The sequence below is a fragment of the Lethenteron reissneri genome, chromosome 10 (assembly GCF_015708825.2).
Source record: "Lethenteron reissneri isolate LAM-NWPU_2019-01 chromosome 10, ASM1570882v1, whole genome shotgun sequence".
NCBI lineage: Eukaryota > Metazoa > Chordata > Hyperoartia > Petromyzontiformes > Petromyzontidae > Lethenteron > Lethenteron reissneri.
The window spans coordinates 745,937-799,660 of record NC_083788.1 but is presented as its reverse complement, the minus strand read 5'-3'; the positions used below and the strand labels follow the sequence as shown (position 1 = coordinate 799,660).

Below are 53,724 nucleotides of genomic sequence, written 5' to 3'. Positions count from 1 at the left end.
TGGGCAGCCTAGCTTTTCCAAGATTTTCCAAAGTCCCTGCCTGCTCACGGTGTCAAACGCTTTTGTCAGGTCCACAAAGGTGACGTACAGCGCTTTGTTTTGCTCCCAGCACTTCTCCTGAATCTGCTTCAGGACAAACACCATGTCTGTGGTTCCCCGATTGGCTCTGAAGCCACACTGGGTCTCTGGGAGGTGATCTTCAGCTATTGCGGGTACCAGTCTATTCAGCAGTACTCTTGCGAGGATTTTGCCGGCGATGGACAGAAGTGTTATGCCACGATAATTGGAACAGTCTGATTTCTCCCCTTTGTTCTTGTACAGGGTGATGATGACTGCATCTTTGAGGTCTTGAGGGAGTTTACCCTGCTCCCAGCAGCAGACGAATAATTCATGGAGTTTGGTGTGCAGTGCTGGGCCTCCGTTCTTTCATACTTCAGGAGGGATGCCATCAACTCCTGCAGCTTTACCACTCTTCAGCTGTTTAATGGCTTCCTCAGTCTCTTGTAATGTTGGTGCCACATCCAGTTCGGTTTTCACTGGTTGTTGTGGGATGCGGTCAATCGCTGGTTCTTGGACTGAGCGGCTAGCATTGAAGAGCGTGTAGAAGTACTCAGACCAGCGGTTCAGGATAGAGTCCTTTTCGGTGAGCAGTTCTTTCCCGTCTGCACTCCGCAGGGGGTTCAGGATTTGGTACGAGGGGCCATATACCGCTTTTAGAGCTTCGTAGGATCCCCTGTAGTCACCGGTATCAGCGCAAACCTGAGTTTTTACTGCGAGGTTGGTCCACCACTCGTTTTGAATTTCTAGAAGCTTGCGCTGGAGGGTGCTGCATTCCAGGCGGAAGGCTGCTTTTTTGTGTGGGCAGGATGGTCGGGCCAGGTGAGCCTGGTGTGCAGATCTCTTCTTTGACAGCAGCTCCTGGACTTCTAAGTTGTTCTCATCGAACCAATCTCTGTTTTTCTTCGTGGAGAATCCGAGGGTATCTTCAGATGTTTGCAGAACAGTTTTGATGCGGTCCCACATCACTTCAGGAACCGGAGGCGAGTCTGCTAGGCAGCTCGGTTCCTCTAGCCTAGATCGTAGGCTTTTCTGGAAAGCTGCTTTGACCGCGGCAGACTGAAGGCTGCAGACTTTGAGTTTCTTCCTCGGGGCGCCTCCTTTCCTTGGTCTGGGCTTAAAGTGGAAGCTGAGTTTGCAGCGGACAAGACGGTGGTCTGTGTGACACTCGGCGCTGGGCAATACCCTGGTGTGAAAGACATATTTTAGGTCACGCTGGCGCACTAGGATGTAGTCTATGAGATGCCAATGTTTTGACCGAGGGTGCATCCAGGTTATCTTCAGACTGTCTTTCTGCTGGAAGATGGTGTTGGTAATGGAAAGCTCCTGTTCTGCAAAGAGTTCAAGTAACAAGCGTCCATTGTCGTTGCAGCTGCCCACACCGTGCCTTCCAAGTACGCCTTTCCAGGTTTCCGAGTCTCTGCCCACTCTGGCGTTAAAGTCGCCAAGGATGACAATCTTGTTATCAGCTGGGATATCCTGCAGAAGGCTGCGTAGGTCGGAGTAAAACTTGTCTTTGTCAGCGGGATCTGCCTGGAGAGTTGGAGCGTACACACTGAGCAGCGTTGCGTGTTGTTGGTCACGAAGTGGTAGACGCATTGAGATGATGCGGTCAGAGTGACCAGTCGGCAGGCTTGCAAGCTTGGTAGCGATAGAGTCCCTGATCATGAAGCCGACACCTGAACGGCGTCTCTCTGTCGCTGGTTTGCCTGACCAGTAGAGAGTGTAACCTGCGCCATGCTCCCTCAGACTGCCTTCCTCTGAAAAGCGGATTTCGCTGAGGGCGGCGATGTCAACATCCAGCCGAGCGAGTTCGTGTGCAATTAAAGCAGATCGTCGCTCAGGTAGAGTGCTGTCAGCTGAGTCTAGCATGGTTCTGATGTTCCAGCATGCGAGTTTGAGTCCTTTCCCACCTTTTAAGGCGAGTGGTATGCGCCGTCGATTCTTTGATATAGTTCGACCGCATATGAAGATGCCCGTTGACCGCGGTAAGCCAACTAAGGGAGGAGGAGACGAGCTTTGTTTAGGCCACCTTTTCTAGGGCCCTCTCCGTGTGGAGCAAGCAGTGCTGTCCCTAGAAAAGGCTGCTTGGTCGCTCAGGGTGCTGCCGGGTGATGATGTCGTTTCCAGGTCATCATCAGACGACCACTAGCGCCTGAGCCGCCTGCATGCAGGATTGAGACTGTGGCTGCCAGTGTCATCTTACACCTGCCGAGTTCGCCCCTTTCCCATCGCTACAGGACTTAGTGAGATCGGTGGGGGGGGGGGGTGAAGATTTCCTTCTTGCTTGCGCAAAGGAGCTTTCAAGTGGAGTGCAGTGTGCGCAGAACTGACCCCACCCTTTAAACCCGGGGTTCGTCTGCCATGGCCTAGCAAGCTGTGACGGTGACAGCGAGGTCCTCGGGCCGTATTATCATCAGAGTTTCCTTCTCCTAGGTAGACGGCCTTCCAAGGCTGAAGAGATCCACCTTCCCTGCTATTTCAAACCATAGCTGGTAGGCCACAGCCGCAGTCCACAGTAACGAAGTGGCGCGCCTTAGTCCCGAACACTTGGCCGTTGGGTCCTAACGAGACCCTTCCGCTCTGGCCGGTGACTCCGTCGTGAGAGTTCATTCGCCCAGTGATGCAGTGTTGACGTCACCCCCTCACGTCGTTTAGCCCGCCAGCTGAAGCGGTTTACCGGGGTGTGGCACTAGGAGCCAGACGTGAGAGATTTAGGAGATGGATGAGGACCAGTGTTTCCGTCCACTCAAAAATTGAGTGCAGCTACCAGAAAATAAAGGTGCTACCTCTACCCAGAGCTCCCTGCACCCCTATATACACTACACTATACACTATACAACAACCGCCATTCATCACGAAGTGGCGGTGACATCGCCACGGCATGTGTACCAGGCTATGTGCACTATACACTACTATTGTGGGGGCCGTTGGCCCCCGGGGTCCCTCCCGCCTGCATCCCCTATTCCGTTTACGTTACCCCACCTCCCTATTACTCGCTACGGTTTCGCCGGCATTCGAATGCGACGCCCCTACTGTTACAGCCTCGCGCCGCGCTCCCACGCTGCGAGCATACGTGCGCACATCATCGTCAATCAAACGCCGTGCTCGCAGTATAGCCCTGTGCGGCACGTTACCAATGCGCATCCGTATCCGACATGTAACGAACGTATGCACACACACACACACGCCGCTCCGTGCACTCCAACTCCACACCAACTGCGCAAGTTATGATCGCGCACCTGTATCACACACGGAGTGAACACACGCGACACCCACTCTTGCGCCGCTCTGCGCAGCGCTCGCCGTCTGCTGGCCGCTTGCGTTATGATCGCGCACCTGGGGTACGCCTATTACGCACGCCGCGAGCTTACGCACACACAGTACCACACGCGTTCCCACACGCAACCCGCGCGCTCAGCTCCGCGCAGCGCTCACTCACGTGGCGAACCACTGTGCACACAGCGCACCCACACGCTCACACTGCACGACAAGATCACGCGAGACCACGCTTCGCTATTAATGATTTATTATATGCCACCTGCGAATTGATGTTGAATCAGTGAGTCGACGAGGCTGGCCTATTCCACTAAACCTGTACCTATTCCCTATTTATCGGCTATGATTCTAATTCACCTTCTTACTCACTGTTAAGTGTCCACGGCGGTCCGCTGATCCTTGTGTTAACCGCGTGCCTCGGTGCGTCGCACGGACGTCCGGGTCGCTGGCTCGAGCTGCGTCTGGTCGCCTGGCGCTGGAGTAAGAGAGCGATTTCCCCTCTGCGCTCCTCTATTTATCCTCCCTACCTCCAAAGGGGATGCTGCGCTGAACAATGGGCTCGTGCACCCCAAGCCCGCGCACGGCAGTCCCCAGGCGCTGTTGATATGCTAATCAGTGTGCTGCGTGCAAGGCGTAAATCCTAATTAATCCCTTACCCTCCCTAACAATGGGGCCTGCGCGCTCAAGCGCAATTATCCCAACCCTCCATGACTATGCGCAACAGCCCCTGTGACCCCGCTATTCATGCTGTCTCGTGCCTCCCGTGCTTGCCCCGTCGACTCGTGGGGGTGTGTGTGGGGGGAAATGCGCCTCAACCGCGGTGGCCGAATGCCCCACGCCGCGACCACACCATATTAAGGCCGGCAGCAGCGCCGCGGTACCACGTAGCACGGGGGAGGTCATCCAATTCCCTGATCGCCGGAAACCGTGAGAATTAATCCCGATAAGGGTCTCTCGGATAAAAACCGGTCGATCAGGTAACCTTCCCTTCCAGCTCTATGGGGGGGGGGGGGGGATGCGTGCGGGTGTGTGCTTATGTGGGGCGGGTGATGGGGGGCAGTGCGGTGGGGGAAGCCGGGCGGCTCCCTGGCTCGGCAGAGCGGCCCCGTCGCTGTGGCACCACATAGCCCCCCGGGGTGCCAGTCCCCGTCCCGGGTTGACTTGAGCACCTCGCCTGGGTTGCCCCCACGAGGTATCGCCGCGGGGTCCGCGGGATTCGCCCGGCCCTTGTGGCTGGCCTCGGGGGTGGCGGCTCCGTCTCCTGGGGCTCCGGCGGTGGTCTCCTCCTCCATTCCAACGGCTCCCCTCGGCCCCTGGCACCTGCGGGCTGGGGAACAAACTCAGAGGCGGTGGGGTTTAAGGGTCGCCGTCCTCGTCGCCCCCGGCCCCGCCCGGGGCCCCTCGGAGCCCTGGGCTCCGTGGGGCCCATATACTGCGCGAGGCCCCCGGGCACGGGGGATGCGGGTACTCCGGGATTTCGGGGCCTTCGGGTGACGGGGTTCTCTCTCGCCGGGGCCGCTTTCCACGGTTTTAAGCGGCGGACATTGACCACCGTCTCTCGACCCCTCTCCCCGCCATCAATTAGTACCGTCCAGGGGGAGATCTGTCGCACCACGGTCCAGGGTCCCCGCCAGTAGGTCGTCAGTTTCCCCACCTGCCCGGCCCCGACGCGAGGGGTGTGTAGCCACACCTTAGCACCTGTCAGGAATAAGGGGGGTTCCATGCGGGGTCGGGTGCCCTGTTCCTGCCGCCGATGCGCGGCTTCCCCTTGCGGGTATGCTCGGCCTCGGGCTTCTCGTAGGGTCTCCAACAGGTGTTCCACGGGGCGGCTTCCCTCCTCCGGCTGGGGGGAAGGGACGCCGAATAGCAGATCTGCGGGTAAACGAGACTCACGGCCGAACATCATTAAAAACGGGGTTTGTCCCGTCGACGTGTGTACGGTGGTGGCGTAGGCGAAAAGGGCGTAGGGGAGGTGTTCATCCCAATCCCGTTGATTTGCGGCCGCCATACGTTTGAGTTTCCCCGATAAGGTCTGATTCATGCGCTCCACCATCCCGTTCGCCTGGGGGTGGTACGCTGTGGTTCGGTCCTTCTGGATTCCGAACTCTCGGCACAGTGCCTGGAACAACTCGGCCTCGAACTCGCTACCCTGGTCGGTGAGGACTCGTTCTGGGATCCCGTGCTTAAGTACGTAGTGTTCCACAAATGCCCGGGCCACCACCAAGGCCGTTTTATCAGGGATGGCCACTGCCACGGGGTAGCGGGTGAAATACTCTACTGCGACTAGGATATATCGGTTGCCTCGATGGGATCGCGGGAATGGCCCCTGTAGGTCGATCCCGACCAGCTGATTCGTGCGGCTGACGCGGAACGGCCTTAGGGGTACCTGGTATCGTGCCGGTTTCGGCCCGCACTGCTGACAGGCGCGGCAGCCCTGTACCCAGGCCGCCACGTCTTGTGCCAATTTGGGCCAGAGATACTGGCGACGCAGGGTCTCTCGAGTACGTCGTTCCCCATCGTGGCCCCCGAGTGGGTGGTCATGCACCAGCCGTAGCAGCTGGGGTCGCACCTGGGCAGGAACACAGATGCACCCCGGCTGGCCGGCCTCGGTTAACTCCCGTACCACTCCGTTCTGCACACACAACCGGGCATACAAACCGCTCCAGGGTCCTGGTAGGGCGCTCTTTTCCTCCCGCAGTGCCGCCTCCACTGCCGCCAGATCCGGATCTCGCTGCTGGGTCTGTCTCAGCTGCTCGTCGTTTAGGCCCGGGAAGGCGCAGCCGACGTCCTCCTGGATCCGTCCAATCGGGTCCCGAGCCGCGGGTCCCGCGCTTGCCGGGCGGTCGACGGGATCCTCAGTGCCACCTGTGAGCGTTTCCGTGGCGCACACTGCACTCTCTCTCGCTGGGGGGGGGTCAGTGGCCGCGGCCTCTCGGGGGTCCGTTGCCTGCCGGCAGCGTCCCCCCGTGAAACACGGGCAGGCCTCCTCCGCCCTCGTCTCGGCGTACACCGTGGGTCGCCTCGACAAGGCGTCCGCGTTTGCATGCGTCCGGCCAGCCCGATACTCGATTTGCAGGTTGTACTCCTGCAACTGCGCCAACCACCGGGCCATCTGCCCCCGCGGCTCCTTGAATGTAAGAAGAAACTGCAGAGCATAATGGTCAGTGCGGACGCGACATCTCCTGCCGTACAAATACGGCCGGAACTGTTTGCATGCGAAAATCACGGCGTACAACTCTTGGCGGGTCACGCAATAGTTCAGCTCGGCCCCACTCAAGGTCCGGCTGGCGTACGCGATGACTCGTTCCGTTCCATCCTGTACCTGTGACAACACCGCGCCCAGCCCGCTGCTGCAGGCGTCGGTGTCCAAAATAAAATCGGTGGTAAAATCGGGGAAAGCGAGGGTGGGGGCGTGGGTGAGGTGATCTTGAGAGTGGTGAAGGCCGTCTGGCAGGCCCCCGTCCACTGGTAGGGGTGCTTAGGGGAGGTGAGTTGGGTGAGAGGGCGTGCAATCTCGCTGAATCCCTTTACAAATCGACGATAATAGGTGGCGAGCCCCAAAAATGATCTGATCTCCGTCAGATTCCTTGGCCGTGGCCACTCCACTACGGCGCGTACCTTCTCCGGATCGGTGCGCACGCCTGCCTCGCTGACGCGATGCCCGAGGTACCCCACCTCGCGTTGTGCGATGTAACACTTACGTGGCTTGAGCTTGAGATGAGCCGCTCGCAGTCGCTGGAACACCTCGCGAAGCCTGGACCAATGCTCAGACAAAGATCTACTGAACACTATCACATCGTCCAAGTAAATCAGGCACTGTTCCCACTGCAAGCCCCGCATCACCAACTCCATCAACCGCTGGAACGTCGCGGGCGCGTTAGTGAGTCCGAACGGCAACACTCGAAACTCAAACAGGCCCATCGGGGTGGTGAATGCGGTTTTCGGCCGATCCTCCTCCGCCATCTCCACCTGCCAGTACCCGGACGCGAGATCGAGGGTGGAAAAATATCGCGCTCCGGCGAGGCTGTCGAAGGTGTCGTCGATGCGGGGTATGGGGAAGGCATCGCCGAGCGTGACTGCATTTAGTTTACGGTAATCGACGCAGAACCGGGTTGACCCATCCTTTTCGTTACTAGTACCACTGGGGCTGACCAGGGGCTCGCCGAGGGCTGAATTATGTTATCGCGAAGCATGTCCCCAACTGCCTCTTTGATTTGGGCGCGTTCGGGTGCGCCCACTCGGTACGCAGGGAGTTTGATGGGTCGGGCTGCACCGGTGTCAATTTGGTGCTTAACAAGATCGGTCCGACCCACGTCCGAGTCGTGTTCACTGAATACGTCGGCATACTCCCGCAGTAACTCGCGCAGCCGATCGCCCTCTCCCTTAGGTAAATCCGCCCATGGTACATGTAACGCGTCGAGCAGGGGAACGACCTCGGCTCGGGGGGTCGGGCCGACTCGCCAGGCCAGGTCCTGCTCACCCTCAGGACGACCGGGGTCCTCAGCCCAGAGTGCGAACACCGAGTCGTTAGAGTGGCGTGCGTGCAGGGGGTGTACTGTGGCTATCGGGGTGCGCCGTCGCAGTATCGCTGGGGTATTGTGGGGGTTAAACATCCGCATAAACAATCGGTCCCCATCTGCGTTTACCAACGTGGCGGATCCCACAACCCCATACCGTTTTGCCAACTCCGGGTGAGGAGTTAGCATTACCTCCCCTGATGGTCGGAGCGCGGGGTCGGTGGGGGATGTTGCCACCGGCACCAGCATCTCGGTGAGCGGGCCGATGGTGACTGTCGTCGCCAGGATAGCGGCCACAGGTGCAAAGCGGCGGCGCGTTGGTTCTCGTCCCAGGAATGGTATCCGCTCGCCGTTGCTCTCCATGGTGGCGCATCGCTGGCGGGGTTGCACGTTGAGTCCCAACCGTTCTAGGAGGTCGGTGCCTGCGATACACTCGTGACACAACGCACTCGACACGTAGAACTCCTGCGTGCACACCTGGCTGCCTATGCGGACCTCTAGGGTGGCTCTCCCCAGCAGCCCCATTCCGGCTCCGCTCGCCGTGTGCAGCGCGCGGTCCGGTGCCTGCAGGTGACGCACGTCGACCCCGATCGCGCTGCAGTGCGCTGCGCTCACGAGCGAGGCCACCGCCCCCGTGTCCAGCAGGATTCGGGTACGCACTCCGTTTACCTCCCCTTCCACCAGCGACGTGGCCCCCGTGATCCCCGCCACCAGCTCCCGTAGCCAGTCGCCGGGAGTCACCGTTTCCGTGGGCGTTGTTGCTGGAACCTGTGTGGAGATCACTCGCTCGCCATTATTCTCACAGCTTGTTTGTGTCGGGGCTACGTCGATTTCACCCCCCGGTGGTCCCCTCTCTAGGGGGGCCTTAGTGTTTGACCTTAGCTCTTGTCTAGCTCGGGCGACCTGAGGACAGTCCCTCACTAGATGCCCTCGGCGATCGCACATATAACATGCCCGGGGAGGGGTGGCGGCTCCGTAGTGGGCTCTCTGCCCACTCCCTCCTCCCCCAGTGCGCTGCTGCTCATACTCTGCTTCTAGTCGCGCTATCCTTCCAGTTAGCCCTCCTACCGTGGAGTCTAGTTCCCCCATCTCGGATCGGATGGTCTCAACGGAGGATTGCAGTTGGGTCATATTTGTATTCGTTTCCTCGCGTACCTGGGTTACCTGGCCGGAGACATCCTTTATACCCGTTTGTATACCGGCAACCCATCCCGGGGTTGTCTCGCGGGACACTGGAGGCTCTCTTTCCCGGCCCCTTACCGTCCTCGCGAGCTCCTGTTCCTCCTCCTCGTCTTCCGAGAGCAGGCTCGCAATGACGCGCTCTCGTCCCAGCCCCCGGAGCTGCGCGCGTTCGCTGTGAATTCTTTCACACTTACGTGCGCGCTCGACAAGGGCGTTAAAGGGAAGACGTGGGCAGCTCATGTCTGGCTGCCACCACGCCGTGCGAGACAGGTACCGCTGGATTTTCTCGGCGGCCAGTTCCTCAATAACATCAGTTGCGTACCCCGGGCGTGCGATCTTTGTTAACTCGCGCACATCCTCGGCGTAATCACGTAGATCTTCGCCAGGTTGGCGACGGCGCGCCTCTAAGGCCGATTTTGCTTCCTCCTCGTCACGCGTGCCAAAACGCTGATCGAGTCGGCGCATCAGCTCCTCTAGCTGTGTCTTTGCGCTCGCGGGTAACGCTTCTACAAAATCGGCTGCCCGCCCATCAAGATTCATATTAAGTTGACGTACTGCCTGCGCGTCCGTCCATCCATTAATTTCCTTGGCCCCTAAGAGATTGCGGGCGAATGCCTTCCACGAAGGGGCCCCCCGGCCGGTAAATATTAGTCTTATTTTAGCGTGAGGTAACGCGGGGGTCCGTACCGCTTCCGACACCAATTTGTGGGGGCCGTTGGCCCCCGGGGTCCCTCCCGCCTGCATCCCCTATTCCGTTTACGTTACCCCACCTCCCTATTACTCGCTACGGTTTCGCCGGCATTCGAATGCGACGCCCCTACTGTTACAGCCTCGCGCCGCGCTCCCACGCTGCGAGCATACGTGCGCACATCATCGTCAATCAAACGCCGTGCTCGCAGTATAGCCCTGTGCGGCACGTTACCAATGCGCATCCGTATCCGACATGTAACGAACGTATGCACACACACACACACGCCGCTCCGTGCACTCCAACTCCACACCAACTGCGCAAGTTATGATCGCGCACCTGTATCACACACGGAGTGAACACACGCGACACCCACTCTTGCGCCGCTCTGCGCAGCGCTCGCCGTCTGCTGGCCGCTTGCGTTATGATCGCGCACCTGGGGTACGCCTATTACGCACGCCGCGAGCTTACGCACACACAGTACCACACGCGTTCCCACACGCAACCCGCGCGCTCAGCTCCGCGCAGCGCTCACTCACGTGGCGAACCACTGTGCACACAGCGCACCCACACGCTCACACTGCACGACAAGATCACGCGAGACCACGCTTCGCTATTAATGATTTATTATATGCCACCTGCGAATTGATGTTGAATCAGTGAGTCGACGAGGCTGGCCTATTCCACTAAACCTGTACCTATTCCCTATTTATCGGCTATGATTCTAATTCACCTTCTTACTCACTGTTAAGTGTCCACGGCGGTCCGCTGATCCTTGTGTTAACCGCGTGCCTCGGTGCGTCGCACGGACGTCCGGGTCGCTGGCTCGAGCTGCGTCTGGTCGCCTGGCGCTGGAGTAAGAGAGCGATTTCCCCTCTGCGCTCCTCTATTTATCCTCCCTACCTCCAAAGGGGATGCTGCGCTGAACAATGGGCTCGTGCACCCCAAGCCCGCGCACGGCAGTCCCCAGGCGCTGTTGATATGCTAATCAGTGTGCTGCGTGCAAGGCGTAAATCCTAATTAATCCCTTACCCTCCCTAACAATGGGGCCTGCGCGCTCAAGCGCAATTATCCCAACCCTCCATGACTATGCGCAACAGCCCCTGTGACCCCGCTATTCATGCTGTCTCGTGCCTCCCGTGCTTGCCCCGTCGACTCGTGGGGGTGTGTGTGGGGGGAAATGCGCCTCAACCGCGGTGGCCGAATGCCCCACGCCGCGACCACACCATATTAAGGCCGGCAGCAGCGCCGCGGTACCACGTAGCACGGGGGAGGTCATCCAATTCCCTGATCGCCGGAAACCGTGAGAATTAATCCCGATAAGGGTCTCTCGGATAAAAACCGGTCGATCAGGTAACCTTCCCTTCCAGCTCTATGGGGGGGGGGGGGGGGATGCGTGCGGGTGTGTGCTTATGTGGGGCGGGTGATGGGGGGCAGTGCGGTGGGGGAAGCCGGGCGGCTCCCTGGCTCGGCAGAGCGGCCCCGTCGCTGTGGCACCACACTATACATTACATTGTACACTCCACTACTATACACTACTATACAATACTATACACTACAATATACACTCCACTACTATACAATACTATACACTATACCAGACACGACAACAACAACAACCGCCATTCGCCACTAAGTGGCGGTGACGTCACCACGATGCCTGTGCCAGGCTATGTGCACCTTGAGGCCACGTGAAGTGTCGAGCGCCTGCTGGCAGGAGGTCACGGGGCAGACCCAGATGCCACAGGTCGACTGACTGTGACAACTAGCTGATGCACCACCTATGCCCCCTACTGTGCCAACTTGCTGTGCTTTAGCCACCCGGCGCTTCGCTCGTTGTTGTGAGCGTCGCTCCTCCGCCCTCCGTTATTGTTGGAGGGCGACTGCCTCCAACTGCCCAGTAGCGTCCTTCACGAGCCTCCTCCACAGAGGCCGATCTTGACACCGCTGGTACCAGTCATCGGCAAGTCCACTCGGCTCCACATCCTCCTGTACCACAAAACTCCATCTCTTCTCTAGCACATGCCGCGCCCGTTTAGTCCCTTTGATCCGGCCGAACAAAAGCTGTTTAGGCATGCAATGGCTGGGCATGCGGGCTACATGGCCCAGCCAACACAGCCTTGCTTGCCGGAGGAGCTCACTGATGGGACTCACACAATCCAGCCTGGTTAAACCCAGGATGGATCGTAGGCACAAATACTCAGGCAGGTGCTTAGTTTTGGTGGGGCTGATGGTAAGGCCCCACCTCTTAGTGGCAAGTTCCAGGTTCAGCAGCAGCGCCTCCAACTCCTCCTCTGAGTGAACAGCAATAACCAGATCATCGGCATACATAACATGTTTGAAAAATAGGGATGCATCTCTTGACTGCACCCGGGCATCGATCAGCCTCTCATTGTATATGTACCGGATGGAATTCCTCCAGTACAGCTATTGAAGGCTTCACGAAGTAAGTGGTCAAAATAGATGTTAAATAATGTGGGAGTAAGAGGACATCGCTGTCGCACCCCAAGGTGTACATGGAATGGCTCTGACTCCCGGCCACGTAGTTTTACCCGGGCCCACTCACCATCACTAATGTCCTTAATTATCATGAGCAGAGGGCCAGGGACTTCGAAAGCACAAAGAACAACCCAGAGACCAGGCCTGCGGATGGTATCATAGGCCTTGACCAGGTCAATAAAGCAGAGATGTAGCTCTTGTTGGAATTCCCTATACCTCTGCTGTAGCAGACGGACAGAAAATATGGCATCTGTGCAGGACCGCCCTTTCCTGAAACCGCATTGGGGCTCCGCAAGCCTCTCCTCAGCGTGCCTAGCAAGGCGATGTTACATAATCCTTGCCAGGACCTTTCCCGGCACACTGAGGAGTGAGATACCCCTGTAGTTGTTACAGTCTGTGCGGTCCCCCTTCTTAAAGAGGGGGACCACCAGGGCATCCTTCTAATCCTGCGAAACCCATCCAGTGGTCCAGACTGTTGTTATGATGTCATGTAGGGCAGTCTGTGCACAAACGCCACCCTCCCTCAGAATTTTGCTTGGGAGATCATCTCTGCCCGGTGCCTTTCCTGGTCTCAGACTCTGGATCGCCTTCAGTACTTCCTCAACAGATGGCTCCTTAGCCAGCCACTCACAGGGGGTGACTTCTTCTTCCAATATTTGAGGCACCGCAGCCTCGGCAGGGTCATTGCCACTTTGTCCCACGTTGTTTTCCTGGCTGAGGGATTTCCCCTTCCCCAGGACCTCACATAAATGCTCAGGAAATCTGCAAACCTGTCCCTGGGGGTCGGAGATTGGATCACCGTTCTTTCCCCTAATGATGTTAATAGGTGTGGTGCTGCAGGTTACTTTTTTGATGGAATTAAAGGGCGATTTGTGATCGCGTTCCATTGAGGCAGACTCCATCTCCTCAGCAACCCGCAACCACCACCCATCCTTGCAGCGCCTCACAGCTCTCCGAACTTCTGACCGAAGGCTGCAGTAAGCCTCCTCATTCTCTGACGTGGGATGCTGTAGACGATTAGAGTGGGCCTGTCGCTTTTTCTCAGCCAGCCTGAACACCTCCTCTGTCAGCCAGGGTCTTTGGGGAGGTCTGGACAGTGTACCCAAAGCAGCCAATGCAGCTGCATGAGCCACAGTCCTAAACCTCGCCCATTTCCCCTTGACATCAGGAGGAGTGGGGGACGATGCCAACCCCAGCCGCAAGCGATGATGAAATTCTCACTTGCAACTTTCATCTGCTAGCTGAGACCATGCCACTAAGGGTTTGAATGGGGTCCTGGGTGTACACCCACCACACCGGAGTGGAAGAATGGCAGGTGCATCTTACAGATGACAAGTCGATGGTTAGTGAGCAGATCAGCTCCACGGTAGGTCCTGGTGTCAAGGACATGGGCCCGCATCCGCTGTTGTATCATTATGTAGTCCAGCAGATGTTCTTGCTTAGACCCGGCATGCATCCATGATGTGGTGTGGATGTGCCGTTGTTATTGAGCTGATCTGGCCCATGCCTTCCAATTACTCCAGACCAGGTGCCAGCATCATGACCAACTCGGGCATTGAAGTCACCCAACAAGATGACTCTATCCCGAGGGGCCACTTTAGCTAGCACCTGTGACAGGAGGTCATAGAAGGCATCCGACTCATCGGCCTTGCCTGCATTCCTCCACTGATGTTCATCTTCGGTAGGGGCATAAGTAACCAGGACCACCACTCCGCGCCTCTGGTTGATGGGAAGGCGAGCCCAAAGTAGCCTGGGGCTCACAACTTCCCACACCTCACCGCCACGCTCCCGTGCCCCCTTCATTCTTTTATTCAGAAGAAGAGCCACACCCTGTTGTTTGGCAGTCTCCTGCCCCGAGTAGAGGACTGTCCACCCCTCATGGTGGCAGGAGCCAAAGCCGGTCCACCGGACCTCCTGAATACCACAGAGATCCAGGCGGTACCGGTCCAGCTCCTGACAGAGGAGTGGCAGCCTCTCATCCGCAGTGAGCGTTCAACATTCCACGTGACCACACGTAGTGGTTTTTTTTGTTTCTGGAGGAGCCCCAAGGGTAAGGTTTCAGTCTCCTAGCTCCGCCAAATGGGGTTTGGCTAATAGACGTCATAGATGCCTGTCACCCCGGGGTCTCCGGCACAAGCTTATTCATTAAATTTTGTCGTCGTGGTTTAGTGGCAATTCATTGAAGGTGGAGCGGTTACCAGCCCCTCGCACCCGTCCAGAGCCCCCATTTGGCCGCTGTGGTGGTTAGAAATGCCATGAGGGAAAAGGCCAATCGGAATTGTCCCTTCCCCCACAGCACTGTCTATGACAGCGTTGCCCATCCGGCACCACGAGGTATGGGGTTGTTTTGCCAGAACGCATCTGCTACAACACACTACAATACTATACACTACACTATACCATACCTGTCAACCCCTTATCAGGGCTAAACCGCGTGGGTTGTGACATCGATGCCGATCTGTCGCGGAGCTCGAACTATGGAACGTGAGACTGACGAGGCGGGGGTCCTAAAATAAAACCGCCGAAGACTCCTGACGGGAACAAATCAATGATTTATTTTGTCATCGATCATGACGGAAACCTGCAAGCACTGCATCGAGTGCGGTATGCGATGACTGCGCTTAACAAAGTGCGATCATCACGATTGTTGAACTTATTGCGCAAAAGTAACTGTCACATTTTTGGTTAACGCCACCACGGCGCCTGTGCCAGGCCAGGTGCACTTTGAGGCTATCACGTGACGCGTCGAAGGCTCGCTCGCTGGCACGACGTCACGGGATAGACCCAGGTGCTATGGGTTGATTTCTGTGCCAGGCTAGGTGCAGGAGGTCACCGGACAGACCCTACAGGTGCTATGGGTTGACTGCTGTGCCAGGCTAGGTGTAGAAAGAGGTCATGGGACAGACCCAGGTGTTATAGGTTGATTTCTGTGCCAGGCTAGGTGCAGGAGGTCACCGGACAGACCCTACAGGTGCTATGGGTTGACTGCTGTGCCAGGCTAGGTGTAGAAAGAGGCGGTCACGGGACAGACCCAGGTGGTGCCATTGGTTGACTGCTGTGCCAGGCTAGGTTCAGGAGGTCACCGGACAGGCCCTGCAGGTGCTATGGGTTGACTGCTGTGCCAGGCTCGGTGCAGGAGGTCACCGGACAGACCCAGGTGCTATGGGTTGACTGCTGTGCCAGGCTAGATGCAGGTCACGGGACAGACCCTACAGGTGCTATGGGTTGACTGCTGTGCCAGGCTAGGTGTAGAAAGAGGTCACGGGACAGACCCAGGTGTTATGGGTTGATTTCTGTGCCAGGCTAGGTGCAGGAGGTCACCGGACAGACCCTACAGGTGCTATGGGTTGACTGCTGTGCCAGGCTAGGTGTAGAAAGAGGCGGTCACGGGACAGACCCAGGTGGTGCCAATGGTTGACTGCTGTGCCAGGCTAGGTTCAGGAGGTCACCGGACAGACCCTGCAGGTGCTATGGGTTAAATGCTGTGCCAGGCTCGGTGCAGGTCACCGGACAGACCCAGGTGCTATGGGTTGACTGCTGTGCCAGGCTAGGTGCAGGAGGTTACGGGACAGACCCAGGTGTTATGGGTTGACTGCTGTGCTACGCTAGGTGCAGGAGGTCACGGGACAGACCCTATAGGTGCTATGGGTTGGCTGCTGTGCCAGGCTAGGTGCAGGAGATCACGGGACAGACCCAGGTGTTATGGGTTGACTGCTGTGCCAGGCTAAGTGCAGGAGGTCACGGGACAGACCCAAGTGCTATGGGTTGACTGCTGTGCCAGGCTAGGTGCAGGAGGTCACGGGACAGACCCAGGTGTTATGGGTTAACTGCTGTGCCAGGTCATGTGCAGGAGGTCACGGGACAGACCCAGGTGCTATGGGTTGACTGCTGTGCCAGGCTAGGTGCAGGAGGTCACGGGACAGGCCCAGGTGTTATGGGTTGACTGCTGTGCCAGGCTAGGTGCAGGAGGTCACGGGACAGACCCAGGTGCCATGTGTTGACCGATTGACTGAGATGGCAGATGCAGCAGCCGTGCCCCCCACTGCGCCAACTCGCTGTGTTTTGACTGAAGCGACCAACGAGACGGCCAATCGATTATCGACTCTGCAATCGAAAACGCCGTCGAATCGAATTGTCACTTTCCACTGAGCTATTTGAAACCGATTCCCCTAGCAACGCAGAAGGAACTGGGTTTCCATAGCAACGCTATAGGAACCGGGACCCTGTAGCAACGCAACAGGAACCGGGTTTACATAGCAACGCAATAGGAACCGGGGCCCTGTAGCAACGCAATAGGAATCGGGTTTGCATAGCAACGCAATAGGAGCTTTGTTTGCATAGCAACGCAATAGGAAACGGATTAACGTAACAACGCAATAGGAACCGGGGTCCCGTAGCAACGCAATAGGAACGGGGTTTCCGTAGCAAGGCAATAGGAACGGGGTTTTACGTAGCAACGCAATAGGAACGGGGTTTTACGTAACAACGCAATAGGAACGGCGTTTCCGTAGCAACGCAATAGGAACGGGGTTTCCGTAGCAACGCAATAGGAACGGGGTTTCCGTAGCAACGCAATAGGAACGGGGTTTCCGTAGCAACGCAATAGGAACGGGGTTTCCGTAGCAACGCAATAGGAACGGGGTTTCCGTAGCAACGCAATAGGAACGGGGTTTCCGTAGCAACGCAATAGGAACGGGGTTTCCGTAGCAACGCAATAGGAACGGGGTTTCCGTAGCAACGCAATAGGAACGGGGTTTCCGTAGCAACGCAATAAGAACGGGGTTTCCGTAGCAACGCAATAGAACCCGGTTTTCCTGGAGCAACGGGGATTCGATTCCCGCGATGTCGCAACGAGGATCCGGATCCCGGTGTGACGCCCTGGACCCGGTTCCATCTTCACCGTCCCAGCCACTCGGCCGCGCTCTCCGCCCGCCCGCAAGGTGAGGGACGCCGCTCTCTCTCTCCCCTCCCTCTCCTCTCCCTCTCCTCTCTCTCCTCTCTCTCGATCTGTCGACGTCTACTGAACACCCTCTTGCTTCCACGCCGCTCCGTGGCGGCGCACGAGGAGGCTGGGCCCCAGCAGGACGAGCCCCGGTGGAGGCGAGCGGGCCTGGCGCGCCTCTCTCTCTCGAACCGCCTCCTCGCCACCTCGCCCTGGATGGCGCAGGGTCACACGGCATACAGCTTGACATAGAGCTTAGCAACATACAGCTTGACATAGAGCTTAGCAACATACAGCTTGACTTAGAGCTTAGCAACATACAGCTTGACTTAGAGCTTAGCAACATACAGCTTGACTTAGAGCTTAGCAACATACAGCTTGACATAGAGCTTAGCAACATACAGCTTGACATAGAGCTTAGCAACATACAGCTTGACTTAGAGCTTAGCAACATACAGCTTGACTTAGAGCTTAGCAACATACAGCTTGACTTAGAGCTTAGCAACATACAGCTTGACATAGAGCTTAGCAACATACAGCTTGACATAGAGCTTAGCAACATACAGCTTGACTTAGAGCTTAGCAACATACAGCTTGACTTAGAGCTTAGCAACATACAGCTTGACTTAGAGCTTAGCAACATACAGCTTGACATAGAGCTTAGCAACATACAGCTTGACTTAGAGCTTAGCAACATACAGCTTGACATAGAGCTTAGCAACATACAGCTTGACTTAGAGCTTAGCAACATACAGCTTGACATAGAGCTTAGCAACATACAGCTTGACTTAGAGCTTAGCAACATACAGCTTGACTTAGAGCTTAGCAACATACAGCTTGACATAGAGCTTAGCAACATACAGCTTGACTTAGAGCTTAGCAACATACAGCTTGACATAGAGCTTAGCAACATGCAGCTTGACTTAGAGCTTAGCAACATACAGCTTGACATAGAGCTTAGCAACATACAGCTTGACTTAGAGCTTAGCAACATACAGCTTGACTTAGAGCTTAGCAACATACAGCTTGACATAGAGCTTAGCAACATACAGCTTGACTTAGAGCTTAGCAACATACAGCTTGACATAGAGCTTAGCAACATGCAGCTTGACTTAGAGCTTAGCAACATACAGCTTGACATAGAGCTTAGCAACATACAGCTTGACATAGAGCTTAGCAACATACAGCTTGACATAGAGCTTAGCAACATACAGCTTGACATAGAGCTTAGCAACATACAGCTTGACATAGAGCTTAGCAACATACAGCTTGACATAGAGCTTAGCAACATACAGCTTGACATAGAGCTTAGCGACATGCAGCTTGACATAGAGCTTAGCGACATGCAGCTTGACTTAGAGCTTAGCGACATGCAGCTTGACATAGAGCTTAGCGACATGCAGCTTGACATAGAGCTTAGCAACATACAGCTTGACATAGAGCTTAGCGACATACAGCTTGACATAGAGCTTAGCAACATACAGCTTGACATAGAGCTTAGCGACATGCAGCTTGACATAGAGCTTAGCGACATGCAGCTTGACTTAGAGCTTAGCGACATGCAGCTTGACATAGAGCTTAGCGACATACAGCTTGACATAGAGCTTAGCGACATGCAGCTTGACATAGAGCTTAGCGACATACAGCTTGACATAGAGCTTAGCGACATACAGCTTGACATAGAGCTTAGCAACATACAGCTTGACATAGAGCTTAGCGACATGCAGCTTGACATAGAGCTTAGCGACATACAGCTTGACATAGAGCTTAGCAACATACAGCTTGACATAGAGCTTAGCAGCATACAGCTTGACATAGAGCTTAGCGACATGCAGCTTGACTTAGAGCTTAGCGACATACAGCTTGACTTAGAGCTTAGCGACATGCAGCTTGACATAGAGCTTAGCGACATACAGCTTGACATAGAGCTTAGCAACATACAGCTTGACTTAGAGCTTAGCGACATACAGCTTGACATAGAGCTTAGCGACATACAGCTTGACATAGAGCTTAGCGACATGCAGCTTGACATAGAGCTTAGCAACATGCAGCTTGACATAGAGCTTAGCAACATGCAGCTTGACTTAGAGCTTAGCAACATACAGCTTGACATAGAGCTTAGCAACATACAGCTTGACATAGAGCTTAGCGACATGCAGCTTGACTTAGAGCTTAGCAACATGCAGCTTGGCATAGAGCTTAGCAGCATACAGCTTGACATAGAGCTTAGCAGCATACAGCTTGACATAGAGCTTAGCAACATGCAGCTTGACTTAGAGCTTAGCAACATACAGCTTGGCATAGAGCTTAGCGACATACAGCTTGACATAGAGCTTAGCAACATACAGCTTGACATAGAGCTTAGCAGCATACAGCTTGACATAGAGCTTAGCAACATACAGATTGACATAGAGCTTAGCAGCATACAGCTTGACATAGAGCTTAGCAGCATACAGCTTGACATAGAGCTTAGCAACATACAGCTTTGCATGCAGCTTGACATGCAGATTAGAAACATGCAGCTTGACATGCAGCTTGACATGCAGCTTGACATGCAGCTTGACATGCAGCTTGACATAGAGCTTAGCAACATACAGCTTTGCATGCAGCTTGACATGCAGATTAGAAACATGCAGCTTAACATGCAGCTTGACATGCAGCTCGGGATAGAGCTCGGAGATGCCACGCACAGCCGCAGCCTCCGCGATGTTTCTGATGACGAAGTTCGTGATCGTCGTCGTCCCCGGGGGGGGGGGGGGGGGGCGCGATTCGTGCAGCGCGCCGGCCGCGCGTGGCCACGGCCCCTTCCTCCTCACGCACACGTGGTGACCTCCTCTGCTTAGTCGCGTCTCTCTCACTCCCACTTCTCTCTCCTCTCACTCTCCTCTCTCTCACACTCTCTCTCACTCTCCTCTCTCTCACACTCTCTCACTCTCCTCTCTCTCACACTCTCTCACTCTCCTCTCTCTCACACTCTCTCACTCTCACACTCTCTCTCACTCTCCTCTCTCTCACACTCTCTCACTCTCCTCTCTCTCACACTCTCTCTCACTCTCCTCTCTCTCACACTCTCTCTCACTCTCCTCTCTCTCACTCTCTCGGGCTCTCTGTCCTCTCACTCTCTCTCCTCTCGCTCACAAGAACCGACGTTCGCCACCGAGTGAGCGGTGACGCCGCCGCCACGGCGCTCGTGCCAGGCTAGGTGCACTCCTGAGGCCGTCACGTGAGAGCGTCGTCGTCTGAAGGCTCGCTGCCCGCAGGAGGTCACGGGATAGAAGCATCAGGTGCCGTGGGTGATTACTGCTGTGCCAGGCTAGGTGCAGGAGAAGGTCACGAGACAGACCCAGGTGTTATGGGTTGACTGCTGTGCCGTAAAGTCGTGCACCTAGCCTGGCACTGCGTCAACCGAGAGCATCTGAGTCTGTCCCGTGACCTGCCAGCAGCGACCCTTCCACGCTTGACGTGACCGTGTCAAGGTGCACCTAGCCTGGCACAAGCGCCCTGGCGACGTCACCGCCACTGACGGTAGCCGTGGCCGGGACTCGTACCCAGTGCGCCAACCACCGCTCCACCATTCACGTGCAGGGGCGCCGTGGTGGCGAGGAGATGTTGACTCCCTCGCCCGGTACACACGAGGTCGTGGCTTCGACCCCGACCTTGACGATGCCTGCTGCTGCTGCTGTATATTTGGAGTTTGCGTCTCTCTCTCTCATCATCATAATCACGGTGGCTAGGAGATGTCAACTACCTCGCCTGGTGTACAGGAGGTCGTGGGTTCGACCCCGACCCTGACGATGCCTGATGCTGCTGCTGCTGTGTATTTGGGGTTTGCGATGTATCTCATCATCATCACGGTGGCTAGGGGATGTTAACTACCTCGCCTGGTGTACAGGAGGTCGTGGGTTCGACCCCGACGATGCCTGCTGCTGCTGTATTTGGGGCTTGCGTGTCTCTCATCATCATCACGGTGGCTAGGGGATGTTAACTACCTCGCCTGGTGTACAGGAGGTCATGGGTTCGACCCCGACGATGCCTGCTGCTGCTGCTGCTGTATTTGGGGTTTGCGTGTCTCTCTCTCTCCCCGGCTCCTCCGGGTTCTCCCCTCACGCATGTCGAGTCGACGTCCCGCGTTTCGAGCGTTTGGCTGCTGCTCAGCATTTCCGCACGATGATGACGATGAGCCCACTTCGTTGGGCTATCATTTCTCGAATTGAGCTACGTAGCTCAGTTGGCCTTACCCTGGTAGTAGAAGAATAAATATTTGTTTAGCTTTGGAGTAAATTGCTCGCTCACGCCGCTGCTGACAACGGTGGTTAGGGGCTCGTGAGCCCCTCCCTCCTCCAGGCGGTGTTTGTTCGTCTTGGACGAGGTGGGTGTACCCACTATTTACCCCACCACAAGCGCGCTTAGGGAACATCCATTTAGTACGTACGCATGGAAGGGGGGGGGGTAACCCAAATACGTAGCTTGTGTATGGGGGGTCTACTGACAATCTGCGCATAGGAAACGGTGGGGGGAGGGGAGGTGGAGCCTCGATAACAATTTGTAGACATTGGCCTTCAATTGACCCCAGTTCAGTGTCTCCAGCTGTCACACAACAAGTCCTGCCGGGAGCGGTGGGACTGGGAGAGGTGCCACTTCGTGTGCCACCACCGTGCCCCCCTGACTGCAGCTATCACGCAGTTCAGCAACATCAGTGGCCAAGTTACGCAACTTAATTGTTTAATGCAGCCGGCGGTGGACTATCCGTTTGCTTAAACACGTTAATATTATTGATCCTTGATCGTTTATGCGTGGATTCAATATCGGCCGTTCTATAGGATTCCGGGGGGGGGGGGGGTGCACCCACTGGCAGGCAAAGCAATCGCCACTTGATCCCATGTCCCGCAAGTTTCCAAGGGGAGATGATAATTTAATGCATTTGGCATCTACACAATTCTCATAGCACAAGGCTGGCACGATGGCAGGTGCTGCTGTTGCTGTGTTTGACAGAGCCTGGTCTCATAGTAGGGATGTTGCTGTTGCTGCTGCTGTGTTTGACAGACACAGCCTGGTCTCATAGTAGGGGGCTGCTGCTGTGTTTGACAGACACAGCCTGGTCTCATAGTAGGGGGGCTGTTGCTGCTGCTGTGTTTGACAGACTCAGCCTGGTCTCATAGAAGGGGGGCTGCTGCTGCTGTGTTTGACAGACACAGCCTGGTCTCATAGTAGGGGGGCTGCTGCTGCTGTGTTTGACAGACTCAGCCTGGTCTCATAGAAGGGGGGCTGCTGCTGCTGCTGCTGTGTTTGACAGACTCAGCCTGGTCTCATAGTAGGGGGGCTGCTGCTGCTGCTGTGTTTGACAGACTCAGCCTGGTCTCATAGTAGGGGGGCTGCTGTGCATAATCCAAATCGCTCAATGTGCAGGTCATTCGTTTTTTTTTACTTTGCTATAATTTGGGACCACGACGCCGAGGACACAACAGCCCAATCGAATTTATACGTGGGATTGTTAACGTCCCTGGAAAGACAAAGGTCCCCCGTGTAGCCTTAACAGACTGTTGGGGCAAGTGCTGTTAGTAAGTAGGACCTACGAAGGCTGGAATAAGGGGGTGGGTGGCCAGCCTCTGTCTCCCCAGTGGCGATGTTTACAACACCGCACCTAGGGGAGGTCCAGGACCGGTTCGGACAACAGCCACCGGTGTTGGCCGTGAGCGGGAATGGAACCCGGGTCGCCGGGGTCCGTAGCGCAGCGCAGCGCTCCACCCGATTATCCTGCTCACCTTAACGACAGGAGAAGCACGTTAACGCACCGCAGTGATAACCAGGGCAGCCCACTGGATTCGAGCCACGAACCTCACGCGGCGTAAGCCCCCAGGTCGCCCTCGCGCAGGAGGCAACGCCGCCACCTCTCTCCGTGTCCCCGGCCGCGTTTATTTCACCTCGTCGTGGTTAACAAACTGGACCGCCCCGCCCGCCCGCCCGCGTGCAGGATGCCCGTGGACTGGATCGGTTACGGCTACGCCGCCCTCGTCGCCTCGGGAGGCGTCATCGGCTACGTCAAAGCAGGTACGCCGCGGCGTCGTCTCGGCCTCGTCTGCGCGGGGCCTCCACCACTCACACCACACCACCCCTCACTCACACCACACCACCCCCCACTCACACCACACCACCCCCACTCACACAACACCACCTCTCACTCACACCACACCACCCCCCACTCACACCATCCCCCACTCACACCACACCTCACTCACTCACACCACACCACCCCTCACTGGTATGCTGATTGGCCACGTGTAATATATCGGTGTAATTGTGACAACAGCACTTGCTCCCATATGTATGTTGAACTTTGTAGTCTGCATGTCTCTCTCCCCGTGGTCGCGTAGATTTTTTTTTCCAGGTCCTCCGGGTTTTCCCTCCACATTTAGAAACATTTTGATGATTTTTCTACTATAAATGTCCACAATAAGCCACTCTGTTGAGCTAACATTTGTAGTAATTTTATATCTCAGTGGGCTTTGCCTGGTAGGATGGGGATGGTTTCGTGTTGTATTTGTATGCGTTTCGGTGATTCGTTTACCTTCATTGTACTTTGCACTCCGATCATGTTTTTGTACTGTTTGTTGTAATGTTCTTACCCGTTCCCCTACTGGACATCTGTGAAAAAAGAGCTTCATAGCTCATCAGATTCCTATAGTAATAAATAAATATTCTCATTTTGATAATCGGTGCTACTCGCTTACAGCACTTGCCCTAATAGTTTGTTGGTGGCTATGCTGGGAGGGTGGTGTGGGATCTTTGCCTTTTGCCTTTGCAGGCAGCGTCCCCTCCCTGGCGGCCGGCCTGCTCTTCGGGGGCCTGGCCGGGTTCGGGGCCTACCAGACCTCCAACGACCCCAAGAACGTGTGGGCCGCACTCGGTGAGTAGCGCTGGGGCCGCCGGCGCCGGTGGTAACACCCGGGGCCTCGCACCAACGAAGGCCTGGGTTCGAGCACCCATTGGGTTTGTGTGCTCTCCCCGCTTGTTCTACGTGGAGGTCTCCCACACAAAGCCTTTTGGGGTTTTTGCTGGAGCGGAGATGGCGATGTGTGGTGGGGAGCAGGCAAGTGCCGTCGCGAGCTGGAAGAACATTCTGAGCGAGTTGAGCGACGGAAAGTTTTCCAACGGCCGTGGTCGGAATCTTGTATACCTCGTCTGGTATACAGGAGGTTGCGGGTTCGATCCCGACCCTGACGCCTGCTGCTGTATATTTGGAGTTTGTGTGTCTCTCATCATCATCACGGTGGTGAGATGTTAACTACCTCGCCTGATATGCAGGAGGTCGTAGGTTCAATCCCGTCCCCGACGCCTGCTGCTGTATATTTGGAGTTTGCGTGTCTCTCGCTCTCATCATCATCACGGTGGCTAGGAGATGTTAACTACTTTGCCCGGTATACAGGAGGTCTTGGGTTTGATCCAGACCCTGACGATGCTTGCTGGATATTTGGAGTTTGCGTGTCTCTCTCCCCGTGGTCGCGTGGAATTTGCTCTGGGTCCTCTGGTTTTTCCCTCCACATTTAGAATCAACATCACGCGTTTACAGTAATTTGGCGACTGCTATATATTCCTACGTGATAAGCCACTTGGTTGAGCTATCATTTTAGTTTTACAAGTAACTTTTATCCATCCAAAGGCAATTTAGTCCAATAAAATTAGTTACTTTTGAAGACGGGAACAGTTGACTTAGTAATTGTTGTAGATGCCTAAACGCATGTTTAAAAACGTGCGGTTAGAGTATTTGGCTGCTTTGAATTTCCCCGTGATAAGCCACCGCTTAGTTGAGCTACCGTTGGTGAGAGTCAGGGTCGCTGCTGCAAAAGAGCTCCGTCGCAGCTCAGTGGTGGGGCACTTACCTGGTAACATAAAAAATAGTTCAGGATAGTCCCGACTGTGTGCCGGGTGTTCCACGTGTGCCGGGTGTGTGACGAGTGTGTGACGAGTGTGCCCCTGAGCTGCCCCTCATGCTCCCCCTGTGTTTCTCAGCGGCCTCCGGGTTGCTGACGGGGGTGATGGGAATGAGATTCTACAACTCGGGGAAGCTCATCCCGGCAGGGATCATAGCCGGCGCGAGGTGAGATCCCTCACCCCCAAAGACAAAGATCCCCCGGGTAGCCTCAACAGACTGTTGGGACAAGTGCTGTTTGCGAGTAGCAGCACCTACGAAGGCCGGCACGGCACACGAGGGGGTGGGTGGCAAGCACCACGCCTGGCCGCATTTGTCTCCTCAGTGGCGATATTTACACGCCGCACCAGGTACTCATTTGAAGCTAAATCGACCTAGGAGAGGCCCAGGTCCGGTTCAGATAATTAATCGTCACTGGTGTCAGCTTTAAGCGGGAATTGAATCCGGTTTGCTGGGTTTGTCGCGCAGCGCGTTAACCGCTGCAGCACTGCTCCCCCCCCCCCCAGCATGTGTGGTGCGTGTAATGTTATATCACACCGCGTTGGTGTGTGTGTGGTCTCGTGGGGAGCGGTGGTGCAGTGGTTAGCACGCTGCGCCACAAACCCGGCGACCCAAGTTCGATTCCGGCCAACACCAGCAACGAATATCTAAACCGGTCCAGGGCCTCCCTTAAGTCGACTCAGCCTCGAATGAGTACCTGGTGCGGTTTGTAAAATATCGCAACTGGGGAGACAAAGGCGGTCGGGCGTGGCGCTGGCCACCCACCCCCTCGTGTGCGCCGTGCCGGCCTTCATAGCTGCTGCTCGCTAACAGCGCTCGCCCCAACAGCCTGTTCAGGCTACACGGGGGGATCTTTGTGTTGTGCCGTGTCGTGCTATGCGCTGCAGTAGGCGACACGCGTTGCGGTTTGTTACGCGGCGCGTTGCCGCACATCTCGTGCGGCGTGTGGGGGCGTCGTGGGGTCTTGCGTAACGTCGCTGCGTGCTGTGCGGTGGCGCCCGACGTTGACCCTCGTGTTGCGGGTGTGCCTGGTTTGATACCACTGCATCAGGTAGTCATTTGAGGCTGAGTCGACCTAGGGGAGGCCCAGGACCGGTTCAGATTTTATCGTCATTGGCGGTGGCCATGAGTGCAAATCGTACCCCATAGTGTAGCACAGCGCTATAACCGCTGTGCCACTGCTCCCCATATACTGCCTACACACCAAGATCCCCCATGTCTCTTGTTGGGAGTAAGTGCTGTTAGAGTGCACCTGTGAAGGCTCTGCACGGCGCACGAGGCGGTGGGTGGCCAGCACCACGCCCGGCCGCCTGCGTCTCCCCAGGAACGATGTTTACACACCGCACCAGGTACTCGTTTGAGGCCGAGTCTTTGAGTCCACCTCACACACACACGCACTTACACACACACGCACGTACGCACGCACGCACGTACGTACACACGTGCGTGAAATATTGTAGGCCGCGGTGGTACAGCCTTTGGCACTAAGCTGCACTACGAACCCAGCGATTCCTGTTTTGATTCCCGCTCACGGCCAACATCGGTGATGATTATCCTGGGCCCTCCCGTAGGTCGAATTAGGCTTAAATGAATAGCTGGTGTGGGGCGTGTGTGCTGGCCACACACGCCGTGCGCACTGCATCGGCCTTCACAAGTGCTCGCTGACCGCATTTGCCCCAACGGTTTGTTGGGGCTATGGTTATCCGGGGGGGATCTTGTGTTTGTGCAAGTTGGCGATGGAGCAATGCTCACCGTCAGTTGGTTGGCTGCCGACTTGCTCCGATGCCTGCGGCGTGGTGGTCATGGGGAGGCAGGGGTCGTGGTGGGTAGGGTGGGCGCGGCACCCTCTGTGCGTGTGTCACATGACACGCTGTTGTGTTGTTGTTGCTGCTGCGGTGTTCTCATTGTTGTTGTCGTGGTGGTGTTTGTTGCCGTTGTGCTCCGTGAAGCTTGATGATGGTCGGCCGGCTTGGAATGAAGATGCTCGCCAAGCCTCACGAGCCGTGACGCGGAGAGAGAGGGGGGGGCGGCGAGGTTACCGAGAGGACGAGGAGGCGGGAAGAGGGCCCCCGGCAGCAAACCCCCCTCTGTAAATCCACTCGGACTGTGGGGCGATGACCTTGCGATTTGACGGTGGTTGCCACTTCTGGCACAATTCCCCCTGACCTGCAGCTCCGGCTGCCTTAAAATCGAGCGATTTAAACGCTTCACGTGACACCGTTTCGCTCGATCGGCGATTGCGACCCCGCAAACCGTGACCCGCTCGCTCACTCGCTCGCTACGACAGTTGTCGCCATTTATCAAAACCAAAGGAACGTCCCCCCCACCGCGTTGTGTTGCTCGTTATGTTGCTGCTGGGTGCCCGCGTGCCACCGTCACCGCCGTTTGTGTGTTTGTGCGAGATCTCAGCCGTGTACCGCACGCAGATTTACAAATAAAAAAATAAATCACACGTTTCTCTTTCCGCGCGTTCCCATTGTCCGCTGGCCGTTGTTTTGTACGCGTCTACATTGAACTTCTTTGGCACCGTGTGCGTAGCCAACCGTGCTCATCATCGGAGGTGCGGGGGGGGGGGGGACAACAAACTAAACACAACAAAAGAAGTTCTCGTAGAAATGAGTTTGTCAAGCTAGTTGATTAGAGTGCATAGCTCCAGTGGATTCCGAATATCGGAAGGAAGAACGTTCCAGACGGCCACAAGAGCGCATCTGAAAGTGCCGCGCGATGATGCGGTGACCACCATCTTTTTTCGACGATTATCCAAAAGCCGCTGCTGCTCTGAGGATGATGACCGGAGTTTGCGTGATGATGGTTTATGCTCCTTGACGAGATCAGCAATGGTATTGTGGTTCATTTGTGGCAAGCACTTTGTGTGTGTAATGAGCGCAACCTTGCAAAGTATTCATTCGACAACTGGAAGCCAATGCAGCACGGTCGGATCTTGCAGTGCTCAATTGCGTACGCACTCTGCAGCTTGGTAATGTTATTTCCAGACGTCCCGTAGAGTAGTGGAGATGCAAAAACCGAGCTGCTGTCGACATGATACACGCCACCGTGTTGGCTTCGTCACGACTCGATTGGTGGCTTTTGCTGGCATTTAAAGGTGTTTACCGTCAAATTTTAATGCTGCATCTTTTCCGCTCAGTTGCCAACTGGTGATGCAGAAGAAGTAGCACCGTGCAGCTACATTTGTCTATCTGCTGGATGAGGGCCTCCCAGTGCTGTGCGGGTCGTGGAGGTTTGTTTGGTCAGTGCCGGTTGGCAAAGGCGGGCAGCGTAGGTGGGAGCAATGAAGTGCAATACAAGGATGGGTTTCTATTGCTGGACATCTGTGAAATTTTTTTTTTCGCTCATCAGATGCCTCCAGTATTAATAAATATTCTAATTTTCACTGCACCATTCTCTTTCCTGCACACAATGGAGCCTCCGTGGTCGACTGCACCTAAACTAAACTTTTATTTCATTTTACCAGGTAAGGCCCATCACTGAGCTACGTAGCTCTTTTTGAGAAGCGACCTGGCCCATATCATCATCACGCGGGCAAGAATAGCAGCAGCCCAAATACTCTAAACGTGTGATGTTGATTCTAAAATTGGAGGGAAAAACCAAAGGACACGGAGAAAAAAATCCACGCAACCACAGGGAGAGAGGCACCGCAAATTCCAAATATACAGCAGCAGGCGTAGGGGTCGAGATGAAACCGATGATCTGTATAACAGGCGAGGTAGTTAACATCTCCTATCGTGGCGCCATGATCCACCCACAGTGAGCATCCATCCACGAGTTACGCCACAGTGGCGAGATGTTAACTCCCTCGTCTGGTATGCAGGAGGTCGTGGGTTCGACCCTGATGCCTGCTGTATATTTGGAGTTTCCACTCTCTCCCCGTGGTCGTGTGGATTTTCCTCCGGGCCCTCCGCTTTTTCACCTCCACATTTATAAAGGCGTATTTAGAGTATGTGGCTGCTATAAATGTCCACGTGATGATAAGCCACTTCGTAGAGCTATCGTTTGTGATAAGCAGGTGGCTTCTGAACAAGAGCTACGTAGCTCAGTGGGCCTTACCTGGTCAAATGAAAATAGAACAAAATCGTTACTCGTGCTCAACAAACCCTTGGTCATAGGAATCGGTTTTACCCTTTCTGGCAATAAAACAATTGTGTTAAGATGTTAAAACACCCAACAAAAAGCGTGCATGTTCGCCACCAGTACCGTGTCGTTAATGCAGACATGATTCATTGCAAAAGGCTTCCGTTTGGTGTTTTAACATCTGAACACAACTGTTTTATTGCCAGAAGGCGTAAAACCTATTGTTACATTTCGATACTGACAAGGGAGGTCCCACAATGAACCCCTCGCTGTGCTTCCGTAAACACGACGTGGTCGGACGCGTTCCCGACGGTGCGGTGCCGTCTGGTTGGACTGTGGCAGAAGAGTCGTCGTCCGCGCGAGGCCGCGCGAGGCCGCGCGAGGCCGCGCGAGGCCGCGCGAGGCCGCGCGAGGCCGCGCGAGGCCACGCGAGGCCGCGCGCAGCTTCCTTCCCTGCCCCTCTCACTGTCGGGGTGTTCCGTGGCTTGCGGCGGCCGGCGGTGCGCCGTTTCAAAGACGCGCGGACGACCTCGGCGACTTGCGGACGCACGGTGGATATGTACATCAGGTATTGCTTTTATTGGTGGATTTAAATAGAACTGAACAGTAACGTGTGACATTAGTTTTTTTCGTCATTTGCACAATATCGATCGCTTGTAAACACAATCGGGTAAAGCGTGATGATGATTATTATTATTATTTCATTCATTCATTCAAGCAAAATCGGAGGCAATCAAAAGTGTTTAAAATAAATGTAACTCTTGGAAAAGTACCGGCAGATCCTGATTCAAAGCAATGACGACGACGACAACTTAGACCCAAGCACAACGAGCTGCCCCCTTCCCGCAAGGCTGGCACAGACGACGGCCGAGAAAGGGATGGAGATTTTTGCGATCGCCCAAAGTCATTTCTGAAACGACGACCTCCGAACCCCGAGCTCGCGACGACCACGAAGAGTCAACCGGAGCCATCGGTCGATGCTGGCCGCCGCGGTGGCTCGGAGATGTTAACTACCTCGCCCGGTATGCAGGAAGTTCGCGGGTTCGATCCCGAACCTCTGTATTTGTGTCTCTCTCCCCGTGGTCGAGTGGATTTTTCTCCGGGTCCTCCGTTTTCTTTCCCCTCCACATTTAAAATGAACGTCACGCGCGTTTAACAGTGTTTGGCCGTTGCTATAAATTTCCACGCGACGATGACGACGAGGATGATGATGACGATGATGATCTCACTTTCGTTGATCTATCATTCGCGATGGCCAGGTCGCTTCTGAAAAAAGAGCTGTACAGCTCAGTGGGGCCTCACCTGGTAAAATAAATTATTTAATAGTTTTTATTCAATGAAGTCGGTCGATGTAACGTTATAATGACCACCGTTGATGTTTTTGTTTTTACGGTGGGTAACTGCGGGGCGGGGGGGCTCATTCAAAAGCCATCTGCCTCCAAATCTTGAAAAAACCCACCCCTCCCCTCCGCCACCCATCCAGCGGCACGCGCGGCAATCAGAGGCGAGACTTTTATCCGATTGGTCGAGCAACGGAGCTTGTAATCGGTAAGTTACCGATTATCGAGTCACCGATTACTCCCCCCCCCCGACTCCTCCCTGCCCCGGATCCGGGCGCCTGCACCTGAAATCCTGGGCGCACAAACGGAGGTCCGGCCGGCCGGCGACGCGCCGGGGAGTGCGTGGCACGCTCGCTCCTCGCTCCCTCTCTCCCTCGCTCCCTCTCTCCGCTCGGGGAAACTTCGGGAAGCTCAGCACCACCGCAACATTCGCTTTATGGCTCATCAGATTCCTCCAGTAGATATAAATATTCTGATTCCGGGGCTGTTACCTTTCTATGGGGGGCTCTCACCTTCCTCCCTTGACTGTTTACCACCACCACCAACAACCGCCATTCGCCACTAAGTGGCAGTGACATCGCCACAGCGCTTGTGCCAGGCAACGTCCACTTTAAGGCCATGTGAAGTGTCGAACGCCCGCTGGCAGGTCACGGGACAGACCCAGCAGGTGTCATGGGTTGACTGAGATGAGTGGCCGATGCACCACCTGTGCCTCCACCCAACGCTCCATTCGTTGTTGTGAGCGTCGCTCCTCTGCCCTCCGTTGTTGGAGGGCGACTGCCTCCAACTGCCTAGCAGCGTCCTTCACGAGCCTCCTCCACCGCTGGTACCAGTCGTTGGCAAGTCCACTCAGCTCCACTACCATCCATGCCAAAGAGGGAACGACTCCCCATTGTCGTTATCATTCACCGCAGTTATTTCAGCTCTTTAGTTTTGTTGGGGTTGTGACAACGTGCCGTACGAGAATGCAAAGCCAAGTTTCGGCTAAAATTGAACAAAGATAGAGTTCCATAATAGAAGTACAACTTTTTGTTGGGTTAGATTGCGTGAATACAAATGTTGTGTCGTCGTTAAACCCGCCACCACCCGACGCAGCCAACCAGTGAAGGGTTTGTCACGTAAACAGACCCGTGCCCAGCACTTGGCCGGTTGTTGCGTGTTGGGGAGAGTGATACCCACAGCAACATTTACACAATTCGAGGAGCCGGTGACGATTCGCGGGTGATTACAACAACAACAACAACCAGCATCGTCAGGCGACAGCCAGACTTGTGGAGAAATCTTCCCTTGCTGTTTCGGTCTTAAACAGACGGAGAGTGAACATGATGTCATCTAACCCCCAAAAAAAACTCTATCGTGGATAATATTGGTCGCAAATGCTTACCACTACCACCAACCACCACCACCACGTGTTATTAAACAAAGCGAGACTTCACCACATGACTGGCAGTGGCAAACACACGGGGAAGTGACGTGATGGCTTTAATGACCAAGTTTGGCGACCGTTCACAGCGAGCGGGTGACAGAAGTGGTGGTTTCCAGTGAGTGAATGGGCGAGCGAGTGGGTAGGCAGATGGGGGCGAGCGAGTGGGCAAGTGGGTAGGTAGATGGGGGTGAGCGAGTGGGTGAGTGGGTAGGTAGATGGGGGCGAGTGGTGAGCGAGTGAGTAAGCGAGTGGGCAAGTGGGTGGGTAAATGGGGGCGAGTGGGCGAGTGGGTAGGCAGATGGGGGCGAGCGAGTGGGCGGGTAGATGGGGGGCGAGTGAGTGGGCGAGTGGGTAGGCAGATGGGGTCGAGCAGGCGAGTGGGTGGGTAGATGTGGGCGAGCGAGTGGGCGTTGTAGGCAGATGGGGAGCGAGTGAGCGAAACATCCCCCGACCATATCCCAACCCCATAGAGGGAGCTCCAGGGAGGGGGGACGTTTGGCCTACTCTTCCCACACTCGCTGAGACAAGACACCTGCAACGTGGGGGCTGAGACGAAAGCGGGGAGGACCGCTCGCCGTCGTGGCAACACGGGGGGGGGGGGCACTTGTCGTCATGGCAATGCTGGGGGGTGGGAGCGCTGGCCGTCGTGACGATGCGGGGGCTCGGCCACGGAGGACGACGTGGGGAGAAGGAGCCACCGCGGTGCAGAATGGAGAAGAGGAGGAATCTGCGGGGCGACGTTTGATCTTTGGTGCGAAACGCGGCAGCCGCCGGCAGGCGACTCTCTCCCAGACGCACGGCAACCACCGCACGCCCTCGTGCACAACGCGGCCACGGGAACAAACGTGACCCAAGTGGACAATACGCCTCCGTACTTCCCTCGGCCGCCCTCCCCACATAGAAAAATGTAAAGTATTTTTTTTACTTTACACATTACATAAGCCGCAAGGGCCTTCGGGAAAGTGCGTCAAAAAGTCAGCAGCATCGGTTAAATACGAGCGAAACCCTGGACAGCCTTCGACATTCAGTGTCCTCATCAGCCTCGCTTAGAAAACTAAACGCGCCACAGTTATTTTGGCCGCCGGTCATCGTCATCTTTTTATCTGACGGTCTTAGACTTGGGGATTCACACGGTCGGCCCGTGGAATAGGGGGAGGTGGGGGGAGGTGGGGGGGACGTCTCATCGTTCCACGTCGCGTTCCTGGCCAAAGGCGCTGGTGACGTCGCCGAAGCTACGGGCCGGCCCGGAACGAGACTCGCCGGAGACGTCCGGGTCTTGCTGCGCATCGCCACAACAGCGCTGGCTGGCTGGCTGGCGGCGGCGGTCGGCCCTCGTGTAGAAGTCACGCTCGAGACACCGCATCAACGCCGCGCCTGATGACGTGTACACGTGTACACGTGTACCTCATCGAAACAGATTCGGTAGAAAAACTGGCGACTTACACGTACGTCATCGGAACAGGGAAATTGTTAATGGATCGCTCTTCTTGCTCAGCAGGACATAAGCCAAACGTGTTTAAGCACGCACGCACGCACCTTGGCCCCCACTAGTCAGTACGGACACGGTGCAGGAAGATCTTCACTCCGCACCACCGGGAGGTTGGCACGACCGAGCGCGTCTGGCTGCCTGGCTGGCTGGCTGCCTGGCTGACTAGCTGGCGTACATTCCCCCGGTCTCCACTCACTCCCCACTGCTGCCCGTTGACACTGGGGGGTGGCGGCAGTCACTGGGGCGGGGGGGAGGGGCAGCAATGGAGAGGTTCGGTAACAGCTGTCCAGAGCAGCTGAGGCCCTCTGGGACCGCCACTGTCATTGGCTGGGGTTGGGGGGGGTGACAATGGTAGCCCCCCCCCCAAACTTTGCTCGAAAACTCTTGGGACGCTTCATCGAACGTCCAGGGAGGGAGGGGGCAGGTTGCCCCATTATAGCGGGGAGGAGGGGGGAGGTCCCCCTGGGCTAATAAAGATGACTGCGCATCGCATCGCGTTACGCGGACGACGTGAATGCAAAATGTTATTTGTTTGTCACATTATTACTACTACTACTACCCAGTGCCGTTGCTTCGTGAATTAATTGTGTTCATTTCCTAATTATGTTCCGTTAATGTGGTTGGACAAACGTGCCACTGTAGGACAGCTGAGCTTAGGCAACAGTTGCTGCCGGTTCTGGGTGCGCTCCCGCTTGCCTGTGAGTTTCTCTCTCTCTATCTCTATCTATCTCTCAGAGTTCCCAAATCCCGAGGTCTACGCACGGTCAGCCGAGGAGCACGGCTCTTTTTCGCCAACCGTCAACGTCCGAGGGACGCGGTTGGTGCCAGAACAAACCACTGCCAAGATGGCGAAGCAGCCGAGCGAGTTTGAGGACAGTGCAGGGAAGGCAGTGGCATTCGTGAAACGCAACAATCACATGGGTGTCGTGAGGCGACTGACAGAAACCACCGTCATCATCATCATCACCTCCTCCTCCCACCGCCACCACCACCACCACCAGACACTGCCTCGGCCGCAAGACGAACTACGAGCCGGCGCAGCGCCTGATAGTGCCACGCTGCTGGAGGGCGACAATGGCCGGTTCACCTCACCCGAAGAGGAAGCCACAGAGCCTCAGTCGCCAGAGGAGAGCCACCCCGTTTCCGATGAGGCCCTGACGTTTCCTGTGGCAGGAGGAGTTCACCGAGCCACAGGCCAGCGTGCGAGCAGACGACGAGGTGTCCGAGACCGACGGAGAGAACAGCGTGAGTGACAGGAGCTACTCACAAGTCAAGGGCGAGGGTGAATATGCGCCTGGGGACATCCACCTTTTTCTAAAGTACACCTTCAGGCAGCGTAAGGTCAAGGTTGAGGCCTTCTTCCCCGACCTGACGGCCTTCCTCATTGCCGTTCAACAAATTTGTCGCAATCGCGACAGGTTTGAGTTCAACTTCCACGTTCATGCGCAAGGCGAGGAGGAAAATTACTTCTGCTCAGAAGTGATTCCCCGCAGCTACTGTCACCATCACAACACAACAACATATATCATGGCTTCACAGCTATTAAGGTAGCCAGTCTGAACTGCAACAGTGCTCGCAGCGACAAGAGGTGGGGTCAGATCTGCAGCTTGACACCACTCTGGAGGCCCAATGCCAGCCTTTTCTAGGCGTTCTTCAGCCATGCTGAGGACAACCTCGCTTGAGTGGCGATTGTGTTCGGTTCGCTGTTTGTACCAGACGGCGTGGTCTTCAAAGAGATCGTAAAAGGCCACTTGATTTCTGTTGATTTTGCCCTCAATAACTCCAGGCTGAGGTGTTTTAACGTGTACATTCCAAGCAGGGCGTCCGGGAAGAAGCTCTTCTTCTGCGTGCTGTTGGACGTACTGGCGACAGACAACGCGGACGATGGGCACACGGTCGTGAGGGGAGACTTCAACTGCACTTTGGACCCGGCTCTCGACTGCAAAACCACGGAGACTCACTGCAATCTGCACGGCCGCTCGCAGACCCGGTACTGAAACTGGATCTGCTCGACGTGTGGTGACTACAGCATTCAGCCCAGTGGCAGTACTTCCTGGTGCCGCTACTGCTCTCAAGGCAGGATAAGCCTCGCGAGGTCCGATCAACTGGATGTAAACGCCAGCGGGGTTAACTTGCTCGAGGGTTTTCAGATTACCACTTGGTCTCCGTGCTCCTGCGAATTCCAAGCACAGCGCCTACCAGAGACTCAACGTGCAGCGGCTTGAAGACAAGGATTTTAAGGAAACCTTTAAGGCCTTTTGGGGTCAATGGCTGCCTGCCTAAAGCAGCTTCAGCTCCCGGCAGTAATGGTGAGAGAACACCAAGGCACAGGTCAGCGCTCTCGATCGACAGTTCACAAGCCAGATCGCCACCGCTAGGAAGGAGGTCGTACAGCAACTACAGAACGACCTGTTGGTGCTTGAGGCAGAGCTGAGCTCACTCCAGAGCATACACGATGGTGAGATGCTGCTGGAGAAGCAGCGGCTTTTCAGGTCTATCACAAACCAGCAGGCGCATCGGTCATTCGTGAGCAACAAGATGCAGCACTTATTGCAGATGGACTCTCCCTCTAAATGTTTCTTTCGCTTACAAAAAAAACCTGGCAAACACTCACAATATGTTAAGCTCACAAACCCCAGATGGACAAAGAACCACATCTGAGAGGCAAATCGCTAAGATCGCCAGGGATTTATATTAGCAAGTTTTTATCGGCAAAACCATACAAGACAAGGCTGTCCAGGAGCTACTAGATAGGGGCCCGACTTTAGGCGACTCTGAACGGGAGCGTCTCGACAGCCCCATCACCCTGCAGGAGCTCCACGGGCTCGCAGCCGGTAAAGCCCCAGGGATTGACGGCCTACCAGTTGAGTTTTATGCAGCCTTTTGGGATAGGCTCGGCCCCTGCCCATTGGAGTTGATGACAGAGAGCCTGCAGAAGGGTGAACTCCCATTGAGCTGAAGGAGAGCGGTGGTCACCCTGCTGCCCAAGAAGGCAGACCTGCGCTTCAATGAAAACTGGCGACCTGTGCCTCTCTTGTGCGCCGATTACAACATGTTCTCCAAGGTGCTGGCCAGAGTAGTCATATTGTATCCTTGGTCGGTGCATATATGATAACATCAGTACGGTTGGAGATATAATCTCCCTCGCAGAAATGCACGACGTGGACTCAGGCCTCCTTTTCTTGGATCAGAAGGCCTTCGATCGAGTGAGCCATGGGTACCTGGGCAAGCTACCAACGTCATTAGGCTTCAGCCGGGCTTTCATCTCGCACGTTAGGCTCCTGTACATGGGCACATCCAGTCTCATGAAAATCAAACAGCGGCTCGGCGCCCCTTTTCCCATGACGAGGGGGGTCAGACAGGGATGCCCTCTTTCAGGGCTGCTGTACACCGTGTCTATTGAGCCACTCCTATGCCACCTGAGACAAAATGTGTCTGGCCTCAAGGTCCCAGGATCTGAGAATGCAGTCCTCGGGCTCAAGATGTACGCGGGGACAACATATGCATCGTGGTCAATGATGCACAGGACGCCTCCGCGCTATGTTTGCCGGTGGTAGTGTACGAGAAGGCCTCCTCTGCCAGGGTCAACTGGGCCAAGCATGAGGCTCTATGTTGGGGTCGCGTTGCCGCGTGCGTTCTGTGCTCCTCCAGGAGGAATCAGTTGGCAGGCTGACGGAATCAAGTACCTGGGGGTCTACCTGGGGAAACCACACATCGCTTAGAACAATTGGACCGAGCTGGCCGACGTGATCGAGGCTAAAATGCTGGCATGGGCGTGCCTCACTCCGCAGATATCCTTTAGGGGTGGAGTGCTCGTCGCTAATAACTTGCCAGCATATTTGCTGTGCCACAAGGCCAAAGCCCTCCAGCCTCCGGCCTGGTTACTCACCAGAATTAACTGCTCACTCGCGCACTTAGTCTGGCACAGCAAGCACTGGCTGAGGCCGGTGGGCGAGGGTAGCCAGGTCCTGGTGGACGTCGCCGCCAGGGTGATGAGTTGCAGGCTTATGGCCGTGAGGCGGCTGCTGTACGAAAGGGAGGAACTACCCTGGAAGTCGCCGGTCCTCACCCTGCTGAGAGACGCAGGGGGGTGCCTGGGGGTAGGGGAAAGGAGCTCTTCCTGTTAGACTTGGGCCTGGTCGACTACACGTGGCTGCCAGGTTATTACCAGAGCCTTTTGGACACGTGGCGGAGCTTCGAGTGGACGCACTACGACCTCAAACATTTCCTGCAACGGCCTTTTCGAAGTAATCGGAGGAGAGACGACTCTACGCATCACCTCAGCATGGCATGCGCGACGATGTGCTGTTTGTGTCGTGCTTGGCGAGTGCAGCGCATGTTCCGCGAGTCGTGTTTTGTTGTAACGTGCACACTTGAAGCTGTATTTCCATGTGTTTTTGTACTGAAATCAGCTCCCGTGCTATTGCTGCTGGCAACAATAAAAGTGGTTTAAAAGTCAAGTCTCTCTTTCTCTCTCTATCTCTCTCTATCGCTCTCTCTCTCGAGATAGAGAGAGATAGAGTCAACGGAGACTATGTGTGTTACAAATTCGACGTCATTAAACTTCTGATCAAGGCATAAAATCCTGGGGACTGGAAAATTCCGCAAAAAAATACTCTGGCCGTGCGCTTGTCCGTACGTGCGATGAGGAATACAACGACGAACTGCCGGCACGTTCGGCTTTCTGACGGCGGCGCGAGCGATTGGACGACGACGACCGGAGGGCGGCGGGGTTGGGGGCGAGCGTCGATTGCGAGCCAACCCCCTCGCGTCCACGCTGCCCCCGCCACCTCCGGTCGCCACGTGTGTGGACCACGTCACACGGCCCAAGCCGCACGGACGATTCTACGATTCTCCCGCGTGTCTTCCGCGGGGTGGGGGCAGGGACGAGGGGGGGGGGGGTTCGTCCCACGCAATGAACTGAACATCGGGGAAGCGCCGTTCGGTTACCGAAGAATGCTCCCGGCGCGTGCACCGAAATGTCGGACATCGCTGCGCCGTACAAAGCGTAGCGGAGACGACGCGACAGCGCCCTCTGCTAGCTCCACCTGCTCCAGTCAAAATTGAGATGCATCGCATACTTATATACTCTCTCTATACATATAAAACTTGTAATATACTTATATATAGATCTGATTCTTATATATAATTAAACCCATTCCTATTGTTCACATTAATTTCATTGTCAGGGCGTGTACATACAGAGCGCCGCCATTCGTATATATTATATATTCCAACCGTCTGCAATTGGCAACACGTTAACTAATTGCACTAAATTGCACGCAAAAAAACACGCGAGCACAAGATAGGGCGCAAAGCCAAGGCTCAGGCTTAAAGCATTCCCAATTATTATGGAGGCCCAGCCAGAGTTCCGTTCACAACACTGCGCTGCATTGCAGTGCGTGGTCTGGAGCATGCGGTACGCACCGGGTCGTGCTAGCTAATGCATGCGGTACACACCGCTTGTGCTAGCTAATGCATGCGGTACGCGCCGGCTGTGTGAGCTAATGTGTATTATACTTTGCAGGTGCGTTAGCTAAACGTAAGTTTGCGCTGGCCAGGTTTGTTAGCTGAAGCGAATGATATTGGCCAAGTGTGTTAGCTAGAATATGCTGTATGCACCAGGTCTATTAGCTATAGTGTAAACTACCGGCCAGATGTGTTAGCTAAAGCATGCTGTACTGGCCAGGTTTGTTAGCTTGAGTGTAATATACTGGCCAAGTGTGTTCACTAAAGCATGCTGTATGCACCAGGGGTGTTCACTAAAGTGTAAACTACTGGCCAGGTTTGTTAGCTAAAGCACGCTGCTGCTGTTGGCCAGGTCGAATCCCAAAGCCGGGAAGGAAGCGGCACTTTGGCCCCACATCCCCGAGGATCCTGGCAGCTCAGCCCCAAGTGAATGCATGAAGGAGTTTGTTTGCAACATTAATTATTATGGTCATTAATTTTTTTCCCAAAACTCTCACATTTCACGAAGAGGGCCATCGGGCTGCTTCCCGTAAGACCACGGTGGCAGCACCTGTGGCCCATTGCACCGTCCCGAGTCATAAATCAAGTCACGAGGGCCTTGCGGGTGCAACTAGCGATCTTTACGCTGGCATCAGACACTAGTAGAGTCTATAGTGACACAACTAGCGATCTCTACACTGGCATCAGACTCTAGCAGAGTCTATAGTGACAACTAGTGATCTCTACACTGGCATCAGACTCTAGTAGAGTCTATAGTGACACAACTAGCGATCTCTACACTGGCATCAGACTCTAGTAGAGTCTATAGTGATACAACTAGTGATCTCTACACTGGCATCAGACTCTAGTAGAGTCTACAGTGACACAACTAGCGATCTCTACACTGGCATCAGACTCTAGTAGAGTCTATAGTGATACAACTAGTGATCTCTACACTGGCATCAGACTCTAGTAGAGTCTGTAGTGACACAACTAGCGATCTCTACACTGGCATCAGACACTAGTAGAGTCTATAGTGACACAACTAGCGATCTCTACACTGGCATCAGACTCTAGTAGAGTCTATAGTGACACAACTAGCGATCTCTACACTGGCATCAGACTCTAGTAGAGTCTACAGTGACACAACTAGCGATCTCTACACTGGCATCAGACTCTAGTAGAGTCTAAAGTGGAACAACTAGCGATCTCTACACTGGCATCAGACTCTAGTAGAGTCTATAGTGACACAACTAGCGATCTCTACACTGGCATCAGACTCTAGTAGAGTCTAAAGTGGAACAACTAGCGATCTCTACACTGGCATCAGGAGTCTACAGCGGTGCAAGTAGCATACTTTCTTTTGGCCTCGGGCTCCAGTAGCTCTAGCGGTGTACACACACAGACACGGATTGGTAACGCTGATGCGTGTCTGTGTGCGTGCACGACCCCCATGCACGATGCGAGCGGAACCGTCGATCGCCTGCTGCATGAGATAGTGGGGGGGGGGGGTCAGTGTGGGGGGGGGGGGGAGCAGCGAACACGAGGGGCGGGGCTGGGGGGGGCGAGGCTAGCGGGTAGGAGTCTAAGCTGGCACTGGCGAGTAAACTCAGGGGGTGCGCGTGGGCGCACAATCATCATCGGGAGCGCGACGCGTCAACGCGCCGCGACAGGATATGTACATCGGACCAAGGTCGCGGGGCTCGTGGGGTTGAATGTGGGAGGGGGGGGGAGTGGGTCAGGGGGTTGGGGGGGGGGGGTTGGGGGGGGGTGCCTCCCATGTGACCGCGGGCGACGCACGCGGATGGGCGCCAACACACAGACACAGGGCGAGGGGGGAGGCAAGGTGGGATTAGCAGCCCCCATCACCACCCTACGGCACCAATTGGCACCGGCGGTCCATATTGGTTCAGCACGTCGGTTCACTACACTGGTTCACCACACTGGTTCACGTCGGTTCACTACACTGGTTCACCACACTGGTTCACCAGAATATTTCACCACGTCAGTTCACCAGAATGGTTCACCACAATGGTTCACCAGAATATTTCACCACGTCAATTCACCAGAATGGTTCACGTCGGTTAACCAGAATGTTTGACCACGTCGGTTCACCGAGGGCAGGCCGGAATCGTCGCGGTGGAAAATGCACGGGCGGAGCTGGTGCGCGCATCCCTCACATGGGCGGATTGTAGCGCCTGCCCATCCGGGCAGCAGACCAAACACGGGACGGTCACGATGGACGGCGTAACGATTTGGTTTCCCGCGGGGTAAGGAATGTTAGTTTATTTTTTTCTTTTCCCGCGGTTGCAAATACTCGGCGGGGGGAGCGGGGGCGGAGGAACCGAACCAACTCACCGGGACTGCCCACACGTGTCAGGCCTGCACCGGCCTGCACCGGCCTGTACCAGGCCTGCACCAGGCCTGCAGCAGGCCTGCACCAGGCCTGCACAGGGACTCACGGTTCACCATCCCGTGGGGCAGGGTCTGGGCTCCGCATCACCCTCGGCGTTCCTCACCGCGCCCCTAATGGCGCGTGTGGAAGAAGAGCTTTGAAAGCCCGTCGGATTCCTCCAGAATAAATAATAAATACTCCGATTCTCCGATTCTGGAGGGACAGCACCTTGCAGAGGCGACTCCGGTCCCCCGCGGCCCCCCCGCCCCCCCCACCCCCCCGGGCGGCTCAGGCGTGGCTGGCGAGGCGGCGGTAGTGGGGCAGCACTTCGTGCTCGGGGAGGTGGAGGCTGAACTCGAGGGCCACCAGCACAGGGAACTCAAACGCAATGAGCTCACGGCGGTTCACGCGGAAACGCTCCTCCAGTTTCTGGTGGCACAAAGGGTGGGGGGAGAGAGCAGCGGAGTGGAGGGGGAGTGGAGGGGGAGCGGAGGGGGGCAGCAGAGGGGGGGGAGTGGAGGGGATGTGGAGGGGGAGCGGAGGGGGGGGGGAGCGGAGGGGGGGTATCGGAGGGGGGCAGCAGAGGGGGGCAGCGTACTAGAATGAGTACCTGGGGGCGGTATGTAGTAAACATCTCCACTGGGGAGACAAAGGCGACTGGGCGTGGTGCTGGCCACCCACCCCCTCGTGTGTCACAGTGCCGGCCTTCGTTAGGTGCCGCTGTTCGCTAGCAGCGCTTGCTCCCAACAATCTTGTTACAGGCTACACGGGGGTGGGTGGGGGGGTGATGTTTGTGATGCACGCGTTGCGTCCTCACGTCGAGGAGGTTCTTGACCTCCGGCTTGCGCAGGTCGCTGCTGATCTTGGCGGCGAGCAGCAGGCAGGAGCCGGCGCACAGCTTGCGGTTCTGCTTGTTGAGCTTGCCCTGCAGCACGAGCTTCTCGAAGAAGACGAACGCCACGGCCACCGTCGACTCCTCCAGCGCGCACTCCTCTAGCGCCATCTTGCGCATCTCGCGCTTCAGGCTGCCGCCACCGCCGCACACAACAAACATAATAATGCAAAGATCCCCCGTGTAGCCTTCGCAGACTGTAGGGGCAAGTGCTGCTCGCGAGCACTTACGAAAGGCCGGAAACGGGACACGAGGGGGTGGGTGGCCAGCACCACGCCCGGCCGCCTTGGTCTCCCGAGCGGCGGTGTTATACACCACACCGGGTACTCATTTGAGGCTGAGCCGACCTAGGGCGAGGCCCAGGACAAATTTAGATAATATTCACCGGTGTTGGCCGTGAGCGGGAATCGAACTCGGGTCGCCCGGTTCGTAGCGCAGCGTAGCGCTAACCGCTGCACTGCCGCTCACACACACGCGTGTCAAAGACAAGCATACCTCGCCCGTATAGCCTTTACCAGACTGTTGGGGCAAGTGCTTTGGCTTTCAGAGGGTTTCCAACGCAACGCGAGCAGCACGTTGTGTCGTACTCCCTCCTCCACTCGACGCGGCCCACGGATGGGATACGCGTCCCACTCGCGCACGGTCGGAGACCCAGTGGAGCGAGCCGTGGTGTTGGTCACGAGAGGCCGAGCCGCGTTACAACCAACGGCCTTCCTTTACCCCCCGAGCCTCAGGAGAGCCCAGAGAGACTCCAGGGAGGGAGGAGAGGGAAGTAAGGGACAGAGGTGAGGGAGAGGGGGAGGGAAACGGTAATGGGAGAGAGGGAGGGAGAGGGAAGGAAGCAGTGATGGAGAGAGGGAGGAGAGGGGTTGGAGGGAGGCAGTGAGGGAGGACAGGCAGGGACGGAGCAGAGGGAGGGAGGTGGGGTGAGACTCACCTCCTGATTTTGCTCAGCGTGAGCTTGATGTGCGGGAACTTCTCATGGAACGTGTCGTTCATGTCACGCTTTAGGGTCGGACGGCTTCACGTACTCGATGATCGTCGTCTGTGTGGGGGTACACGGTGGGTGGGGGGGGCACCGACAAAACTGTCACAGGATCACACGCACAGCAGGTTCTGTGCCCAGGGCGACCCAGAGCAAGGGGGTTAACATCACGGTGGCTAGGAGATGTTGACTTCCTCGCCTGGTCTACAGGAGGTCGTGGGTTCGATCTCGACCCTGACGCCTGCTGTTGTATATTTGGGGTTTGCGTGTCTCTCTCTCCTCGCTTCTCCCCATGGTCGCATCGATTTTTCTCCAGGTCTTCCGGTTTTTCCCCTCCACATTTAGAATCAACATCACGCGTTCACAGTATTTGGCAGGTGCTATAAATTTCCACGTGATGATGATGATGAAAAGTCACTTTCATTGAGCTATCATATAGCCAGCGTCACTTCTGAAAAAGAGCTACATTGATAAATAAAAAAGAATCAATAGTTTTAGTTTATGGTCATTTGCTTTGGGTCTCACGCAGGAGAGGACCCCACAATTAATGAATAATCCGCCCTCCCCCACCCCTCGACGTGGCATGCGGCACCCCCCTCCACCCACCTCCTGGGTCTCCAGGGGCCTCTGCATGGCCTGACTATGCCCACTGGTGGTCAAGAACTGTGCGCTGACGGTGTGTACGTTACGTACGTTGAACTTCTTTTGCACCATACGTAGCCAACCGTACTAATCGGAGGTGCAGCGGCGGAGAGGGTGGTATGGACAACAAACTAAATACGACGATATGGCTTGGGGTGGCCTTCATCCAGCAGTGGATTGATCATGGCGCCGGTGGTGACAATGAACGCGATGAATGAATGATTAAAAAACACCGTGCCATCCTTTGATTAGTGGCATTATGATCCACCATCAGTGTCTCTTGGCTTGGATCGCGTAGAGGTCTAACGTTAGCTGTTCCCTCCGCCATCCCAAACAACTTGATCCAAATCAAGTTGTTATGACAATGGCCACATTCGCCAATTGATTTTGATTGAATCAGCGAAAACCCTGGATAATGTTGAAAAGCAAGCCAAACGTTTTCGTGAAGATGACATCCAGCATCGCCAGGTGTTAACTAAAGCTCAGCTCTCATGTTATAGTTAAATACTTACATTATACAGGGACTGCTCTACTTACGAATGAGTTAGGTTCCAGAGGTTCGTAAGTCCAACTTTACTCCTGTCGATTCCAAACATGTTGTATGGCGTGTACACTAAACATGGGGAATAACTTTAAAAGTTGTATAATTTCCTGTAGATGTAGATGCCACTAGTTCTTCATGTTCTGCAGATGTAGATGCCACTGGTTCTTCATGTTCTGTAGATGTAGATGCCACTGGTTCTTCATGTTCTGCAGATGTAGATGCCACTGGTTTCTTCATGTTCTGCAGATGTAAATGCCACTGGTTCTTCATGTTCTGCTGATGTAGATGCCATCACCGCCATCTGTTGCACGGAGTTTGAACTTCCAACTCTCGGTCCGAACAGGCAACTGGTCATACGAACAGGTTTGTTCGTATCTCTGAAGTTCCATTATGCTGCCGATATAGGTAAGATGGGACTATACCATGTAGGAGGTGAGATCGGACCATACCATGTAGGAGATGAGATCGGAGCATACCATGTAGGAGGTGAGATCGGACCATACCATGTCGCAGGTGAGATGGGACCATACCATGTAGGAGATGAGATCGGACCATACCATGTAGGAGGTGAGATCGGACCATACCATGTAGGAGGTGAGATCGGACCGTACCATGTAGGAGGTGAGATCGGAGCATACCATGTAGGAGATGAGATCGGACCATACCAAGTAGGAGGTGAGATCGGACCGTACCATGTAGGAGGGGAAGATGAGCACACGCTTGTGCTTCCCGCACGGCCACTGCGGGTCCTCCAGGAGGTTGGGGTTGTACTCGAGGAACTCCACGGCATCTAGGCCCAGGCCTGCACGGGGGTCACACGGCTCTCGCTGTGAGTCCCACACCGACGGGGCACAGCGGTGCAAAGCCAGGCCGCGCCATGCCAATATATACTCCGAATTATTATTACTATTATGTATTCCGCTTGTTTTTAACCCAGGAAAGACCTAAACGCAGAAGATCCCTGGGTTTAGTCTTCCACAAAGCTGCTCATGGTCCACCCTAAACCGCATCCACTGCACAAACGATGGCAGCAGTAGATGCGGATAGACCTGATGATGCACAAATGTAAAATAAAAAATTATTCAGCAGTATGAGACTGGTCATCCAGAACAGACCATAACAATGTATACGACGCAATGCCCCAATCCACAAAGTAAACATCACGGCGATACAAAAGAGACATCCCAGCAATACACTTCACTGCTCCTGATGCAGTCACCTGACTTCACCACCCTGCCCTTTGACCCCCCCCCCGCCCGTGCCCCCCCGCCCAAACCCCCCTCCCTTCGCCCATGCCCCCCCCCGCCAGAGCCCCCCCCCGCGCAAACCCCTCCTGCCCGTTCCCCCTTCCCTCGCCCATGCCCACCCCCGCCCGCCCGTACCACCCATCCCCGCCCATGCCCCCCCCCCCCGCGCCCCCCGCTGAGACGCACCGCTTTCCACGGCGGCGGGGCTGCTGGGCTTGAGGCCCTCGAACGTGGCCTGGCGCAACAGGGCCAGGTTGCGGCCCGTGCTGTTGCGCTGCTGCAGGGGCTGCGGCCCCGAGCTGCTGCCCCCACCGCCCACCCCTGGCAGTGGCGGCGGCGCATCGCCCCTCCGGCCCAGGAAGGCGAACGTCGGGAAGAGGAACTGAGCGTACGAGACGGTCTGTACGACGCACACGGGGGGGGGGGGGGGGGGGCACGCTCGTCACGAATCCTCAAGACCACCGTCGTCGTCGTCATCAGCATCTTCACAACAACCATTGTCATCACTGCCACCTCTACCATCATCATATTTTTTTGTTTGTTGAAGTACAGAGTTAGCGTGATAACTTTAGTATAAATTGTATTATGGTTGGTATTGTTTGACTTGCATCCCACAGGGATTTTAGCACACAGCGTTGATATTCGGTGTTTTTTTATGGAAGACTTTTGCTGTTTTTCCTGGATGTTTCTGTTGCGTGTAGTCACTTTAAGATGTTTCTTGTTCATGTTTTTGTTTGTTGCGGTTGCACCCGAGTCAAGAGCCACATGGCTCACTGGGCTATACCTAATACATGAAACTGAAACCTGATCATCACCTCTACCATAATTACCATACACACCACCACTGTAAAAATCCAAAAACCCACTTTACCATCATCATAATAATAATCACTGTGATCACCGACATCTTCATCATCATCACCAATGTCACAACAACCATGGTCAGCATCGCCACCTCTACCATCATCATCATTACCACTATCACTGTCAAAAGCAATTTCGCCATCATTATAATCACTGTTATCATCGTCATCACCACCACTAGCATCGTCAACTCTACCATCATCATCATTACACACAAAGTTCTTGCCACAAATGAACCACGATACCTCGCCGACCTCGTCAAAGAGTATAAACCATCGCGCAAACTCCGGCCATCCTCGCAGTAGCGGCGGTGGCTTTTGGCTAACCGCTGGGCAAAGACGGTGGTCACTGCATCATTGCACCGCGCTTTTAGATGTGCTTCTGCGACCATCTGGAATGCTATTAGGAAGCCACTGGAGCTATGCACTTTCAAATCATCTAGTTTGAAAACTAATTTATCTTTAGAACTGCTCTTTGTGTTTAGTTTGTTGCCCTTCCCCCGCACCTCCAATTAGCACAGTTGGCTACGTATGGTGCGAAAGAAGTTCAACGTACATACATTATCATCATCCTCACCACCGTCATTATCGATACTGGCCAGACCATCACTGGCAAAACCACTTTCATCACCATCATTATCAACATAATCATCTTCACCGACACCAACACTCCCATTATCAAAAGCATCATCATCACCACGACCACAACCACCATGACCAGCGCGAGCGCGTGTGAGCATTGTTGTAACGCGGTGTGTGTGTCTGTCAGTGTGCGTATGGGGAGCGGTGGCGCAGCGGTTAGCGTACTGCGCTACAAACCAGGCAACTCCACATTTAGAATAAACATCACACGTTGAGAGAGTTTGGCTGCTATAAATTTTCACACAATGAGCCACTTCACCATTGGAACCTCATTTGCCAGTAACAAAATATGATAATTGTTTTTTACCCTTTTATCTGGCAGACAAAAAACTGACACCTTTTTTTAAAAAAGGAGTCATGTTTGCATAGACCACAATACCTGCAGTCATAATGCAAACAAAAAACATAACTGATAATGTATGCACTGTCCTTGAAGTTGACTGGTCCACACCCGAGACAGCTTTCCTTAGAGCCTAGTCTCACATGGTGTTGGACCAGATGACGCCAAAAGGCGCACAACTCAAAGACAATGCACAATGCACCATCAGAGTATGAGAGCTCGGGGTAAGCATTTACACCATTGGAACCTCATTTGCCAGTAACAAAATATGAACTTTGGAGCTTTCGTGACTGCAGGAATTATTCTTTGGTTCTTTCGGTAAAGTCACGTATAAAGAAAAAATAATAAATTAAATAATAACATACAGAGGGGGGCGGAGGCTGCCTCCGCCCCCCTCTGTCTATTTAAGGCCACCCCACAGAGACGATCACCCCTCCCTGTACCTGTGTTGCCCGCTGTGTGTATCTTGGTGATATCTGTCTGCTTATATGTCTGTCTATAATTTTTTCTGGTTAGATTTTATGTCGCTATTTCATTATACCTGATGATGATTGCTTGTGTTGCAATCGAAACGTCGTATGTTATTATTTAATTTATTATTTTTTCTTTATACGTGACTTTACCGAAAGAACCAAAGAATAACAAAATAAGAGTTGTGCGCCTTTTGGCGTCATCTGGTCCAACACCATGTGAGACTAGGCTCTAAGGAAATCTGTCTCGGGTGTGAAACCAATCAACTTCAAGGACAGTGCATACGTTATCAGTTATGTTTTTTGTTTGCATTATGACTGCAGGTATAATGCAAAAAAAAAGGTGTCAGTTTTGTTGCCAGATAAAAGGGTAAAAAAAACAATTATCAATGAGCCACTTCGTTGAGCTCTCATATGTGGCCAGATCGCTTCTGAAAAACAGCTACATTGCTCAGTGGGGGCCTTACCTGGCAAAACATAAATAGTTTATAGTAGTTTAGTTGTAAGTACTCGCTAACAGCACCTGCCGCAAAAGTCCATTAAGGCTAAACGGGGTATCTTTGTCTGTACAAGCATCGATACCTTGCCATCGGCTCCCAGCTCCACGCCCTCCAGGCCCATCACCATCTCCGTGGAGGTGGGGGACACCCCCGGATGCATGCCTCTGCCTCCCGGGTTCGGCCCGCACCTCGCTGCGTCCACACACACCAAGACAAATGTCCCCCCCCACCGTATAGAATAAGCAGACTGCTGGGTCAAGTGTTTTTAGTGAGCGGCGCCTATGAAGCCCGGGTTGAAGACACATTTCTTTGAAACTGCTTTTCGTGTTTAGTTTGTTGTTCTTCCACCCCCGCACCTCTGATTAGCAACGGTTGGCTGCGTACGGTGCGAAAAAAGTTCAATATACAATATACATATGGCACGGGGCAGTCTGACAGCTCGCTACACGGATACAGAATCTTGCGCTTAGGTGATACAATATGAATTCCCAGTTGCTGGTTGACTGCAGTAAGCAAGTGACAGGTCGCCACAGGCGTTCAATGGTCTACCGTTTGCGGTGTGCCGGGTGTGTAAATACTTCATGGCTCGCCGAATCAGTCGGACCCAGCTGAAATTGATCACTGGAACCAGGTGACACGTACCCAGAGATTACGAGTTAAGAGGCATCGGTATCAGGGTTACAGACCCAGGTGCTGTGAGATGTCACACCCAGGAATTATGGGTTTATAGACTATGGTGTTATGGTTTGGACTCCCTGGTGTCAGGGGTTTATAGACCATGGTGTTATGGGTTTGCAGGTGCAAGTGCTGTGGGTTTAGGGACCACAATGTGATGGCGGGGGGGGGGGGTCACACTGGTACAGAGCGAGTGTGAGCACGCGGTGCTGTTGTGGGCTCCCCGCTCCCGGCTCCTGGCTGGAGCGGCGAGCGTGGCGGCGTGGCGGCGTGGCGGCGTGGCGGCTCACCCCAGGTGCGTGCCCATCGCGGTATGGCAGCACCGAGAAGACGGTGCAGAAACGATCGCTTGGCGCTGATCAGCACTATCCTGCGGGGCCACGGGGGGAGTCGTCCAGGACGGGGTCAGAGAGAGAGAGAGAGGTGGGCGGGGGGGAGAGGGACACGGTGGCGAGACAGACGAGGGTACGACTATGAACTCTAAACACACACACACGTCATCAGAATGGAATCGGAAGAAAAACCGATGACCTACGCACACGTCATCGGACCAGGATCGGGTTAAATGCACGCACACACGCAGCACACACACTCACGCACACACACATGCGCGCACACTCATGCGTGCACACACACGCGCGCACACACACACACACAAGACGAAGATCCCTCGTTGTAGACTCAAACAAACTGTTGGGCTAAGTGCCGTTCGCAAGTAGCACCGATGAAGGTCGGCACTGTGGCACAGGAGGGAGTGCGTAGCCAGCACTACGCCCGGCCGCCTTTGTTTTCCCAGTTGCGATGTTTACACACCGCACCAGGTACTCATTTGAAACTGACTCGACCTAGGGAAGGCCCAGGACCGCTTTAGCTAATCGTCACTGGTCTTGGCCGTGAGCGGGAATCGAACTCGGGTCATCGGGTTCCTAACACGCGCACACACACGCACACACAACAAAGACCCCCCATATAGTCTTAACAGACTTTAGGGGCAAGTGCTGTTTGCGAGCACCTATGAAGGCACGCACACACCACACACGCACACACACGCACGCACACACAAGTCCCCTGTCCAAGCACCCCCCCCCCCCCCCCCGCAAAGTCCGTCTCCTAAGCCAGTGCCTCAATGCAACAGCGGGAGCAGTCGCTGCCAACGAACTGCTGCAGGTCTCGTAGACCCGCACCCCCCTCATAACAGACCCCCCCTTGCCAGCAGCGGCGGCGGTGGTGTTGATGGAGGCTTGCCATGGTGGTGGGAGGCGTGCGACGGTGATGGTCGAGGCTGTGGTGGTGAATGATGGCGGTGGTGGCGGTGGTGATGATGATGATAGTGGTAAGGTGATGCGAGTGGCAAAGGCTTGCGACGGTGGTGGTCGAGGCGTGTCATGATGGTGGTGGTGATGATGATGCTGATGGTGGTGATGATGATGCTGATGGTGGTGGTGATGATGATGTTGATGGTGGTGATGATGGTGGTGGTGATGATGATGTTGATGGGTGGTGATGATGATGCTGATGGTGGTGGTGATGATGATGTTGATGGTGGTGATGATGATGCTGATGGTGGTGGTGATGATCGAGGAGGTGGAGCTCAGCTGCGAGGGAGTGAGCAACGAGCGGCAGAGGCCCCACGGCAACGCGCAGGGGCCGTGCGAGCAGATCGGCGGTGCCGCTCGACCACGGTCCTCGAGACATTCCCGCGGACTGCCAATCATCAGGCACGTGCAGTGTGCTTGGGGCCTATTTGCACGTCGGGAGGAGAGATGAGAAAAGCGGGTGCAGTGCTCCCGGCGCGAGGTGGGGACCTTCACCCGCGGGCGCGGCCAGGAAGGGCGGCTCGCCGGTCTCTCACGACGATTCATCGCTGTGCCGGATCGACGTTGGCTGGGGGGTGGGGGCGGTGGGAGGGGGGGGCACAAGTGAATCACTCTCTTTCTCTGCTGCTGCTGCTCCTGACTGGAACATCTCTGAAATAAGTGAGCTTCACAGGCTCATGGGATTCCTCCAGGACGAAGATCCTCTGATTCTGCTTCCCCCGTACGTGCGGCGCGATCGCGACGGCGAGGCCGGCGATGCGGCCGCCACGTTGGCAGCGGGGCACAGGCGCGGGCCAACGAAAAGCCCAGAGGGTTCGTCAATAACGCCGGGGAGGGTTAAGGTTTACACAACAGAGAGAGACGTTATGGGAAACGTGCCCATCCCCCTGCCCCCCCCCTCGTTTGCAGCACGCTATGCACAAGGGTCAGTGCCTGAATGCCCTCTATTCTATTCTCGCGCACGATGGCAGCTGCAGCAGCAGCAGCAGCGATGCGTGGTGGGTGGTGGTGGTTGTTCAGGATGTCGGTGTCAATGTGGAGGTCCAGCTGCTGCTGCTGCTGCGCCACGACGAGAGAGAGAGAGAGTGTCGTTGTTCCTCCTCCTCCGCGGAAGGAGCGCAGTACCACAGTGGGTTTACCATTTGTGTCTCTAGGGTGTCCCCCCCCTGGCTTCCACTCCGTGAATATTCACGCGCTCTTCCTCAACGGTCAGCGGAACCCCCGTGCATGCGTGTGCGTGGGTGCGATGTGTGTGTGTGTGTGTGCGTGCGTGGGTGCGTGTGCGTGCAAGTGCGTGGGTGCGAGTGTGTGTGTGCGAGTGCGTGTGGCGTGCGTGGTGCGGGTGGGTGCGAGTGTGTGTGCGTGCATGGAGCGGTAGTGTAAGCGTTTAGTGCTACGTTGCGCAACGAACCCGGTGACCCGAGTTTGATTCCCGCTCACGGCCAACACCAGTGACGATTATCTGAACTGGTCCTAGGCCTCCCCTAGGTCGACTCAGCCTGAAATGAGTGCCTGGTGTGGTGTGCAAACATCACCACTCGAGAGACAAAGGCGGCCGAGCGTGGTGCTGGCCACCCACCCTGTTATGTGCCATGCCGGCCTTCATAGGTGCTCCCTAGCAGCCCTTGCCCCAATAGTCTGTTAAGGGGGTCTTTGTCTTTTGTGTCGCTCTTCGACCTTTGACCCATTTCTCACTCCGCTACCGTCCCATGCTTTACGATTCGTACGTCACAACAAGGTGGCGATTTAATAAAAAAAGGTTCCTTCTCTGGGCACAACTAAAACTATAAACAATTTTTCGTTATTTTGTACCAGGTAAGTCCCCGCTGAGTTACCACGCTCTTCTTCAGAAGAGCGACCTGGCCACAAATGACAGCTCAATAAAAAAAGTATTTTTCCTGCGTGGAAATTCATAGCAGCCAAATACTCTTCAACAGAGGGACCCAGAGGAAAAATCCATGCGACCACGGGGAAAGAGAGAGGGAGAGACACGCAAACTCCAAACATACAGCAGGGCGTCAGGATCGGGATCGAACCCACGACCTCCTGCACACCAGGCGAGGTAGTCAACATCTCCGAGCCACCATGGAGCCCCCAGGCAGTGGCTCGCGCTCGGCAGAGCAGACGCGACGGCCTTCGACTGCCAACGTGTTGCGCCACTCGCGTCTAGCGAGGTTTTGGCGGCAGAGCGCGGCTCACGGCAGGGAGATTGGGCAGCGGATTTGAGCAAGAGCAGCGACAGCTCGCGATTAGCGGAGGTTTTCTTTGCGACAGACCGCGGCAAACCTCAGCGCAAGGATCAGGGTTGTGGCGACAGACAGGGAGATTCGGCAGCGGATTTGAGCAGTCTGAGGGAAGCGACGGCTCGCGGACGGCGGAGGCTTTTCTCGCGACGAACCGCTGCAAACCTCGGCGCAAGGATCGGGGTTGTGGTGACAGAGCCGCGGCTCACGGCGGGGGGAAGGGCGGAGGGAGAGGGGAGAGGCGGCAGCATCGCTCCCACAAAGTCCGCGCTGGCTGCGTGCAGTGGGGAAGGTGTGCCGACGTCCAATTTTACTTTATTTTTAATTAATACCTCTTGATTATTGGCGCCAATGATAGGGAGGACGGCCGTGGATAATTCAAAATCGCGGATAATCCAACAATTTCAACATTTTCTGCGGATCTCTATGCCAAAAACCACAAATATAGGGGTATACATTTAGAACGAATATGAACGTCGACCGATCGATGCGCCAGCTCGGCGAGGACACTTTGCTGCTCCCCTACAGAGGACTTGGCCCACTCAGTGGATGATAGCAGAGCCACGCCAATCAACATCAATCAAACTCCACCCCACCGTTGTAAAGATATTGCAACTACTCTACTGAAGCGGCGATCACGTGGATTTAGGATTAGCCGGAGTAACATATTTGTTCGATTTAAGCACCGTGTTACTTATAAATAAACATCTCCAAGAATAACAATGCATAGCTGTTTTTAGGTTATTAATTTGGGCTTAAGAGAACTGCACGTGGATAATCGAGAACCTACTGTGTATATACAGGGTGCTTACAAAAACACTTCTTAGAATTTGCAACAACACCACAAGAAATGTGCTTCCGTGCTCTGGAGACCACCTGGAGAAGATTACAGGCGCGTGTTGACAATGATGGTGAACTTTTTTAAGCTATTAACATACATTTGTTATCATATTACAGTGTTTTGTCCATTCTTTTTCCATTAAAAACGACAGTCCCATGTAAGTGTTAGCATTTTTTTAAGCACCCTGCATATAAACATTTTTCCCTCTCAGTCCGTCTCGGTTGCGCCATCGGCGATGCATCTCAC

At 55.1% G+C, this 53,724-nt stretch overlaps 2 protein-coding genes across 2 annotated transcripts; one reads left to right on the top strand and one right to left on the bottom strand.

The window, feature by feature from the left end:
• Nucleotides 1-17,027: 17,027 nt before the first annotated feature.
• Nucleotides 17,028-27,543, top strand: LOC133340784 (transmembrane protein 14C-like). Its single transcript, XM_061549172.1, has 5 exons — nucleotides 17,028-17,162; nucleotides 23,136-23,212; nucleotides 23,967-24,068; nucleotides 25,172-25,259; nucleotides 27,041-27,543. The coding sequence occupies exons 1-5, from the start codon at nucleotides 17,065-17,067 to the stop codon at nucleotides 27,096-27,098; spliced, it is 423 nt and encodes a 140-aa protein (XP_061405156.1). The 5' UTR covers nucleotides 17,028-17,064; the 3' UTR covers nucleotides 27,099-27,543.
• Nucleotides 27,544-41,441: 13,898 nt separating this feature from the next.
• LOC133340513 (CDK5 and ABL1 enzyme substrate 1-like) lies at nucleotides 41,442-48,563 on the bottom strand. The gene is given in 7 exon segments (XM_061548812.1): nucleotides 41,442-41,707; nucleotides 42,096-42,303; nucleotides 43,108-43,181; nucleotides 43,183-43,215; nucleotides 45,034-45,143; nucleotides 45,775-45,988; nucleotides 48,486-48,563. Coding segments are annotated over 7 exon segments (858 nt in total). The 3' UTR covers nucleotides 41,442-41,566.
• Between the last annotated feature and the right edge of the window lie 5,161 nt (nucleotides 48,564-53,724).

Bases quoted from the DNA above. Each gene is read 5' to 3' on its own strand.
- LOC133340784 (XM_061549172.1), top strand. From the start codon at position 17,065: ATGTCGCAACGAGGATCCGGATCCCGGTGTGACGCCCTGGACCCGGTT. The intron at 17,163-23,135 runs GTGAGGGACGCC...GCCCGCGTGCAG, and splicing joins GCTCTCCGCCCGCCCGCAAG to GATGCCCGTGGACTGGATCG. The intron at 23,213-23,966 runs GTACGCCGCGGC...TTGCCTTTGCAG, and splicing joins CATCGGCTACGTCAAAGCAG to GCAGCGTCCCCTCCCTGGCG.